Consider the following 72089-nt stretch of genomic DNA (forward strand, 5'->3'; position numbering starts at 1 on the left):
CAATTTCATGTCCTTCTTGCATGTGAAATGCATTTACTTCATCCTAATATGCTCAAAAGTCCTAACTGGTTGTAGTATCAACTTTAGAATCTAAATCTAAAATCTCATGTGAAAGTCACATCCAACTATTTGCAACCCCATGTACTATACAGTCTATAGAATTTTCCAGGTCAGACTACCAGAGTGGGTAGCCTTTCCCTTCTCCATGGACTCTTCCAAACCCAGGGATCAAATTGCAGGCAGATTCTTTACCAGATGAGCCACAAGGGAAGCCCTTTAAATCTCATCTAAAACAGATATTGGTAAGACTCAGATATGAATCATCTTGAAAAATTGCTTTCCAGCTGTGAATCTGTAAAATCAGACAACTTATGTACTAAGAAAATATTATGGTAGCACCAGCAAAGGATACACATTCTGATTCCAACAGGGAAAATTAAGAAAAAAAAAAAAAAAAAGAAAGAAAGAAAGAGGTAACAGAGTCCAAGCCCAAACTGTAAAGCAAACTCCAGGAGATGATGGCACTTGAGAATAACCCTTTGGCTTAATGCTCTGCCCTGCATGCCAAGAGGCAAAGGTTGTGCCTTTCTGTGTCAAGTGTATACTTTCTAGAACTCACTGGAGCAGAGGTTCCCTTCTTTCAAGCTCCATTTGGCAGATTTGGGCCACCAAGGCTCTGCACGATCCTGCTTCCATGACAATCCTTTGGGTGGGCCCTGTCCCCACAGCTCTGAGGGACCTTGGTCCTGTAGAGGCAGCCTTATCCCCAAGGAATCTGTGCTCTGAGCCTGCGATGGGAGGGGCAGTCCTAGTGATGTCTAAGATTGCCTTTCTAGTCATTTTTCCATTGCCTTTGGAGGGTAGATCCTAGGCTGATTCATACTAATTTCCTTCTCAAATGGTCCCTGGCTACACCTTTACTGTTTTTTCCCAAACAAGTTTTCCTATTCTTTTCAATATGGATAAGCTAAGAATTTTCCAAAATTTTCAGTTCTGCTTTCTTCTCAATTAACAATCCTGTCTTCAAAATTATTTCTTTATCCTTATATTTTACAATAAACAGTCAGAAAAAAAAAAAAACCCGACTATTCCTTCAACACTTGCTTAGAAATTGTTATATCTGATCCCACAGCTGACAAGGTCTACCCAAAATATGAATGCACAAACACTACTCCAAGTCCATTTCCACTTCATAATAAGATGACCTTTCCTCTGTTTTCCAATAACATTTTCTTCATTTCACACATGACATCATCAGAATGGCCTTTATCATCCATATTTCTACCCACGCTATGTTCAGGATTACTTAGGTATTCACTAAGATTGAGGCTCTCTCTTCAACATTCCTCTTTTTTTCCTGGGATTGCACCATAATCACTTTTAACAGTTCATTCACAACAATGTAGGCTTTTTCTAGCATGGACCAATGCTTCCAAATTCTGTCCATCACCCAGTTCCAAAGCTGCTTCCACTTTTCAGATATTTGTATTTTAGAAAGAACATCCTACATCTTAGTACCAATCCCTGTCTTAATCTGTTTAGGCTACTATAACAAACCACGATAGACTGTGTGGCTTGTAAGCAATATAATTGTATTTATTAATCTTGCTGAGGCTGAGAAGTCCAAAATCAAGGCACCAACAAATCTGGTATCTGGTGAGTACCCAGTACCTGATTCATAGGTGGCTGCCTTCTCACTGTTCCCTCATATGGTGGAAAGGATGGGAGAGTTCTGTAAGGTTACTTTTATAAAGGCATGAAAACCATTAATAAGGCTCCATCCTCATTCTAGTTATCTCCCAAAGTCCTCACTACCCAGTACCATAATGGGGTTTATCCAGTGACTTTCCGCTACATTTTTTTTTCTTTTTTAAGAAATCGTATCCCTTGTCATGCATTGTCACTGAAGTACCCGTTTCTTAGAGTATGCTCAGCTTTGGTTCTCTAAAATTTCTATTATCTTTTATCAATGTTTTCTATTTTTGAGCTACTTTCAAACCTTGCTTTACTTCTTTAAGCATAGTTTTCTTGGCCATAGTATTCTTATCCACCATTTATGAAGAGCTGGGGGTAAACTTCAGAAAGTAAAGAAGAATGGATAAAAGTAAACAATTTAATGGAGCTATAGTACATCAAAAATGGACCAGCATATACATGGGAGTTCCAGAAGAAAAAGAGAGAACACACAGAATAATTGAAGAAGTAGTAGCTGAAAAACTCCCATATTTGATGAAAAATATAAATGTAAACATCCAAGAAGCCTGAAGAAATAGAAATAGAATAAACATTAAGGACATTAAACCATGAAAGACAAAGAGAATCAAGAATAGAGCAAGAAATAAAGGACTAGTCACATACCAGGATCCTCATTAAGAAATTACAAAGGAAATTGAAAGATATAAAAGTCGCTGACCTAAAAAATCAAGAGGAGAGTATTCACAGATAACACGATCTTACATATAGATGATTTTATACAATATGCAAAAAGAAAAAGCCACATACATACACACTCACACACACAAAACCCTAAAACTGAGTGAGAATAGCAAGTTTGCAAGATACAAGATTGATATATCTAAACTAATTATATTATTAAATAGTAACAATGAACAATTAGAAAATGAAAATATTTAAAAATAATTTTACAACAGCAAAACAACACCATAAAATACCACCATAATTTTTAATTAACTTTGTATAAATTATATTCATTGAAAATTAGAAAACTTAGAAGACCTATGTAAATAGGGTAAATATCATATTTGTGTATTCAAACACTCAATATTCTTAAGAGCTTAATTCTGCCCAAATAAAGCTCATAATACCATTAGGTTTTGTTTTCAAAACTGACAAGCAAATTCTAAAATCTATGTAGAAACTCATGGAGACTTAGGAGAACCAAATGAAGTTTGAATACTATTCAAGTTGGATGACTTAAATGGTTTTAGATTTCTATTATTTTCCATCAAAACAGTATGGTAATGGTATAAAAATGCACATTTAGATAAATATAATAGTATTTTGTTTTCTGAATTCATGTGGAGTTTACTATCTTCTGTCTCCTAATTTTCTTTACAATTGTTATTATGATTTTTACTGCAATCACTAAATATCTTAATAACAATAGAATGTCTCTGTAAAGACAGAGAAAATAGAAACATAAGTTATCTTATGATAATCCTCCTCAAAGCTGTTGTTTTTCTCCAAGAAACAGAAGAAAAACTATCATTAAAACAGAGGAAAAGGAAGGAAGGAAGGAAGGAAAAAAGAAAGGAAAATATCAATAGATAGAAGATAAACACAGGTAAATAGGAGATAGGCCTATTCAATGTTTCAATGATTTGGAACTTCTGTTGTCAACATTTGAGCTAAAAACACACATTATTTTCCAAAAGCTCAAATATCTATTTCAGGACAAATCATTAAAAAAAATAGGAAACACTATGTTTTAAAATCTCATTAAAAGAGCTTCACCAGAGATTTCAATGCTGTTTTTATAGTCACTACTTTAAAAATATAGCTCTTTTACAATATGTGATACTCCTTCTGTTATAGGTTATCATGTATACTTTGGCAAAATGTTATTACAAATGCTGATGTAATATAGTACTTTAAATTTCTCAAATGCCCAAGACTAAAGAGCAGGAAGAATATAAGTTAAAGAAACAGAATGAAGAGCACATAGAGAGGGTGATGTAGGAGGTTTAAAGCTGTATGATTAATATCTCAGCATAAATAAAATATTCTGTAGTCTTATTTTCATAATGTAGCATTTCTGATGTAAATGCTGCTGCTGCTGCTGCTAAGTCGCTTCAGTCTCGTATCCAACTCTGTGTGACCCCATAGACAGCAGCCCACCAGGCTCCGCCGTCCCTAGGATTCTCCAGGCAAGAATACTGGAGTGGGTTGCCATTTCCTTCTCCAGTGCATGAAAGGGAAAGTGAAGTTGCTCAGTCGTGTCCGACTCTTAGCGACCCCATGGACTGTAGCCTACCAGGCTCCTCCGTCCATGGGATTTTCCAGGCAAGAGTACTGAAGTGGGGTGCCATTGCCTTCTCCGTCTGATGTAAATAGTTTGCCATAATAAATGTCAGATAACTTTGGGTCTGTGTGGGATGGAGTTACACTTGGGTCCAAAATGAGGTTTGTCTCTTATAATGAGGGACAGTAAAAGATACCGTAGGTTCGTTGTCTTCAAATTAGTAGTTCCATCTGTTGAACTAGTCAGTTTCTTCTGAAGCATGTGATATGTATGGTGATCTGCAAGGACTCTGGAATGTGATAAACACCTTCCTTTTAGTATGCGATAACTTCCAGGCCACGGAATCCAGGAAGGAGTTAATGCAAACTGAAGCTAAGGACACAAGTAGAATATACCAAAAATCATAAAATTTGAATACAAATTCTGACATACTAAATCATACCTCAATAATTATGCCAAACATTATAGTCATAACTGTTTCAGTTGTGCTGCCTAGTACAAAATGAAAATAGGTGGCTCTGTATTCATTCTTATTAATAATTTTAAGGCAGCAACACCAGAATATCTAATCAAAACTGGGCACTTTTACACATAGGGTCTTGTGTGACTATATGTGCTTTGTGTTCAGGGAGCTAGCCTTGACAGTAGTCCTGCGTTTCAAATATGCCATTAAATGTAAGCTTTGACATCAAAACCAAGACGTGACATCAAAAGTAAACAACATTTCATAGGTTAGTAAAATTAAATAATATCTACCGCTGATCCTGTTCGTGACACCAATTGTCTTGATGTATCTCACTGTCTGCACTGTTCACTGAAGCCATGACAGGCAAGGTGCCAGCTAAGAGGATGGAAGAAAATGTGAGGAGGCTTAGGAACTGCACACATGTTCATTCTCTCCTGGCTGGCACAGAAGCTGTAGCAGCAAAATTAACATAACACAACATAACAGCGCACAATCCTTCAGAGCTCATACAGACATACCTCACTAAGTAGCCCGTGACCAAGCGAGTACCTCATGACGCACATGCACAGTGCTGTAAGTTATCTCAGCTGTTACAGAATCATTGTTTACAAAACTTGGGACAAAAGCTTAAGGCCATGGGGTGGGAGAGCCTGATCATGCCTTCTTTGCTAATTTTCTCTTTCCCTACAATATCCCCCAGTATTCAATATAAAATTTAAATAAAAGAACAAGAATTATACAGATATTAAATGGGGAATTGTACAAAATGCCTCAAATTTAATTGAATGTTAAGTTTAACATAATGTAGTTTCTGAAATTTGCACATTAAACCTATCTACATAAAGTAGTAAGTTCCCCTCTTCCCTCTTTTTGCTTCCTTCTACTTGTATTTTTTGCTTTGTAAATCGTATCAAGGTCATACGTATGTTTGCAGAATTGTATCCCCTTACATACTATTAAGTGGTAAAGAGCTTATTGATGGGACATTTCAAATTCTCATAGGAATATCTGCTAAGTTCCCTCAGGATTTTATGTGCCTTTAGCACATAAAATGCCAATGCTCTGACCTTCCATTAGTTGTTACACTTAATGTATTCTAGAGTTACATTAAGTGTGTTAGTCACTCAGTTGTGTTCAACTCTTTGCGACCCCATGGAGGAGCCAGCCAGGCTCCTCTGTCCATGGAATTTCCCAGGCAAGAATATTGCAGTGGGTTGCCATTTCCTTCTCCAGGGGATCTTCCTGACTTAGGGATAAAACTTAGGTTTCCTGTATTGCAGGTGGATTCTTTACTGTCTGAGCCACCAGTGAAAGGAAAGAGTTAGATTGTTTGGGTTTCAATCCTAACACAGTCAATATCTGTATCTTTGGACAAGCTACTTGTTACTATTACCATTATTATTTTAGTTGCAAACAATACAGTGAACAATACACTACTACTGGTAAGTGCAAATGACACAGTACTTTTATGCTTACCTCATAGACTTCTGAAAATTAATCTAATTTGCCTTTGTGAATCAATTTAATATCTGTTGAGTAAAGGTTAGCTATTATTGTGAGATACAGTATTTTGTGTTATTTGTATGATACCCATAGACCACAAGGAATCACGCCCTTCCACTGAAAAGGGAATAATTACAAAAGTCAATAGCAGTAGACATATGGATGGCAGACAGTGTGAAGGAGACAAATCATGGGAATATTTTTTTCAAGAAATAGTGTAAGTTTGGGAAATTCGCACAGAGTAAATAAAGGTGCCATGTATTTTGAAGGCTGTTTAAAGATAGCTTACTGGGTACCTGAGAATGTTACTGGCTAAAATATGCTTAGGAAAACTAAGATTTATACTCTATTGTAAGTTTTCTGCATGAGTAAAATTTAATGAGTTGTAAAATATACAGGCAGGCCTTGAATGTGAAGTCAAGTGGGCCTTAGAAAGCATCACTATGAACAAAGCTAGTGCAGGCAATGGAGTTCTAGTTGAGCTATTCCAAATCCTAAAAGATGATGCTGTGAAAGTGCTGCATGCAATATGCCAGCAAATATGAAAAACTCAACAGTGGCCACAGGACTGGAAAAGGTCAGTTTTCATTCCAATCCCAAAGAAAGGGAATGCCAAAGAATGCTCAAACTACTGCACAATTGCACTCATCTCACACGCTGGTAAAGTAATGCTTAAAATTCTCCAAGCCAGGCTTCAGCAATACGTGAACCGTGAATTTCCAGATATTCAATCTGGTTTTAGAAAAGTCAGAGGAACCAGAGATCAAACTGCCAACATCTGACAGATCATCGAAAAAGCAAGAGAGTACCAGAAAAACATCTATTTCTGCTTCATTGACTACGCCAAAGCCTTTGACTGTGTGGATCACAATAAACTGTGGAAAATTCTGAAAGAGAAGGGAATACCAGACCACCTGGTCTGCGTCTTGAGAAACCTGAATGCAGGTCAGGAAGCAAAAGTTAGAACTGGACAGGTGTTGTGGTCCTTTAATGGACCAGAACTTGGGGGTACAGAGTCGACCGATAAGAAAAGAAGGAAGAAAAGAGGCTGGCATTCCCCGGTTTACACAGTATGCCAATATAACTCTAGGACAAAGAGCTAGCAGCGTCTACGTAGGCTCACGGCACCCTCTCGAAGAGGTCTTGAAAGCCCGGGCAAATAAGTAGACATGGTGGACACCTGTGCTCCGTGGAAACAGCCTGAAATGGACAGAAGGAGAGAGTGAAAGGGAGAGAGTGAGAGAGAGAGAGAGAGAATGAGGAAAATGAGGAAAGACACGGTGACCATTGCTCTGGTGGAACAAAGGCATTTATTAAACATATTGTGGGCATATATATACTCTCTTACCAGATAGCCCTTTTTAGCACAGATAGGGATCAAAATTCTAACAAGTCATCTAGAAAGCCGGAGGTTAGAATTATTCTCTAGAGAGGGGGTTGTAACAGTTACTTTACATATAAGAAAGGAGGAGACTTGTAAATGGCTGCTGTTCACCATATGGAATTTCCATATGAATGAGATACATGAATTTCTATTATCCCCGAAAGCCGGCTTGCCAGCTCTCTGGCACCTGTATTCAGGTGCTGTTAAGGAACACAGAATTCATGCAAGACTGAAAACAGCATACAGGAAGCCTCCTATTAAATGCATCCTGACAGACATGGAACAACAGACTGGTTCCAAATAAGAAAAGGAGCACATCAAGGCTGTATATTGTCACTCTGCTTATTTAACTTATATGCAGAGCACATCATGAGAAACGCTGGGCTGGAGGAAGCACAAGCTGGAATCAAGATTGCCGGGAGAAATATCAATGACCTCAGATAGGCAGATGACACCACCCTTATGGCAGAAAGTGAAGAAGAACTTTAGTTCTTTAGAGGCTCTTTAGAGCCTCTTGATGAAAGTGAAACTGGAGAGTGAAAAAGTTGGCTTAAAGCTCGACATTCAGAAAACTAAGATCATGGCATCTGGTCCCATCACCTCATGACAGATCACTGGGGAAACAGTGGCTGACTTTATGTTCTGGGGCTCTAAAATCACTGCAGATGGTGTCAGTAGCCGTGAAATTAAAAGATGCTTACTCCTTGGAAGGAAAGTTATGACTAACCTAGATAGCATATTAAAAACAGAGACATTACTTTGCCAACAACGGTCTGTTTAGTCAAGGCTATGGTTTTTCCAGTGGTCACGTATGGATGTGAGAGTTGGACTATAAAGAAAGCTGAGAGCTGAAAAATTGATACTTTTGAACTGTGGTGTTGCAGAAGACTCTTGAGAGTCCCTTGGGCTGCAAGGAGATCCAACCAGTCCATCCTAAAGGAGATCAGTCCTGGGTGTTCATTGGAAGGACTTATGCTGAAGCTGAAACTCCAGTACTTTGGCCACCTGAAGCGAAGAGCTGACTCATTGGAAAAGACCTTGATGCTGGGAAAGGTTGAAGGCAGGAGGAGAAGAGGATGACAGAGGATGAAATGGTTGGTTGCTATCACTGACTCAATGGACATGAGTTTGAGCAAGCTCCTGGAGTTTGTGATGGACAGCAAAGCCTGGCGTGCTGCAGTCCATGGGGTTGCAAAGAGTCGGTTGGGCACGACTGAGCGACTGAACTGAACTGGGTTAGTCTGAATAGTTTATCAAAGTTTCAGGTTATTTTTTAACAGGAACAGAACTCTGTTTTAGTTATCTATTTCTTAGTAACAAACCTCATGAAAACTTATTGGCTTAAAATAACAATAATTAATATTTTTCTTTGACCTTTTGATCGAATGAGTTTAGGGATAGGTCTAGCTTAATACCTCACATGCAATTGCAGTCAGACAATGCCCAAAATTACAGACATTGGAATCAGCCTCTGGGGTGAAATATACAATATAGTTTTTCATTCATATGACTGGTACCTTGATACTCCTCCACCTCTCAACACATAGTGTTTTAATCTCCAGTTGTGATGCTAACAGCTTGATGATATCAATATAGTTTCATTTTTTACATGGCTGCTGAGTTCTAAAGAAAAGCATTACAAAACAGCTAGGAGGATCATCTGCAGCTGAGAAAGGAGGCAATCAATTTCACTCGGGATGTAGAGGGATAAGAGAGAACAATGAATACTTGCTTTTGAAAGTCATATAACTCATATGCCTACATCACAGAGTTATTTTAAGGCTCAAGTGATTTTTGTACAATAAGGTACTTTGTAAATTGTCACAAATGCTATAACACTTTCTGAATATGATCAGAGTATTCTTCATTAATCAAAATAAAATTTCATCAATGTCACCCTAAAAAATTATCAAGCCAAATATAAGATAAATATGTTCTGGGGATGTAATGAACAACATAGTAAATATAGTTAACATTGCTGTGTTTTAATACAAAAGTTATTAAAAGAGTAAACTCTATGAGTTCTCATCACAAGGAAAATTTTTTTTTCTGTTTCTTTGATTATGTATCTATATGACATGATGGATATTCACTAAACTTAACTTGTGGGAATCGTTTCATGATAGATTAGAAGATAGAAGCCAAATCATTATGCTGTATACCTTAAACTTATACACTGCTGGATACCAATTATGTATCTCATAAATGTAGAAGAAAAAAATAAAAAACAAAGAAAAGAAGAGAAAAGACAGCTTGGAGGAAAAAAACAGTACTCACATCGGTGAATCTTGGAAATGATTAGAGTCATTTCCACCATATATGATTTTTCAGAGCAATCACATGCCAGGTCAGATCAAAAGTGTGGAGAAATAGATGTCATCATTTGATGCCATGTCTACACTGAAGGAGTAAAAATACATGGTAGCATATTGGACACAGGGCTTCCCTCATGGACCAGCTGGTAAAGAATCTACCTGCAATGTGGGAGACCTGGGTTCAGTCTCTCAGTTGGGAAGATCCCCTGGGGAAGGGACCAGCTACCTATTCCAATATTCTAGCCTGAAGAATTCCATGGACTTATAGTCCCTGGGGTCACAAAGAGCCAGGCACTTTCACTTCAACTTCATCATATTGGACACAAGCTACCACAACTCTCATATGTCGTGACTGTAACTTTTTACTCTCCCATCCATGCTTTCTTTTGTTCTGTAAACATACATGGAAATCCAGTCTGTTCCCTCAAACGCATTTGGTATTTAACTCATTTCTTCCAATTCATTTATAATTAAAATTGAACTACAATATAAAGTAAATGTTTTATTTTTTCTTTTGTCTTTTCCATGTCATCAACTATTTCCAATTTCCATTAAAATTGCTACAGAAAATCACAATTGGTGATGGTTCAACTCATAATTTTTTCAATTTTCAGTTCAGTAGCTCAGTCATGTCCGACTCTTTGCGACCCCATGAATCACAGCACGCCAGGCCTCCCTGTCCATCACCAACTCTTGGAGTCTACCCAAACGCATGTCCATCGAGTCAATGATGCCATCCAACCATCTCATCCTCTGTCATCCCCTTCTCTTCCTGCCCCCAATCCTTCCCAGCATTAGGGTCTTTTCCAATGAGTCAACTCTTCTCATGAGGTGGCCAAAGTATTGGAGTTTCAGCTTCAACATCAGTCCTTCCAGTGAACACCCAGGACTGATCTCCTTTAGGATGGACTGGTTGGATCTCCTTGCAGTCCAAGGGACTCTCAAGAGTCTTCTCCAACACCACACTTCAAAAGCATCATTCTTCGGCGCTCAGCTTTCTTCACCGTCCAACTCTCACAGCCATACATAACTACTGGAAAAACCATAGCCTTGACTAGACAGACCTTTGTTGGCAGAGTAATGTCTCTGCTTTTCAATATGCTATCTAGGTTGGTCATAACCTTCCTTTCAAGGAGTAAGCGTCTTTTAATTTCATGGCTGCAATCACCATCAGCAGTGATTTTGGGGCCCCCAAAAATAAAGTATGACACTGTTTGCACTGTTTCCCCATCTATTTCCCATGAGGTGATGGGACCAGATGCCATGACCTTAGTTTTCTGAATGTTGAGCTTTAAGCCAACTTTTTCACTCTCCAGTTTCACTTTCATCAAGAGGCTCTTTAGTTCTTCTTCGCTTTCTGCCATAAGGATGGTGTCATCTGCATATCTGAGGTTACTGATATTTCTCCCAGCAATCTTGATTTCAGCTTGTGTTTCCTCCAGCCCAGCATTTCTCATGATATACTCTGCATATAAGTTAAATAAGCAGGGTGACAATGTACAGCCTTGACGTACTCCTTTTCCTATTTGGAACCAGTCTGTGATTCCATGTCCAGTTCTAATTGTTGCTTCCTGACCTGCATACAGGTTTCTTAAGAGACAGGTCAGATGGTCTGCTATTCCCATCTCTTTCAGAATTTTCCACAGTTTATTGTGATCCACACAGTCAAAGGTTTTGACATAGTCAATAAAGCAGAAATAGATGTTCTTTTGGAACTCTCTTGCTTTTTCAATGATCCAGCGGATGTTGGCAATTTGATCTCTGGTTCCTCTGCCTTTTCTAAATCCAGCTTGAACATCTGGAAGTTCACGGTTCACGTATTGTTGAAGCCTGGCTTGGAGAATTTTGAGCATTACTTTACTAGTGTATGAGATGAGTGCAATTGTGTAGTAGTTTGAGCATTATTTGACACTGCCTTTCTTTTGGATTGGAATGAAAACTGACCTTTGGCAGTCCTGTGGCCACTGCTGAATTTTCCAGATTTGCTGGCATATTGAGTGCAGCACTTTCACAGCATCATCTTTCAGGATTTGAAATAGCTCAACTGGAATTCCATCACCTCCACTAGCTTTGTTCGTAGTGATGCTTTCTAAGGCCCACTCGACTTCACATTCCAGGATGTCTGACTCTAGGTGATTTTTTGATGGTGCAAAAGCAATACATATTCAGAAGAAATTATACTTTGAAATTTGGTCTTTTGCTAGACTAGTGGTAAATGCAGCATGATGATGTCTCATGATCCTGGATGAAATCAGTGAGCTGCATCTACCAGTCAGCCATGTAATCATGAGGGAAAACAACCATTCTGTCTCTCACTTTCAGTGCAATATTCAGTGAAGTATGCAAGATATTCAGCACTTCGTTATAAAATAGGCTTTGTGTGAGATAATTTTTTTTTTTATAAATTTATTTATTTTAGTTTGGGGCTAATTATTTTACAATATTGTAATAGTTTTTGCCATACATTGACGTGAATCAGCCATGGGTTTACATGTGTTCCCCTTCCTGGACCCCCCACCCACCTCCCTCCCCATCCCATCCCTCTGGGTCATCCCATTGCCCCGGCCCTGAGCCCTTGTCTCATGCATCGAACATGGAATGGTGTTCTGTTTCACATATGATAATATACATGTTTCAATGCTATTCTCCCAGAACGTTGTGTGAGATAATTTTGAACAACTGTAGGCTAATGTAAGTGTTCTTAGAACCTCTAAGGTAGGCTAGGCTAAGATGATGTTCAGTGGGTTAGCTGTATTAAATATATTTTCAACTTAAGATACTTTCAGCTTAAATTGGCTTTTTTGGGAGATAATCCACCTCATGGTAAGTCAAAAAAGGTATGTATTTTTCTGTGTATAATTTAATACCAAAAAAAGCACAAATTACCTTTACCAATAAGTGATATATTGAATAAAAATACAATTTGTTTAACTACATTCACATGTGATGTTAATTTTCTCTCCTTATAATAATTCTGTTTTTCTGTTGCTGTTGTTCAGTTGCTAATTCTTGTCTGCCCCTTTGTGACCCCATGAGTTGTAACATGCCAGGAAACCCTGTTCTTCACCATCTCCTGAGCTTTTTCAAACTCCAGTCCATTGAATCAGTGATGCCAACCAACCATCTCAACCCCTGCTGCCTGCTTCTCCTTTTGCCTTCAGTCTTTCCCAGCATCAGGGTCTTTTCCAATGAGTCAGCTGTTTACATCAGGTGACAAAAGAATTGGAGCTTCAGCCTTAGCATCAGTCCTTCCAGTGAATATTCAGGGTTGATTTATTTTGGGATTAACTGGTTTGATCTCCTTGCAATCCAAGGGACTCTCAAGAGTCTTAAACAGAACCACAATATGAAAACATCAATTCTTTGTTGCTCAGTCTTCTTTATGGTCCAGCTCTCACATCCATATATGGCTATTGGAAAAAACAGTTTTGACAAGACAGACCTTTGCTGGCAAAGTAATATCTCTGCTTTTTAATATGCTGTCTAGGTTGGTCATAGCTTTTCTTCCAAGGAACAAACGTCTTTTAATTTCATGGTTGCAGTCTCCATCCACAGTGATTTTGGAGCCCAAGAAATTAAAGTCTGTCACTGTTTCCATTGCTTCCCCATCTATTTGCCATGAAATGATGGCACTAGATGCCATGATCTTAGTCTTTTGAAAGTTGAGTTTTAAACCAGTTTTTCACTCTCTTCTTTCCTTCTCCTCAAGAAGCTCTTTAGTTCCTCTTCACCATCTGTCATTATAATGGTATTATCTGCATATCTGAAGCTGATACTTCTCTCAGCCTTCTTGATTCCAGCTTGTGATTCCTCCACCCCAGCGTTTCTCATGATGTACTCTGCATATAAGTTAAATAAGCAGGGTGACAATATATATAACCTTGTCATACTTTCTCAATTTTGTACCAGTTTGTTGTTCCAAGTCCAGTTCTAACTGTTGCTTCTTGACCCTATGTAGCCTTCTCAGGAGACAGATAAGATGTTCTGGTATTCCCATCTCTTTAAGAATTTTTGACAGTTTGTTGTTTTTTCTGAATCTGATGTAAAATTATTAGCAAAAGACTTCAAATAATCTATTTAGTATTTTGTTTCCTAGCACAATATTCAATAAATTTCTACCAAATTAGTAATTCTAAAAAAGAATGTGTGCTGTGAAAACTTAAGCATAATTCTCTTGGTTTGTTTTTTTTACTTTCCAATAAGCACTTATGATTACTGTTTGAGCAAAGAATCTTGAGAATTTTGTTAGAATTAATCACATCGTGATTCTAAATCACCTTGAAAACAGATAGAGCTATGTTAAAACGAAAATAAGGCTAAGAATCTATTATGTCTCTACTAAAATGTTTGCTCCTATGATAATGGGTGCCAGTATTTTCTGAAAGCTCTTCCAGAAATGATTGTTTTTGCCCATCATTTTTGTTCCTTTGGTATCCTGCTATATATACCTCAAACTATTTTCTCACTCATCAGCAAAAATATTTAAATACAAACAGTAGAAATGTTAATGTAAGCAGTGGAAAAATTTGACTGTTTTCTTCTTAAATCTCTATGATTTAATATGAAGTTTACAGTATGTGGTTATAATTCTTCCTCTCATACAAGCTTTCATAAATATAAAAGGTATATTTGCCTTTGATCTGAAAAAGGAAAAGTAGGAAAGTATTTATCTTCTTCAACAGACTTTTTTTTCCTCCAAGAAATTAACATAGCTATGGATTTGCTTCAGTTGAATAACCTGCTTTTAATGCACAAAGTCAGACATGGAAGGTATTAGGCACTTACATTTAGTGAGGAGAAAAGTTTTGAGAAGTCTTAGATTTTTCTGAAGGGAAATATTGAAGTATATAAATATATTTATTTATATATAACTGCTGTAGAAATGCATAAACTAAGTTTTCAGCTATTTTTCCACAATTTACCATCATATATTTGCAATATTTATTCATAGGCTCAAAAGTGAAATATTAAAAATGTATGGAAAATGTATTGGAAACCTGATTTAAAGAAGTAAAGCATTGATTGAGAAAAATTTTATTAAAATTACTTTTCTACTTTATAAAGTTATGTTGTAAACTGTCTTTTATTTTGTGTGCCAGTTTATAATTTTTCAGCCACATAATTTCTAATTTTTAAACCATAATTTATTAAACTTATTAAATTCCTAGTACGTGTGTAGGATTTAATTCAGGGTATAAGATTCACAGGTATGAGAGTATAACCTTGATATTTGAAATGTAAGAATGCTAAAATTATAGCTTTGCAAGGTTTATCAATATGGTGAAATTCATTATACATATTCTGATTACATATCTGGTTGAGTATTCACAATGTCTTTGAATACTGGATTCTAAAACTTTATAAACATTAATGTATCAAAATAACTTGATAGTTACAGATAAGCACTTGGAATTTGAAGAAATCTAAATTGACTTCTTGTCTCAAAGAGTAGCTCCTGTTAGCTTTTTACCAGTTTGAATTCATTATTATTCAGATTTGTGACCAATTGTAGCCCTAACACTGGGGTGTATGTATTCTAGAGTATATTCTATATTGAATTGTAGGGTAAGAGAAGAATCTAGGTAGATATGGAACATCTGCCTAAAGCATCAATATTAATCAAAGACTAGAGCAGGTGCCAGATTTAGTAAACAAATAAATACAAGCCTGAGAGCTTATTTCAATTTCAGATAAAAATAATTTTAAAGGGAAATCTGTCCTTTTGAATATCTGAGACATACTTACACTATTAAAAAAAAATTTTCAATGAACTGAAATCCGAATTTAACTGTGAGTCCTGATTTTACCTGAAACACTAATTAAAATAATAACAGAAAGATAAATATATATTAACAGATACAAATTACAAATGCAAATTACATTTAGTGTAATTTAACAATAAAACAAAGTGATTTAATCATATCAGTCCTGGGTGTTCATTGGAAGGACTGATGTTGAAGCTGAAACTCCAATACTTTGGCCACTTCATGCGAAGAGTTGACTCATTGGAAAAAACCCTAATGCTGGGGAGGATTGGGGGCAGGAGGAGAAGGGGACGACAGAGGATGAGATGGTTGGATGGCATCACCGACTCGATGGACATGGGTTTGGGTAAACTCCGGGAGTTGGTGATGGACAGGGAGGCCTGGCGTGCTGCAATTCATGGGGTCACAAAGAGTCAGACACGACTGTGCAACTGAACTGAACTAAACTGAACTGAACTTTTAGAGTAATATTATATTTCCAGAACTGCCATAATTTCCTCCTTTTAGATGACTTATTTTATTATATTTATTTTTAGTGACTATAGTAAAACTTAACATGAGATCTACCTTCTTAACAAAATGTAAGTGCACAGTATAATATGTTAACTACATTACATGATGTTGTATAGTAGATTTATACAATTTACTCACTTGCTTAACTGAAACTTTGTACTCATTGAACAGCAGCTTCTGTTTCCTTCTCCCCCAGGCAACCGTGTTACTTTCTACTTCTCTGAATTTGACTGCTTTAGGTACCTCGAATAAGTAGAATCATGTTCTTTTTGTGATCAGCTTATTTCATCTAGAATAATGTCCTCTAGGTTCACCTATGTTGTAAAAAATGGCAGCATATCTTTTTGTTCAGGCTGAGTAATATTAAATTTTATGTATATATCACATTTTGTTCATTCATTCATCCATCAATTGACATTTAGGTCTTGGCTACTGTGAATAAATAGTTTTGCAATGAACATGAAAGTGCAAATATCTTTGCAATCCTGATTTCAGTATTTTGAATACATACCCAGAGAGTGGGGTTGCTGTATTGTACCGTAATTCTATTTTAAAATTTATTTTAAAATCTCTATACTGCTTTCCGTACCAGCTACACCATCTTACATGCCCATCAATAGTGCACACGAGTTGCAATTTCTCCATATCCTCCTCAATATATATAAATGTAATGATATACAGAAATATATAGCACATATATGAAATGATATATGTATTATATACATGCATTAATGATATATATATATTATGTATATGTATATGTATATTTATAATAGCCTTGCTAACATGTATGAAGAGATATCTCACTACAATTTTCACTTAGTTTCCCTGATGATTATTGATGGTGAGCATCTTTTTATGTTTTCACCTACCTGTTGTCCATTTGGTCTTCTTTAAATACATACCTATGAAAGTCTGCAGTCTATTTGTTGACCAGATCATTTTCTTTAACTTTTTATTTTAGATTGGAGTATGTGTGTGCTTAGTCACTTAATCATGTCCTACTCTTCGTGACCGCATGGACTGTACCCCACCAGGCTCCTCTGTCCATGGGGATTCTCTAGGCAAGAATATTGGAGTGGGTTGCCATGCCCTCTTCCAGGGGATCTTATCAATCCAGGGATCAAACCCAAGACTCCCACATTGTAGACAGATACTTAACCATCTGAGCCATCAGAGATTGGAGTATAGTGGATTAACAACGTTATGACAGTTTCAGGTGTACAGCAAAGCAACTCAGCCATATATATACATATATTCATTCTCCCCCATTCTATCTCCTCCCATCCAGGCTACCATATGACATTGAAGTTTCCTGTGCTACACAGTAGGCCCTTGTTGATTATCCATTTTAAATATAGCAGTGTGTACATGTCAATCCCAAACTCCCTAATTCTCCCTTCCTCACAAGCTTATGCCCTGGTAACCACAAGTCTGTGAGTCTGTTTCTGTTTTATAAATAAGTTAATCTGTATAATTTCTTTCTAGATTTGTCATATAAGTGATATCATATGATATATCACTTTGACTTACTTCACTCAGTATGACAATCTCTAGATCCATCATGTTGCTGCAAATGGCATTGTTTTATTTTCTAATGGTTGAGAAATATTCCATTGTATATATGTACCATATCTTCTTTATCTATTCCTCTCTTGATGGACATTTAAGCTGCTTTCATGTCAAAGCTATTATAAACAGTACTGTAGTGAACAGTGGGGTTCATTTACCCTTTTGGAGCATGTTTTTCTTTGGATATATGACCAGAAGTGGGATTACAGGGTCATATGACAGCCAAGGTGGAGAACAGTTTGGAAGTTTTTAACTAGCTTATTATTATTTGGTATTGAATTGCATGTGTTTTTTAGATATATATATATATTTTGGATAATAACTTCTTTTTAAATATATGACTAGCAAATAATTTCTTCTTTTACTTAGATTGCATTTTCACTCCATTGATTCTCTTTGCTGTGCAGAACTTTTTAATTGATACAATCTCATTTTACTTTTGTTTTTTATCATATTCAAAGGATTATTTCTAAGCCTTATGTCATGAAGCTTTCCCTCTGAGTTGTCTTCTAGGAGTTTTATAGCTTCAGATAGTTATTTTATAGTTACATTTAAATATTTAATAAATTGTAAGCTTATTCTTGGGTATGGTATAAGATAGAAGTTCAATTTTGTTCTTTGCCATGTCGGTATTCAGTTTTTCTAGTACTATTTATTGAAGAGATAATTTTTCCCTCATTATATTTTCTTGGCTCACTTATTGATGAGCCACTGGTCATATATTCATGAGTATTTCTAGGCTATATTCTGTCCCATTGGTCTATATGTCTGCTTTTAATGCAATGCCATGCTGCTGCTGCTAAGTTGCTTCAGTCGTGTCCGACTCTGTGCGACCCCATAGACGGCAGCCCACCAGGCTCCCACGTCTCTGGGATTCTCCAGGCAAGAACACTGGAGTGGGTTGCCATTTCCTTCTCCAATGCATGAAAGTGAAAAGTGAAAGTGAAATCGCTCAGTCGTGCCTGACTCAGCGACCGCATGGACTGCAGCCTACCAGGCTCCTCCGTCCATGGGATTTTCCAGGCAAGAGTACTGGAGTGGGGTGCCATTGCCTTCTCCAATGCCATATACGTTTTAATTACTACAGCTTTGTAGTATGATATGAAATCAGAAAGTTTGATATCTCCAGCTTTGTTCGTCTTTCTCAAGATTGTTTTACTGTAGCAAGCCCTCCCATTCCTTTTTCTTTGTTACTAGCTATCCAAGGAATTCATATCAAACCTTTTTTTTTTTTTCAGTGCTGCTAGATAGGATCCAACCCATTAGGGAACTCACGGAAAGACAGGGGACCTTAGTTCTTCACTCCGTTGACATTAATATAGTTTCTTTACTGAATTCTGGACCTCTCATAAAAGATTTTAGCCCCTTGACAGGTGCTTCTGTTTGGAAATAGGAGCTGAAACTTCCTATTCTGTCGTTTTGCTGATGACACTTTCCCCCAAATTGTAGCCATCATCTACTCATTATTCTGAGGACTCAGTTTAGTGGAAGTTTTGCAAAGCCTTTTTGTAAATGAAAAAACTTTGTGTGCAGATTTTAAAATGTGGCTGCTAATTCCTTGACACCTCTCTATGGAAATATAAGATCCATACTTTCCTTGAAACTGGACAAATTCGGCAGTGTTTGGAGTAGTCAAATACACTGAGAATGAGGGTAATATTTCTGTCTTGGGTTCAAAAGAACATTTTCTCTTGAACTCCTGAGATGTCATGTCAGAAGTGTTACCATCCTAAGGTCTAAATACTCTGAGAAGCTCAAGTTTCTTGGTAGACTTCATGTAGACATTCTAATCTACAATTCTTATATGCCTAACCTTCTAGACATCCCAGTTCAGGTGCTAGTTTTGTGCGTGAAAAACCCTATAAATAATTTCTTTCCCTTGCTATTTAGGTAACCCCAAGCAGTTTAAGTCTTTCGAGCAAAGTCCCCAGACATTATAGTGTAGATACAAAGCATCCCTGCTGTGTCCTGTCTGAATTTCTTACTAGCAGAATAAAATAGTGTTGTTTTAATCCCACCAAGCTTTGTAGCAGTTTGTAACTTAGCAACTGATAATTGAGATGGTATAAAACTAAAAAGTTTAAAGTGTTAACTCTTCCTAATACAATAATAGGGATTTTTTTAAGTATTCTTATTTTTTATATTTTCAGAATTGATAGCAGAAAGACAGCTTAGAGTAATTTAGTTTGAGTTGCTTAAAATTTAATATGCCTATGAATCACCTGAAGATCTTATAAAAATGCTACTTTTGATTCAGTAGTTCAAATGTGGGGATAAAATGGGACATAAAATAAATGTCCATATACTGCCAAGGCTGTTGGTCCCTGGGCTATCCTTTGAATTGTGTACCTCTACTTCACTTCCCTCATTTTGAACTTGACAAAATTTAGATCTACAGTGGTTAAATAGTTGTCTCAAATTGACAGATATATTATGACAAACCATGTTGTATTCCTCAGGAGAGTCCATGGCCCTGGGTTGTGGGTTATCAAGAGGGAATTATAAATAATAGAGGATTTTTATTATTTGGTGATATCTCATATTCTAGTCACTATGTATATCATATTCTAGTCACTATGTTTTAGATAGATGGATAGACAGAGAGATAGAGAGATAGATATAGATGATACAGATATAGATACAATCTCACTTTTTCTTCACTATAATACTTCAAGGCAGATAATTTTATACTCAAACTGGAGTAGAGAAATTTAAGGTCTAGAGAGATCAGTGACTTTTTAGAAAATTTAGATGAAATAGAGTTTGAATCCAGGGATTTTGTGTCATAAAATTTGCATTCTGCTTATGGGCACTGAGGGATGAATGTCTCATTGTGGCCATGTTTTAAAAAAAGGAAGTGTCATAGAAAACAAAGGGATAAAGAAAATATAATTTCATGTTTTATAGTTCTATCAGAAACTATCTATAGTATAATAATATTATTTAAGAATACTCTTAAGCTTGAATACAATATGCACTTTTAGCTTTAATCTACTACAAATATTAATGTTTATTTATCTCTGCATTTATATATTCAATTACTATTTTTTGAATAAAAATAAATTTTCACACTCAGTTCTATGATATATACATATATGAATAAGAAATATAAAGTTCCTCTAGGGGCAAATAGTCATGTGCTTTCATATTTGTTAAAGGGTAATCTTCAAAGTTGAAAAGCATGATCACATAAATATACAATGAATGTGTGTCAAAGAATTTATTCAACTAATTAGTGAGGTAAGTCAGATATTAAAGTTGGTTCAGACAGCGTATGAAGTGCTAAGAATGCATTGGTAACTAATAAAAAGCGGTAGAGTAAGGCAGCTAGGTTAAATACAAAACTGATCAATGTTCTACAAGGTAATAAGCCCAAATCTTATTGGTTAAAGTTTTTTTTTTCCCCCCACTGAATGATTATAGACATATAAATCCAACAAAAGTCTGAAAGTAGTAAAGAACATCACCAAATCTGGACACTTAAATAAATTATCTTAACTTTTCTTTCCATGGTGACTACACAAAGTCTCCAAAAGTCATTGTTAATTGCAAAAAGTTTCAGGTTTTATTATGTTTAGTCTGATATTTACATAGATGTAGTATGATAAAGATATCCTTGAATTTGCACTACAAATTTAAAGCCATATAAATCTGAAACAGAAGGGAAGGGGGCAAGGCAAAATGTTTTCAAGAATAACTTGGTCACAGGACATGACAAAAACTGGTTAAAAACAACTTGGCCCAAGATGGCAGAAGATTTGACTTCCAGTAGACCTTGAACCTCATAATATACTCATTGTAATATATTTGGAGGCTAAATGACACACCCACCAATGCATTGACAGTTCTGAGGCCAACCATCAAAGGTAAAAATGTGGATAGTGGTCCAATTCTCCAAAGCAATTGAAATAATCCTCCCACTCATTAACCTATGAAATTACTCATCCCATGAAAAATAATCACATTCTCTCTCATCTTCTGAGATGGCCCAAACTGTCTGCAGAGTGTATTTTTCTCTAAATAAGCCTACTTCTTATCTATGACTTTGTCTCTCACTGAATTCTTTCTGTGATGAGACATCAAGAACCTCCAAGTCACCAGAAACACAGCTATCCCAGCCTTCACCAACCATGGCATTGATTGGTCAGTCATCAACATGAAGACAAGACCAGCAAAAAGATTTTGACTCACTGAAGCTTTAGATGATGTTGTCAGGGAGGAACACATTTCCTCTACAATTCTAGGTTCTCATGGCTGGTCTAAGAATTAAATTAACATGAGACAGATTAAAAAGAGAAAGTCAAACAAAATTGCAACAACAGGTATACATGGGAGAGACCCAGGAAAACTAAATGACTTGTCAAAATGGTCAAAACCCTCAGCTTAAATATCATCATCAGTTAAAGACAAAAGAAGATGTTGGGGGTAGTGGTTTAGGACTTCAAATGCGAGGAAGACAATTCACACTGGAGAAGGAAAAGCAAGCGTTTTATACACAAATATTTGTTGGGTATGCAGAGACACATGCAGACACAGAGTGGACTCTGATCTCTAGGCCTCAATGAGTTTCTTCCACCACAACTTGCATGTATTTTTTGTAGATATCTCTGGCTATAGCTCTATTTAGGGAAAAGATCCTTTGTCTAAATTATTTAGGCTGGTAATATGCTGAATGTATTCAAAAGCTCAGTTGTGTCTGACTCTTTATGACTCCATGGACTGTAGTCCATCAGAGTCTTCTGTCCATGGGATTCTCCTAGTGAGGATACTGGAGAGGGTTGCTATTTCCTCCACCAGGGGATCTTTCCAACCCAGAGATTGAACTCACATCCCTTGGGAATTAAGGTGAAGGTCTCTTTCTTCTGTAACTACTTCCGGCTGAGGTGGTTTTAGTACTGCCTAGTAGAATAGTAGTCTCTCTCCAATTGACCTAAATTGAGGTTTTCTGTTCCTGAAACCAGCATTTACCCAGGTAGTAAAAACAATTTAGTCTGAAACTGCTAGACTTTCTCAATGATGAAACTTGTAAGCAGTTGAAATAGACAGGTGCCAAATGGGAGGCCCAACAGGATGGTCAGACCCAGAAAAGGAAGCAAACTTTGAGGTAAGGGTTGCAAGATGTGTGACTTTCTTTTGATTGATTGGTAGAGAGGTAACAGAGTGGTGCTGCAGAGATATTGGTCTCAGCCTGAAGTTATCATCCTCCATCTGGGTGGCTGCCAAAATTTTGTAGAAGAACTCAAAGATATTGTTATGCATTTACTCCTTGAAGAGGAATCAGCACTCTGCCCCAAGCCTGCATCACCAGTGATTGCTCCTTTCCTGTTTCTGTATTCTCTCCCTTGGCAGCTACTTGAATCTTCCCTTTAGAACTGATGAAGGTGAAGGAGTCTGAATGAAGCCTACATTCCACAAAAAAAGAGAGAACAAAGAAAGGATTTGTATTCCAGGGCCCCAAAGGGTCCTTCTCGGTTGATGACTCTAAAGGCATGTCTATCTGAATTAGATCAACAAGCAAAGATTGTATAGTTAAAGCTGTGGTTTTTCCAGTAGTTATGTGCAGATGTGAGAATTGGACCATAAAGAAGACGGAGCACCAAAGAATTGATGATTTTGCACTGTAGTACTGGAGAAGACTTTTGAGAGTTCCTTGGACAGCAAAGAGATCAAACCAGTCAATGTTAGAGGAAATAAACCCTGAAAATTCATTAGAATATGAAGCTGATGCTCTCATGCTTTGATCATCCGATGCAACGAGCCAACACATGGGAAAAGACCCTGATGCTGGGAAACATTGAAAGCGAAAGGAGAAGAGGGCAGCAGAGGATGAGATGGCTAGATAGCATCACCAGCTCAATGCACATGAATTTGAGCAAACTCCAGGAGATAGTGAAGGACAGGGGAGCCTGGTGTGCTGTAGTCCATAGGGTCACAAATAGTCAGACAAAACTTAGTGACTGAGCAACAACAACAATGACAACAATGATTAATTTAGTACTGAATGTTTCCCAGTTCACATGAACCTGAAAATACAGGCTAGTCATCTTCTGTATTTTTCAGAAGTTATATAAGAACTTAGTTTTATTTAAGCCAATTAAGTAGAACTCATTGACAATTAATTTTTATAATACCATCTAAAGGTAAAAACAAAGATAAAGCACATATAAACATATAAACAAACACAAAGAGAGATCAGACAGCCTCATTTTCTAAAATTAGTCATGAATCAGGGTTTAACATATAAAACTCAGTAGCTTATAAATCATAGTTGGAATAGGTAAAATTTAGAAGGCTTCTTCACCACCACCACCCCCCTCTTTTTTTTTTTTCTTTTCTCTCTCTCTCAGTCTCAGGAGTTAGAGATGGTCTAGATAAGACATGTGATCCTGAGAGCTCTGGTCTCAAGGCACAGGAAAAGAAAATCAAGTCCTCCTAGTAGGACTTGTTCCTTTAGGATAAGAATTCTGAAAAAAAATATTTTATCAAGCTAGTTTTTACTAATTGTATATTCAAAAGAGCCAGTTTGGAATTTTCAAAAGTTTTACCTAAACCAACTTTCTCTACAGTCTAAACAATATGGTGGCCACATAATGTTATAATAAAATATATCATCTTAGTTATAGGTTCATAGCTAAAATCTTTCCAGTCAGACAGAATTCATGCAAGAGGGCTTTGCAGTGGAACAGAACCAGAATTTCCCATTTCACAAGGCAGAATGGCTATCACACATCACAACACAGAACACAAAATATAGAACACAGATGGGCTTGGAGATCCTGATCAGACACACCCATAAACACAAAATTGTGGTCTCTTAGAAAACCTCCTGAAGATACACAGAACTTCAGATCTGAGTACTGACAGACTAAACAGAAATATCTTAAGTCTTCAGAGATTTCAAAGGGAGGAAAGGAGGCTAGGCTTAAAGAAAAGGGGGAGGAAGGGGAACAAAAGGGTTGAACTTATGGATGTCTGCTGCTACCTGCAGACACCTAGGCATTATGAGACTTTTCCCTGGGCTTCCAAGAAGGGAGGACTGGAACTTGGCCCTAAAAGAAACCAGACACCAGGCCAGAATTCAAGTTCTTCACTCACTAGAGGTGGTCAGGCTCAGATCCTCAGATTAGGTTGAGGCCCTTTAACCAGTCTCCTGTATCTAGTACCTAGATGAATCAAAAAAGTGGAGGATAGAAGGAGGTGAAAAGAGGAAAGAGAGGGAAGGAGAAAGAGATCAATAAAGTCTCATGTATTTTACCCAATTGGGGTTCTCTGGCCAGTCATCCACATCAGGAGAAAACCAGGGACAAAAGGGTCCTGTTTTCAGCCACTGGGTCTGCTCTGTCAGTGGGCAAGCTGGTCCCTGAGTACCTCAAGTGGTCAAGATATCAGTCATAGAGGAGAGGTTGCCATTTGTTGCAGGAAGGCAGACCCCTTCCAGGGACCTGGAGTTGTATTTTGTCTAACACTTAGAAATGAATTGTCTGAGAAGACACAGGTGCTGACAAAGCAAGAGAATTTATTAGGAAGGGGTGACTGGGTGGACAGCAGCAGGATAAGGGAACACAGTAGAACTACTCTGTCATACGGCTCTCAGTCTCAAGTTTCATGGTGACAGGGTTAGGTTCTGCTTATCTCTGGCCAATCCCTCTGATCCAGGGCCCTTCCTGGTGACACGCACATCTTTCAGCTAAGGACTCAGGCAAGAAGGATTCTGGGAGTCCATAGCACATATGGACTGACATCTTCTCTAACCTTTTGGCTTTTCCCAAATTCTTCCAATTGGTGGTAGCTTGTTAATTCCATGTTCCTTAACAGAACCTCCTGTTGTTAGATAACTCATGCAAAATATTACTACGTTGCTTGGCCAGGATGGATGGTTTCAGTCAGTGATTCCCTTAACAATGCTTCTGCACACTTAATAGACTACACTACAGTGTAAACATAACTTTTATATGCACTGGGAAACCAAAAGCACTGTGTGATTCACTTCACTGCAATGGTCCTTTTATTGTGGAGGTCTGGAACAAAACTCACAGTATCTCTGAGATATGCCTATAGATCCATTATTGCTACTACACACACACACACACAAATACACACACATATGCATATAAACACACATATAAAACATTTATTCCTATTATGCATTTTAAACAGATTTTTTTTAACAATTTGGCAGTTTATTTTTTTAATATTATTTATTTATTTATTTTTGGCTGTGCTGGGTCTTCATTGCTAAGTGTTTATTGTCACCCTGTTTATTTAACTTATACGCAGAGCACATCATGTGAAATGCCGGGCTTGATAAATTACAAGCTGGAATGAAGATTGCCAGGAAAAATATCAACAACTTCAGATATACGGAAGATACCACTCTAATGACAGAAAGCAAAAAGGAACTAAAGAGCCTCTTGATGAGGATGGAGGAGGAGAGTGAAAAAGCCGGTTAAATTCAATACTTAAAAAAAAAAAACTAAGATCATGGCATCCAGTGCTATCACTTCATGGCAAATAGAAGGGGAAAAGGTGGAATCAGTGACAGATTTCCTCTTCTTGGGCTGTAAAATCACTGTGGATGGTGACTGCAGCCATGAAATTAGAAGACAATTGCTTCTTGGCAGGAAAGCTATGACAAACCTAGACAGTATGTTTAAAAGCAAAGACTTCTTTTGCCGACAAATGTCCATATAGTCAAGGCTATGATTTTTCCAGTAGTCGTGTATGAATGTGAGAGCTGGACAGTAAAGAAAGCAGAGCTCCCAAGAAGCGATGCTTTCTAACTGTGGTGCTGGAGAGAAGACTCTTCAGAGTACCTTGGAAACCAAGGAGATCAAACCAGTCAATCTTAAAGGAAATCAACCCTGTATATGCTTTGGAAGGACTGATGCTAAAGCTGAAACTCCAATACTTTGGCCACCTAATGCAAACAGCTGACTCATCAGAAAAGACCCTGATACTGGGAAAGATTGGGGGTAGAAGGAGAAGAGGGCAGCAGAAGATTAGATGGTTGGATGGCATCACCGATGCAATGGACATGAACTTGGGCAGACTCCAGGAGATGATGTGGGATAGGGAAGCCTGGTGCACTGCAGTCCATGAGGTCACAAAAAGTCAGACACAACTTGGTGACTGAACAACACCAACAAGTGCATGGACTTCTCTTGTTGAGAAGGTGGTGGCTTCTCTTGTTGAGAAGCACAGGCTCTAGGGTTTCAGGGCTTCAGTAGTTGCAGTTCCTGTACTCTAGTGCACAGGCTCAATAGTTGTGGTTCATGGGCTTAAGTCACATGTGGGATCCTCTCAGAGTAGCTATTTAACCCTTGTTTCCTCCACTGTCAGGCAGATTCCTCACCACTGAGCCATCAGAAAGAACTTAGAATGTTTATATCATGTACTTTTACCCAAAGGTCAGAAACAGGACCATCTTGTGAGTCATCAAGAATCTTGTTTTAGATTTATATGTTGAGATAAAACCATGGACATTTCATAGGTCCTTGTGAACCAACATGTGGAGGGACATGGGGATTAGTAAGGCAAATGTGAAAAGATTATGTTTTAAGAGGGGGTTCCCAGAAGTCAAGCCTAGGATGAGAGTTTGTGAGAAAGTAATTTATTAAGGAAACCCTTTGAGGGAACTAAAATAGAGTTGGAAAACCTGAATAGTGAGATGTAAGCCAACCAAGAGTGAAGTATCAGTCAGAATCCTTAAGGTAGTAGCTATATGTTGAGTGCAAATTATTTCTCAGTATTCTCCTGACCTGTGCCAAGGAATCTGGGCCTTTCGTAAAACCACATCTGTTGGTCTTGGTTGTTGGCCACCCTAAAACATCACAAATTCCCAGGCACTTCTGAGATTTTGGGCTTGTGGGCAAAGCAAGCTTCAGAATCTGTAGGTGTTGGCTGTTGGAAACAAAAGCACTCTGAAGTCTCATTATACTCAAACAAATGGTAATACAAAGGGAGGAAGACATAAGACATGGGTGACACAATTTCATTGGCTGCTACATATAATAAATACAAAGCAGTAGACTACCTAGACCTCTTAGTTCAGAAACAAGTAAACAATTTAGTATTCTAAGTTCAAAGTAAACTACAAGCAAATAGACAACCTAGGTCATCTAGATCAGAAGATTAAGAAAAAGAAGAATCAGAGAGCCTCTAACCACTCCCTGTTCATCCCTGCTCATTACCTGGAAGGGAACCAGTTAACTGTTGATGCTTTAATTTTCCATCTTTTACATTAACTGCTATAGGATCTGGCTAGGATCACTAGGATCAGTGGTTACTGCTCTTAATCTCTGGGTTGGCAGTAACTGTGTTCCACACTGATGCTTTCCAACCCTCTCCCATGAAGCCAATCCTATGTGCTCAGTCACTTCAGTCGTGCCCACCTCTTTGAGCCGCTATGGACTGTAGTCCACTGGGCTCCTCTCTCCATCAGATTCTCCAAGCAAGAATACTGGAGTGGGTTGCCATGTCTTACTCCAGGGGATCTTCCCAACCCAGGGATCAAACCCGTGTCTCGTATGTCTCCTATATTGACAGGCAAGTTCTTTACCATAGGTATTCTCAAATTTATAACATTTGACTCTGAACTCTGTCTCATCACACAGAGAAATTTTCTTTCCCTAGGTCTCTGATGTCTCTGATTTGAACCATTAAACACCCAGTCATTCAAGTGAGAAACCAAAGTACCATCCCTGAAATTGTCCCAGCGATATATCTGCTAAATGTGGTCTCCCTTTATCCAGTGTTGCTCCTATCAACTCTCTTCATGACATCAATATAATTTGTCCATTCCTTTTCTTTTCTTTAAGTATACATCAGATATCACCTTCTAATTAAAAATGTTCATTGGCTCCCTACTGATTCTAGACTCCTTACTCCAACTCCTAAGATGCTGTTGAACTCTCACATCTCAATTTTTAGCACATTTATCTTCCATCCTTATATTGTGGCATACAGAACAATTTTCAGTTTACTGATTTCATAAGTCTCTCTGACTCCTTTGATCTTTGTATATGTTATACCAGCTGGAAATAACTCTTCTGTCCTTTCTCCCTGTCTTTACAAACTAACTTCTATATACCATCCTATCATTTAAATAACTCTCCCACTGGGAACTTCTAGCCATTAAGATGTGTTTAGTTCTCTCTCCTATGTATGCCCTTTCTTACTCTAATCACACTTTTATTTTATATTATACTCAACTCTGTACTTTCTGGTCTTCGTAACCACATTTAAAACCCTTGAGGGCAGAGGAAGTGATTGATTCATCGCTGAATCTCTACCTAATATAGTGTCTGAACAGATTAATCAGTGAGTCTTCAAATGAATTTAAATTAATTGATATAAACATAAAAACTTTTCTCTAGTTTGACTTATTTAAAAATGTTAGTGTAATATCCTTTTAATTTTTTTTTCTTTTTTTTTCTTTTTATTGGCCTGTCATCAATGATAGCTTATGGAGAAATCTAGTATCAAAGAATAATCTTAAATTTAATTCTGCCATATCGGCCTCTGCCTAGAGTAAAATAAATTATAGAAAAGATCATCAGAGTTCTTAATAGATGTGAACACTTCTCTAGATAGTTCACAGCTTGAGAGGCATTTGTCATAATCAACAGTAGATACTTCTGTGTTCATAATTACTTTAAAAACACATCAGATAATCTGATTGTCCAACGATGTGAGGAAATGCAAGTGACAACAACAAAGTACTCACATTAAGTTTTGGGTGTTTATAAAGCTGCAAAAACTGTTGATGGATGAGTTTTTTCATATGATTCCTCTGTCTCTATACACATAAATTCCCTCAAAGTCAAGTTAAGATAAATTACATATGCAGGGATAGGAAAGGCGATCACTATTCTCCTCTTGCAGGAAAGCAATGGGCTGTTAAGAAGTTTACTTCTCTGTAATTGTTCTTACTAACCGTTCCACTTCCCCAGGCACACACCACACACACAACTTCTCCTCTACATGATATTTTGCTGTCGTGGAAGATGGAATGACACTGCAGCTGAAGATAATAAACTACTATAAACAGTTCACAGAAAAGAACAGATTTCTGAAATTCCTTTGCAATATAAACATATTTATATCATTCTTCCTTAGCTAAAGAAAAAAAAAAGGCTACAAGTAGTACTAGGTGACCTCACATCCTCAACAATTTCGACATGAAATGCTGCAGACAGTTTTCTTTTATTCAGACTCCATTTCATGGAGACCTCAGAGACTCCACACTTAAAACCCTATGTCCCTGGATTGGGAAACGTGGTGCCTGATCATCATATTTTGCCAAGCCTCCTGCAACACAGTGGGGTCCTAATGCCAATTACCATAGTTTAGTACAGATTCTAATCACTGATCTTTCTGAAAAACAGAAAAGCCCCACAGATACATTTACCATGCACATTCACATTTTCACACCAGACTCTCGATGCTAGTGCCAACAGAGGCCCTCATTTCAGTTAAAGAGACTGATCTCTTATCTTAGAATTTCAGATATTATCATAATCATTCTAGATTTAATCCCCACCCCAGCAAAAAGATCTCTTATGAGATTAGTTTCAGAGAACATAAGGGAATGTAGGATAGTTTATACATCAACCTTTTTCCTCCTCTGATGCACAAAGGCCCCGTACCCAACTCTGGTTCAAGCAGGGTTACATGGAGGACATGTGACTTTCCACCTGGTTGTTTGTCTCTCTCCTGTAGAGATGATGTTCCCTTTGCACATCTGTGCTTTTCCATGTTTGCTGCCATGATGATACCCAGATGAAGGCAATCATTATACTGTCCTCTGTCAGCACACTCACTGCTTTCCAGGCATCCAAGGAAAGGGTAGAGGACTCAACGATATCCCTTTCCCTCACCTACCCAGACTAGGAGCTCCTCCAACACAGATGTGGTATCTTCTCCTTTTCCTTTATTAGGGAGAATGGAGAGGGTATATAAAAGCAATATAGAGAAGTTTAGACATAGACTTCTATTACCAACAATAAAGATCAAATTTTGGAGAAATAAAAACATTTGTCTATTCCAGCATGAATTAGATATGTATATGTTAAACCATGACTGTGTGTGTGGGTGTGAGTGTTTTGTTTTTTTTTTACTTATCCTGTGAGAATAAAATACTAATGCTTCAGATGTATCCAATTTGATTGAAAGTGAATACAACATGCAATTTTATTCTCATTTTTTTCATGCTAAACTTAAAGAATTCTATTATCAAGTTTCTTTATTATTCATTAGCAAAGGTCCTTGCAACTGTTCTCACACTGCTTTCTTGATAAAGATCAAAGTTTACCTAGTGGACCCAAACTCAAGTACTACATTTCCTGATATTCTAACTTATACAAGAATTTGGTTTGTCTTAGAATTCAGACTACTAGAATGCATAACAGTATACTGGCCAAAAATCAGTTTGGGGTATGCTCTAGGAGAGAGAACAGAGAGTTCTGAAATCCATATAGAGAAATGAAAGCAAAAAACACTCTCTAGAGCTCATGTTATATTTAACTAGTAATATTCCAGGAGAAAGAGAAATACTATAAGTTACTCTCTATCAATGAAAAATAAATATTTTATTTTGACAGTGGTACATGACATATAAATGTAAAAAATCACCTTTATCCTCATTATATTCAGGTCAAAGTTTCTGACATTTTAAGAATAGCTTGAAATACATTTATTTCAGAAAGCATACAATCTCTGGTACCAGTTAACATTTCACATTTTAAGTGTTTTACTTTTTCAAAATTAATTCTCATGATTATTAAATCACTTGAATTTCAAAATAAAGTAGAACAGTAGAAAGATATAGCCATCAATCACCTCTATTGCGGGTCAAAAAAAACTCAATGGCTGTATTAAAAAAAATAAGTAGAAGCAATCATAAGCACAGTAAAATTATATTTTACGTTTATATGAAAGTGAAAGTCACTCAATCATGTCCAACTCTTTGTGATCCCATGGACTATACAGTCCATGGAATTCTCCAGGCCAGAATACTGGAGTGGGTAGCCTTTCTCTTCTCCAGAGGATCTTCCCAACCCAGGGATCGAGCCCAGGTCTCCTGCATTGCAGGCAGATTCTTTACCAGCTGAACCACAAGCGAAGCTTATATATTTATATAAATGTTACTAAAAGTTTCCAAGTGAATTTCATTTTAACATTAAAATTATTTGAATGAAAGGCAAGAAACTTGTGATTTAAAAAAAATAATTTTATAACAAAAATTTGTGGTCTGATGTGACTACTCAATTTACTAATAGTCACACAATTCACAATTAAGTTTAGATCCTAATTCAGGACCTTTGATGTCTAGTTTACATTGTTTTCAGTTTTCCAGTGGAAATTCATCCTGGTCTTAAAGAATTATTTGGGACACTTGTAAAAAATATAGATCCTGAAATTTCCTTGAATTATTGATTCAGTATTCTAAAAGAATACATTCTGGTGTTTCACTCATTACATTATAAAACTATCCTAAAATACAAAACTCCTATCGTATATTATATTTATGTTCATATTAAGCTAAGCAGTCTTATTAAGCTAGAATGGCAATGCACTGTTGGACACTAGGATTGTCAGAGCAGAAACTGAGCCAATGACAGCAGAAAGACGAGGGGATGCTGAGGAGCACACCCCATCAAAATCCAGATGCTCTCATGCCTAGATCTAGTCCAAATTCAATTTTTCAAACAAGGACAAGGCAAATAATTCACAAAGGAGACAACTGGAAGCATATTTTTAGTTTTTCAATACAGAAATTTCCTTGAGACTTTTTCTTACCAAATCACATCAGAACTTTTTCTCATCAAAAATGAAAGCAAGATCTTACGTAAAGCACAAAACAGTAACTTTAGAATAAAGTAAATCAAATATGTCAGTGTGAATTATAAATACAGTAAATACTGTATACAAAGTACACTTAGATCAGGCAAATCCATGGCAAAGAATACCATAAAACTAGTAATGTGGATGTTATGAAATAATTGTAATTCTGCATAACATAACGGTAAAAGAAAATGATGCATATTTTCATACCATAAACTTATTGTCTTTAGGAAGGGCCTTGATTTTCTTGGCTATTATACAGTTGAGATTAGGCCTAGTATGACTTGTTTCATTTTCACCTGGTGTGAGTGGAAGATTTATCAAGGTCAAAAGAAGAATCTATTGACCAGTGGTTCACCTAAAGAATGATTAGAGATTTGCTGATACTGTTAATCATTTGAGATGTTTTTCCTGATGCCTTTAAAATTACACAGCAATAAAAATTGAAATCTAAGAATAGCTAATGATATAAACCTAAGTAAAAGTTAATTATCATTTGTATTTCTATCAGGGTTTCAATTAACACTTTCTTAAATATGTTCGATATTTGTTTGTTTTTTGCTTTGGGTTGCCATTTCCTCCTCCCGGGGATCTTCCCCCACCCAGGGATTGAAACTGCGTCTCTTCTGTCTCCTGCATTGGCAGGCGGGTTCTTTACCACTATTGCCACCTGGGAAGCCCATTCTGACCAGAAATATATGAAAATAGAAAGGAATTTTCTCTTGATTTTCTTTCAAGTTAAAGATCACCTTGTTCCCCAAGTGACGGCAGTGGTTAAAGAAAACATCTGCAATACAAGAGATACAAGAGACGTGGGTTCGATCTCTCGATCAGGAAGATCCCCTGGAGCAGGAAATGTCAACCCATTTCAGTATTCTTCCCTGGAAAATTTCATGGACAGAGGAGCCTGCCAGGCTTTAGTCGCTCAGTCATCTCCTTCTCCACGACCTGGGTGGTACTAAAGGTTGATATTAAAATAAAGTAAAAATTTGCTGCATAAGTTAAAAATGATTAGGATGTAACATAATTATCATCCAGAGACCTGCTCTACTGTAAGGAAAACTATAGGCATAAATATAGAATAATCAAATCTCATACGCTTTGTTCAGTATGTCATTTACAGCTTTCTGTTGGAATGAGGCACAGAGGTGGTCCCACCCGCACTTCCCTGGTAGCTCAGCTGGTAAGGAACTCACCCATAATGCAGGAGACCCAGGTTCAATCCCTGGGTTGGGAAGATCCTCTGGAGGAGGGCATGGCAACCCACTCCAGTATTCTTGCCTGGAGAATAGTATGGACAGAGGAACCTGGTGGCCTACAGCCCATGGGGTTGCAAAGAGTTGGACACGACTGAGTGATTAAGCACAACATAGCACATGAGAATGTGGTGCTGTGCAAATACATAGGATGTAGAACATCTAGGTTCTGGAACCAAATCTGGTTTTTAGTATTAGACTGGCTTCTATAAACCCATTATAATCTGTGTACATGTGTATTCCGTTCTGTTAAATAAGAAATGGGTAATTGGAAGACTGCAGCATTGCAAAGTACTATACATATGATATATGTTATTGAACTTAAAATTTACAAATCCATATATTGGAAGATTCATTGCAGAAATGGCCCCAATTATCCACTTATTTTCAGTGGGACTTTCTACTCCTCATTTAAAGGATAAAAATTCTGTGCCTCACTCCTTGAATGCAGATGGATGGAATCCAAGCATTCAGACGCTCTGTGTACTTATTCAAATGGATCCCAGAGAAAAGAGGGAAGGAAATCTGTTCCTGTTGAGAGATCATGGGAAGCAGAAATGAATCGTGACCACCGAGGGTGTCCTAGACCAGCCATCCCTCAGTTGATTTTCCAACTCATTACAGATATGAGTGAACCCAGACATGATGAGCTAATCCCTGTCCAGATCGACAGCAAAACCCAGATGGCTAAACTCTTGAGCAAGAACAGCGGCTTGTTACTTTAAGCAGCTGTGTTTTTCAGTAGTTTGATACCCACTATTATTGTATCAATAGATAATGAATACATCTAAAATAAATACATTATTATCCCTCTCTCATTTTTATAAATTAGAAAGCTAGAACTGATAAAAGTCAACTAATTTGCTCAAGATTAATAAGTAAAAATGTTGTGATTCCAGCCCATACACTTTCCACTACAGAAGAGTATATTTACATTTTTATAAACTCATAATCATGTCTCTCACTCAAATTATTATAAGGCACAAATGTTGTCCCCAAACTATGAAAATATATAAATTATGACAATTTTTACAATCTTAATCATACTCCATCAAAGATACTTACATATGCAAAGAGCTTTTAAAAGCTGAGGAACATTGTTTGATATATTCTTTCAGTTCCAAAGGATGTAAATACATGTTCTTTTAGTTTTTTCTCCTTAAAGTGTGTATCTGTTTGCATATATGGGAACAATATAAGGATATATAACACATGTGTGAGATGGGCTGCAGAGTAATATGAGTACAAATTCATTTCTCTGTGTTCTGAGTGAGAAAAATTTATGATGTCTTCAATGTCTTTAACTTTCCTCAAGAACTCATCATATAAGTCTTTGTATCAAGTATCTGTGAATGTGTGATATTAAAATTTAGAATAAAGAAAATCTTGTGGCAGAAAAATACATTGATAAATGATTTCAACAAGAATCTGTCCTATAGTCATGTTCAGTTCAGATCAGTCACTCAGTCATGTCTGACTCTGCGACCCCATGTACCGCAGCACACCAGGCCTCCTTGTCCATCACCAACTCCCGGAGTTTACCTAAACTCATGTCCATTGAGTCAGTGATGCCATCCAACCATCTCATCCTGTCATCCTCTTCTCCTCCTGCCTTCAATATTTCCTAACATCAAGGTCTTTTCAAATGAGTCAGCTCTTCGCATCAGGTGGCCAAAGTATTGGAGTTTCAGCTTCAACATCAGTCCTTCCAATGAGCATTCAGGACTGATCTCCCTTAGGACGGACTGGTTGGATCTCTTCGCAGTCCAAGGGACTCTCAAGAGTCTTCTCCAACACCACAGTTCAAAAGCATCAATTCTTCAGCACTCAGCTTTCTTTATGGTCCAATAGTCACATCCATACATGAGTGCTGGAAAAACCATAGCTTTGTCTAGACGGACCTTTGTTGGCAAAGTAACGTCTCTGCTTTTTAATATGCTGTCTAGGTTGGTTATAACTTTCCTTCCTGGGAGTAAGTGTCTTTTAATTTCATGGCTGCAGTCTCCATCTGCAGTGATTTTGGAGCCCCCCAAAATAAAGTCAGCTACTGTTTTCACAAGGACAAAGTATACATAGCAGGCTGTTATTACATTAAGGCGCTTCCACACCAATAGGAAACTGAGGCATTAAAATTACATATATTGTAACATGTTAAAGTATAGGATTTCAGGCTTTATTACCTATTCCTGGGAGTTTGCCTTTTTTTTTTTTAAGTGAATTGAGGCTATTCTCTCTGGAATTTAACTAGATAAAAGGAAGAGTGGGAATCTGACTTTTATTATACTCTGAGACCAGAAAGGCCAGAGGGAATCCTTTTTTTCTGGCAGGAAAAATAAAATTGATTAAGATAGATTGCAATTAAGCTAAAACAAATTTCATAAATTCATGTCCATTTATTCAACAAGTATTTGTTAATCAAATAACTTGTGTCATACATTGCTTGCTTCCTAAATCACTCGAGTTGTGTCTGACTCCTTTGTGACCCTATAGACTGTAGCCCACCAGGCTCCTCTGTCCATAGGATTCTCCAGGCAAGAATACTGGAGTGGGTTGCCATACCCTTTTCTAGGGGATCTTCCTGACCCAAGGATTGAACTATATGTGGCATATATGGTGATCTACAGTTATTAAAAATTGGCACTTAAATAATTTAAACTTTAGGGAAGAGATGATACTAGTAATTAATATGAGATTTCCCTAAACCATTTTAAAACAATATATAACTTTTTGTTTCAATTGTTTAGATAATTTCAGGTGAAAGTATTTAGTTTTATTTTAGGTTTTGTTTGTTTTGTTTTGTTTTTTGACATACCGCAGTGAGGGAACTTGGGATTTACCTCTCATCATCCTCACTATGATTTGTTTCATTATCATAACTAGGTTAATAATACTATGTATGCATATACTGAATAGCAAGGTTTGGCCAGAAGAGAATTGGAGGGTATAAATAAGGAATTGTAAAATAATGCACAATATTCAATACATCCTTAGGTCTTCTGAATTCTGACCCCATACAGTCCATGGGATCACAAAAAATTGGACACTACTGAGTGACTCACTTTTCTTTCACATTCTGAATATATATTATAAAATATTCGACTTTTTCGCAGAATCATGTCAAATAAACTCGAAAATATGTCTTCTTTATTAAAATAATTATTTAATCCTAAAAGGATGCTTCCTATTAAGGAATTCCCCAGTGGGTTTCTTGTTATAGAACTTTATTTGCCCCCAGTGTCTTGTTGTTGTTGTTCAGTTGCTAAGTCATGTCTGACTCTTTGTGACCCCATGAACTGTAGCACACCAGGCTCCTTTGTCCTCCACCATCTCCCAGAATTTGCACAAATTCTTGTCCACTGAGTTGGTGATACTATCTAACCATCTCATCCTCTGCTATCCCCTTCTCCTTTGCCTTCAATCTTTCCCAACATCATGCTCTTTTACAATGAATTGACTCTTCACATCAGGTGGCCAAAGTATTGGAGCTTCACCTTCACCATCAGTCCTTCCAATGAATATTCAGAACTTATTTCCTTTAGAATTGTCTGGTTTGATCTCCTTGCTGTCCAAGGGACTCTCAAGAGTCTTCCCCAGCACCACAATTCAAATGTGGGAAAATAGTGGCAAAATTGAAATTTCCTCCTTCCTAGAGTAAATCAACAGATGGAAGACATCCATGGCTTTCTAGAAAGTTGATCCCTATAAATTGTGTAAGTAGGCAGAGTGTTTACCTAATGTTAATATATAGTGATTTTTTTTTTTTCCCATAACACTTGGTGGGGTAAAAAATAACTCTAGCTCTCAGTTCTCCTCTCATATTTGTGACAGCCTATCATCAGTAACATAACATTAGTGTTTAGGGTGTCCATCATGGGAAAATGCATTATTCATTTACATTATGAATGAACTTTTAAAACAAAAATGTCATAGATTGGCTGTAGGAACTGAAGAAAATATAATATATCTAATTATACAAGGAAGCACCAACTGATATATGATGTCATCTTTCACATTTTTCACACATGATTTATTATTGCATGTGCACTTTTGTTTTAAAACAGGTACTTTTTAACATAAGTGACAATATAGACACTTACTCACGTCAATGGCCATTTATACACACAAGCTATTTATTATTAAAACAATATCTTCTATAGTGATGTTTTGATAATAATAATAAAGAGTATCTGAAAGGTGCTTTTGATAACTTGCCTGAATATTGTCTTTCTGGTTTGATAGTGACAAGTTTGAGTGGCTAATTTCCAAATTGTGATGGAAGTACTTCTGAGATGTAATAGAATCCTGATGAAAAATATCCTCTATGCTGTAAGGATACAGAACATAAGTTTTCTTGAATAAGTTATTTAATTTTCAATCTTTTTTCTTCCCCAAACTTTTCATTTTAATAAGAATGTATTGTATTGTGATCTTATAGAATGCATACATGTATTTATCAGATAGCCAAAGCATATATAATGTGTTTATGTATTTTAATAATAATGTTAACTCTTATGTACTCACTCTCAGTTGAAGAATTAAAACCAAAACAGGAAAAGTTAGAAAAGAATACCTAAGAGTCTGAATGAAAGTGCCTCATAACGTTTTAAGATAGGATAAAGAAAACAGAGGACTTCCCTTGTGGCTCAGTTGGTAAAGAATCCTCCTGCAATGTGGAAGACCTGGGTTCGATCCCTGGGTTGGAAAGATCCCCTAGAGAAGGAAAAGTCTACCCGCTCCAGTATTCTGGCCTGGAGAATTCTATGGACACAGTCCATGAGGTCACAAAAAGTCAGACTCAACTGAGTGACTTTCACTTTCACTTTCAAAGAAAACAGAAGCTGGGGTACCCTGAGTAACAGGTAGTTTGACTGAACTTTATTAAGTTTTATAGGTATCATATTTTTCCAACATCATACGCTTCCAAACTTTGGGCTACTCCTCTTAACTTTTTTAAGGATTTCTTTGTAAATTGTATTAAAAAATTATCACTCAGCTAAATAATGGTAGAAGTGATGATCTTTGGTCTTTTTCATCTCAACTTATATTAGGTAGGGAGCATCATCACGAACCAAGTATAGTAGAAAGTGTAAATAAACCAGATTACTCCTAGAATCTAAAGGGCATTAAAACCAAGGTTTGATGTAGAGTTTACACTTTTTGCCTGGCAGTCAGTGCCCTTTATCATATTTCTTTATCATCCTTATCCTAAAGTTTCAATCTAAATGTCATCTCCACCATAAAGCTGGTTTTTATCCTCTTAGAAGGATCCTGGACATGAGGAATGAAGTCAGACTCATCACTGTGTTTCTTTCTCCCTGACCCAATGATGAATTGTTCATTTGGTGCAGGGTTTTTATATATGTGTCCTAGCAGCCTAGGTTTTCAACTTCTAGAACGTATATAGAGTATTAGCACTCTGTTTCAATGTGGAATCCATGTATATTTTCTTGCTCTTTTAGCTCATAATTGATAATTGTATGCACATTTGTTTGCTGTCTGTCTTGTCCACTACTATGCCATTTCCATGATATTAGTGACCATGTTGCTTGATAACCATTGTATATCCCTCACCTAACACAACATCTTGCTTATTAAGGCATGATAAATATCATGTTTATTAAATGAGTAAACTTAGGTTCAAGATGATGATATCTTTCAAGAATAGAAGGAGAGAATCTCTCATTGATCAAAATACTTACAAATTTAATGAGGTGTATGTTTGTATGTATCCAGTTTCTATCATATCTAACTGTTCTTCAAGCAGATGGCTAAGTCCTTTGCAAATCTTTTGTGAGGGAATTTATTTTTTCAAGGCTAAAAATCAAAGTAGCTTGAAATCAAGGAACCGTGGAACTCTTCCAGACTTTTATAAAAGCTAAGTCCAGAGATATGCATCTTAACTATCTAGGACCAGTATCCAAAGCACAAAATGTTTCCTGTTTTTCTCCATCTTGAATTCTCCTCAGGGTAGTGGAGGGGAGGTGGCTGTAGTGACTGATGGCTTGACCCTTGTAGAACTGGAATGGCAGACAACATTCTTTGTTTGTTAGAATGGCAAGCAACATTCCCTTTCCATAGTAGCCTCAGATTTGAGGGCCTTGAGAGAGAGGTATCTTGAACCAAAAGCATATCAACATTCTTTTCTGACTTTCCACCTTTAATTTTTTTTTTTTTTTTTCAGTTGATCATGCTCATACTGACAAACAAGAACTCTGAGAGCTTCCCAGGTCAGGGAGGGAAAGATAGATTGTCCAACATAAGCAATACCATAAAAAATAGTACCATCTGTAGCTGAAACACAGAGTATTATGTATTTACAGCTATTGCCTAAAACAGTAAGTTACCATTTCAATTAATTTTAAAGTTTTTTTATCTTACAAGCTCCACTGCTTCCAATGAGAAGTTTTGCTTCGAAATATTTATTTTGAAATTTATTTTCATTAACATCTATTATGACATACGTATTCTTGTAATAAAGCTTAAATTTAAAATTGTGATTTTTTTTGGACCTCGGTTTATGTTCTAGCTATTTTATTGAACGTTTAATGGAAATTGTGAAAATATTTTGTTTGCCTGGGTATATGAATCTCTCTTCATACATGTGTATAGGAGGGCCTTACATGAACTGCAACCTGAAAAATCACTATTACAATAAAAATTCCAGTAGAAAAATGATTCACACTCAGTTCAGTTTTCTTGTCTTTAGATAACTTATTTAACTGTATGAAATCCTCATATGTTTATTCAATTTCATACAATAATATTTCCTTTTATTTAAAACTTCTGTTAAGTCATGAACAACTTTTGTACTGGATAGGCTCATTTTGCCCTTCAGAATCCCCTCTTCTGTCTGTGACCCCGAGGCTTTTACTCTACATGCTTTTTCATGAACCATCTGGGAAATTTTCCAAGAGTATTGAATCACAGCCAGGAAGCTGAGGAAATGTTGAAGAGAGATGGAGAAAGACTGCTGGGAGGGTCAGAAGAATGTCAGAGAAGGTCAGGGAACATCAAACCTAGAACGACTCTAAACACATGCCCTGAGGTCAATATCAAGCCAGAGCCAAACTTCAAAAATATCAAGGTTGGAAAAGCTACTTTGCATCACTTTTTTAATGCCTCTTCCTTAGCCCTTTTTTTTTTCCTAATGTTTACTATTTAGTAGATAAATAGTATAGTGATAGAAATATATTAGCAATAATCTACAGTTCAGAAAACAATGACTACTTAATAAGGAGCATAAAGCTATAAATTATTGAGACTTATCTGTTATAAGCTTTATACTGATCACTGGACATACATAAGCTCTCATGATCACCATAATAATTTTGTGGTATTATTATCTCATTTTGCTGATGCAGATTCTGAGAATCAAAGAATTTATGTTTAATACTTCACTCAACCACTAAGCGAATTTCAGAAGCAGATGTAGCTGACCTCAGAGTTCATTTAATTGTGTTAAAAATCAATGACTTTTGCAATTATCTAAATGTTGTGAGTGTATACAATTACTAAATTAACTGTAAGTATAATTTTATTTCTCTTTCCTTTTATAATCCAAACTTAGGGACAAAAACAGATTTAACTTATTCTGACTTATGGAAAGGTTAGATATACATAAGATCTTTAATCCAAAACATATCATCTTATAAAAAGTCTGTATACAGTTTCTTCACTGTAATCACATGTATTTTTCAAGTTTGCCAAAATAAAATAGCATTATCTCTGAAAATAATCTTAAATTATACTGTTTGAAATTTTAAAATTGGAAATTTTTCTTATAATTGTTATAAAAATATTCAACTGATATCATCAGTTGCTAACAAAGAGGACTCATGAGATCTGTATGATGGAGCAAATAGCCCATGCTACTATAGAGTCATGAATGTTAGAGTTCATAGAAATTGACATGAACAGAAACAGAGCTGTGCTTTTGAGCTATGGAATTTATGGATTTTAAAAAAGGTTCTATGCTGACCTTTAATGATCTACTTATATTGCTGAAGTGGCATGTGATCACATTTATACTAGTTGCATTGGATTAATGAAGCATAATTTTAAATTTATAAACTGTTATTTTCTATCATTAAATGATGAATGTATTATTTCTTGAAGTTGTATGTTTTGAAATAGTAGTGAAAAAGCATAAGATTTTTAAAAATAAATTGCCCATCAATATGATTTAATTCCTCTAAATGATGTTTGATTTCATTTAAAGATACTATGTACTAAGAAATATGTACTATATTCCATATACTGTGGCATTTCCAAGGGAAAGGGGCAAATAATGTATAATACTTGCCTCTGAAAACCTGTTATCCAAAATGAAAGAAATGTGTGAAACAAATTGTTTTAATGTAATTAATTACATGATCATATAGAGTCTACAAGAAGCACAGCTACATGCTAAGGGTGTGGAACTTAATTTTACACATATGGATAACTCACTAACTACTGCCTTTCAGAATAAGCTGAGAATATGTATCTATTGCTGTTTGTCATATTCTCTGCACAACTGGCTGTACTGATACTGTTATTTATGTTCTATAATATTTTGTTTCATCAGACCAGACTGATAGAATTATTTAATCTGTCCCTTGCAGTAATAGACAATAAAATAGATTTTTGTACTTCTTGAGAGGAATATATTATATCTGTGACTAAAATCCCAAAACCTATGACAGTGTCTAGATAAGTCAGTGATCAGGAGACACTTTCTGAATGGTTAAGAAAGGAGTAAATGGAAACTGTTGAAATAATAATCTGAAACTAAAATTCATTGAAAAGTGCTTAGATCTTGAAATACTTTTAATGTTCAGACTTTCTTCTTATTCAATTGAATCATTAAAAAAAGACTGCTTAATATTGATATAGGTAAAGTTATTATGCTAATTTATAAAAAACTCAAATTATAATGGGAAAAATCACTAAGCATGTATAAGCATAATAAGTAACAAATGATACCCTTTAAAATTCTACAGAACTATTACAGATTTCACTTGCATGATATGTTTAAACATATTTTAAATATCTCAGAGGACTGCTGAAAAACAGTGTACTCTGTTCACATTTAAGGAAATGTTTTTACAATACCCAGAGTTAAAGATACAATTTGAGAAGGGCATGAGACATTTCTAGAGGTGGAAGAGAATGATAAAACCAGATTTTCTTCCCTGTTTTCTTCTTGACATCTCAAGAAGTAAAATATTACAGATCATTGGTAATGGTTTGAATTTGAATTGTAAGACTCACTTTGCTCCAGGCATGCAGGCTTTTATTTGTTTCTCCAAGTCTAGCTTTCCCTTACATGTAAACACTTGTATACGATTCTGTGAGAAAACTCTCCCTTGATTCTTTTGCTAATTGAACTGTACTCTTCCTCTAGATGTCAAGACAAATATAGCCAACTAAGGAAAAATTCCCTGATCTCTATCAGCTCTCCATGATTTAAACACTCGTAACAACACAAAATATTCATAGCATATATCACAGTTTCTGAATATATATTTACCCACTTACATGTGCAATCAGTATCTCTCTTCCACAAGCTTTAAGTAATGTGTGAACAGAGGTGATGCTGTACGCAGAATAATGATCCCCAAAGATGTCCACATTAGTATGTTATGTTACATGGCATAGAGGAATTAAAGTTGCTGTTAGAATTATGATGCAAATAGCAGACCTTAAAACTGGGAGATTTTCCTAAATTTTCAGAGAGGGTGTTGTATAATCACATATATCCTTACAGACAAAAGAAGGAGTTGGGAGCCTCGATGTCAAAATAATTCAGTGTGAGAAAGACTATATCAGTAATTAGTGGTTTGAAGATGAGAAGTGTCCACAAGTCCAGGAATATGGGTAGTCATTAAAAGATGGACAACTCAAGAAAATGGATTCTCCTCTAGTGCTTCAGAGCGTGCAGCTCCCTCAGCGACTTGATTTAAGCCTAATGATGTTAGACTTCTATAGAATTGTGAGATAATAAAGTTTGCAGTGTTAAGTCACTAAATGTGTTATAATATGTTAACTGCAGTTATAGGAAACAAATAGATGATATTTTCCAAACCTAGTACATGCCTGGCACATGAGGTTTGATACTATTTGTTTAATAAACCGATAAATAATGAGCCTGAGAGATGTACTATATCCACTGTATGATATTAAGGTCTTAATATTGTCTTCTCTTTCATTTACAAATAAATCATTTTGAGCTAAGCAATCAACAAAACCCACAAAACTCTACTGACAGTATTTTGGAATTTGCAAATTATGGATCACAATCTACTAAACCTGCATGCATGGTAGATGTAGAATGAGAATCTACATCACCTACTTTCTCCAGGTTTGTTTGTTTGAATCTTTACTCTGTCTCTGGGAGCAGGAACAGTGAGATAACATGGAAGAACTACAGCTGGCCAAGTGCTGGAACATTATTCAGAAATCAAATGTGATACAATGTTTGCCTCAAGTTAAATGACTCACACTATTTTGTGATGATGCATTACAATTTCTTATTTCACTTATGCTTTCTCATTTACAACAACCTTGTAGGCTACCTATTACTATCCCTATTTTCATATTATATATTCAGGTTCAAAACATCTAGTGAGGGTTTGCCCTGTAATAGGATATGAAAGAAAAAGGTTAAAGATGATGGGAGCAGTCCGCCTCTGAGAGGAAGAATATTTTATCCTTGACATCTCTAAAAAATAGCCTGCACATGATGATAATAAAAAGAGGACAGAATTTTTGTTATTTCCACTCTTCTTCACTTATTGGTAGACATTGTTTTCTCTCACTTTCTCCCTTCAGAGCATTTAAATGTGGGATTTAAAGCAGGTTCATCAAATCTAGCAAATACTTTTCTTTAGTCATGCCGTGTTTTATGTCTAGAATGAAGCTGTCTGTGTTCAAGTTCTTTTCAAATTTGAATATTATTTTCCCTTTCTCTGAGTTTCATCATCTATAAAGGAACATTACCTGTCTGTCTCAAAGGTTGCTGCTGGATTTAAATGGTTTAATATATGAAAAAAATTGCTTAGAATAACATGTCATGGGGGCAGTCCTAAGAAGGCAGAGAATTAGGACAGGGAGACTATTTTCTCCCCCATAAATTCATCCAAAGATCATTTGAACTCTATATGTCTCCAAAGAAGACATACAGATGGCTAACAAACACATGAAAAGATGCTTAACATCGCTCATTATCAGAGAAACGCAAATCAAAACCACAATGAGGTACCATCTCATGCTGGTCAGAATAGCTGCTATCCAAAAGTCTACAAACAATAAATGCTGGAGAGGGTGCAGAGAAAAGGGTACCCTCTTACACTGTTGGTGGGAATGCGAACTAGTACAGTCACTATGGAGAACAGTGTGGAGATTCCTTAAGAAACTGGAAATAGAATTGCCATACAACCCAGCAATCCCACTGCTGGGCATACACACCAAGGAAACCAGAATTGAAAGAGACAATGTACCCCAATGTTCATCTCAGCACTGTTTACAATAACCAGGAGATGGAAGCAACCTAGATGTCCATAGGCAGATGAGTGGATAAGAAAGCTGTGGTACATATACACAATGGAATATTACTCAGCCATTAAAAAGAATACATTTGAATCAGTTCTAATGAGGTGGATAAAACTGGAGCCTATTATACAGAGTGAAGTAAGTCAGAACAAAAAACACCAATACAGTATGCTAATGCATATATATGGAATTTAGAAAGATGGTAACGATGACCCTATATGCAAGACAGCAAAAGAGAGACAGATGTAAAGAACAGTCTTTTGGATTCTGTGGGAGAAGGCAAGGGTGGGATTATTTGAGAGAATAGCTTTGAAACATGTATGTTATCATATGTGAAACAGATCACCAGTCCAGGTTCGATGCATGAGACAGGGTTCTCGGGGCTAGTGCACTGGGATGACCCTGAAGATGGGATGGGGAGGGAGGTGGGATGGGTGCTCAGTATGGGGAACACATGTACACCCATGGCTGATTCATGTCAATGTATGGCAGAAACCACTACAATATTGTGAAGTAATTAGCCTCCAATTAAAATAAATAAATTAATTAAAAAAATAACATGTCATAGAGAAGCACTCGATATATCTTAGTTCTAATTATTAAGTATATTTCTTATTATAAGAAACTGTCACTGGAAAATCTTCTCAGTGTGAGTGTGGAAGAAATATTGGGTTAAACAGATTGAAGTGATTGAGGAGACAATCCTATGAAGCATGAGTACTATAGTTGACCTAACATGCCTTCTAAAAATGATGAGTTGGGTCAGCTGGAAGGTTTTAGTTTTCCAAATAGTGTGTTCATGTTTCGGGACAAAACTGACTCTTTGGACCAATATAACTACATCAGATCTGTTTGTTGAGTCAGACCACCTGGGTTCCAGTCCCAACTCTGCCACTCATTATGTCTGTGACTCTGGGCAAGTTAATTTACCTTTTGAAGGCTCTGTTTTATTATTTATATGATAGGGATAAAGATAATACCAGCTTCACAGGTTTCTGAGTGCTAAACAAGTTCATATTTGAAATGTACTTAAAATAGTGATTGTTTCATTATTGCAAGAAGGGGGACACCTTCCAGGGCCTGAGTGTGGGCTCTTGTCTACCACTCAGAAATGAATTGTTTGCCAGAGACATGCTTGCTGACAAAGCAAAAGACTTTATTACCAAGGGCACCCAGGCAGAAAATAGCAGGGTAAGGGAACTCAGAACGGCTCTGCCACATGGCTCACAGTCTCAGATTTCATGGCAATAAGATTAGTTTCCAGGTTGTCTCTGCCCAATAATTCTGACTCAGGGTCCTTCCTCAGCCAAAATGGAGTCCAGCAAGAAGTATTCTGGGAGGTTGGCAGGGCATGTGGCCTGGTCTCTGCCGTCTCCTTTTGACCTTTCCTGAACTGACCAACTATACAGTTGGTCATGGCTTGTTAGTTCTGTGTTCCTTACCAGGACCTTCTGTTACAAAATAACTCATGCAAATGTTTACTGTGGTGCCTGGTAGGATGGGTGGTTTCAGTCAGTGTTTCCCCTAATAAGATAAGTAGCCCATAGTTATTAGATATTTTTATCATAATATTCCAAAGTGGTCTTTCACAGAATCTTAATTATTTTAAACGAAAAGCACTATTTTCTCTCACAGTAGACTTGTAGTGGTTTGAAAAACTAAAATAACAACAACAAAGTAAGCAGCATATGTTCTTCAGAGCCAAGGTCACGTACTGTAAACAGATTGGAGATATATTTACTTCACATATTCATTAGCTAGTTAAGCTACAAAAGGGGATTTTAAAGATTTTGTTGTTGAAATTCTAAAGTTCAAACTTTGACAATGGAATGTTCATGAAGGTTTCTTATTTCATTTTCTGGTATATGAAGATAACTTTCATAAAGCTAAGTGGTACACTTTTATTTGTTTCCTGTCACACATTCTAAATGGCCTTTAAAAGTCAGTAGCTGTTACTCAAGAATAATGAGGTATATTATACTCTCAACGCACATGCAAATCTCCAATTAACACTAATGGGATTTATGGCAGTGAAACCAAAGGAAAATCTACTTCGGTATTTCAAAATAAGGAATCTTTACTTTTGATACTTATCTTTTTACCATCTAAGAAGTGCAGTCAAGCAAAAATAAGCAAATTAATATTAAGCATAAATTTGACACTTCCATTCATGTTGACAATCTGAAATACTGTATTTAAACAGTAATGTATTATAAAGCAGAGATGTGGTTAAGAACTTATACATCCCTCCTTTTTCTGCCTTTAATATTAAAACTATAAAGAATAAGCATGAGCAGTCCTGGTAATGCTTGAGAAATACAGAAAGGATAAATTTTTCAGGTATGTGTGGCAAAACATTTTTAAAAACATCATTTCAGAAGATTATCTCTTTTATGCACACATACATATGGAATCCTATGATCTCTTTAATGCACACTCATATATCCCTGTTTAGTGAATATTTCTTTCTTAGATTTTTATAACTCTAGTCTTAATCATGTAGTCAAATTTTCCGAGAAGTCACCTTTTAAGTAGGAAAGTGAAAAACCATTAAGATACTACTGAATTGAGATAGCATGTTAAAGAATATATTCTTAAGGTATTTGTGTAACTATCTGTTAAGATGTGAAAGCACAGTTGAAATCATTATATCACCATTTCTATTAGTCTAAGTGTAGAATGATATATATTTCATTCATAGATTTTGGTAGAATTTCAGTCTTTAAGATAATTGGTTAAAGATATTAGACTACATAGTTAAAGTGTAAATCCCTGTGTAAAGAGAACAAAGAAGCCCAGTTTAATAGAACTCAATCAAAAAAGAATGCAAGATATGATAATATACAGGCTATATGTTGATAGAGCCAAAGTCTATTACTTTTTTATTTAACCTTATTCCCAAATGCCTGAATAAACATATCTCTCAGGAATCTTATTTAAAGTGGCTATAGCAAGTAAATAACTCATAGCCATATAGAAAAATAAGTTTTCCTAACTAGTAAAATAGAATTCTTCCTTCTAAGAATCTTGACTGAAAATGTAAAATAGCCCTCAAACTGAGATATTTGTCTAACATCAACTCATCTAGGATGTGATCATCTCTAAACAAGGGTTATCAGTCTTTTCTAAGTAGAGAGAAGTTGACATTTTAAGAAGTTAAACTATTAAAACAAGAGACAGTTTTCATTTTAAATGACCACCAAATAGTCTAAGGAAAAATTATTGACTTAGTTATTAGGTCTGGAAGAATGCCCAGATCACAGTAGATACTTGATAAATATTTTTGAATTAATAAATTAATTAACATTTCAGAAGTTCTATTTGACACTTCAAAAATGCATTTAAGTCTCTCCTGTACCTTGATTTTCAGTGCCAGAAACTGAGGATGAGATATGCTAGTTGCTTTTATGAAGCTCAAAGTATACCTGAGTATAGAGGAAAAAGAAAATGATTATGATTTAATGTAGTATTAATGCAAATGACACAAATGGATTAATGCCATTCCATGATATTAGATGCAGACATAAAGCTTATTTTTGGATAAAATGTTTATTTATTTTAAAAAGTATTATTTTACATAAGTACTTTGTTAATTCATTTCTATATACTTTAGCCTATCAGATTATGTCAATAAATGTACTTTTAGATATTGTAAAAACACAAGGAATACTTGAAAATTGCTAATCATAATTCTGGATTCTGTTTGATTAGTGAAAAGTAATATATATATATATATATATGTTATACAAAAAAACATTTTTACAAATAAAATATTTATCTTCTCAATCAATGATTACTTTATGAAATTAGCAATTTGAACTGATTTCATTGATGATACTGTTAATTTTATAAAGTGGAATATTGGTTAGACATAGTCTAGGAAGATATAGGAGTAGTTTTCTTTATTGTGTGTGATCATATTCATGACAACTGGGATCTAATTTGCATATGACTGAAAATTAGATTATTTCATGTTGATTTATAACTGTATGGATTTTTAGCTCTTTGTTCTCAAACATGACCATACAACTAATCTCAGCTGACAGCCTTTTATCAATGGAGTGGTGGTACCACCCTAAGTTGTATTCCGTCAGGGTTCACTGAACCCAATTTTAGTTTTTGAATTTCTTTTCTGGGGAGTACTAACTCTTCTCAAGACTTGATATTTTATGTTTATTTTTTCTTAGCTATCCTTCAAAGAACAAGAAGAAAATTGACCTCATATTTTTAATTGAATATAGCTCATCTTATCCCATAATTAAAATATAGATTCATTGCATCTTTTTTATGAATCTAACATATGTATCAGATCTTAGTTATCTTATATTTCCCATAAATTGAAATATTTTGTTAATTATCCTCAAAATTACTTCACTTTTGTTTGTCCATTTTTTTTCAACTATTTTAAAAAAGTCTAAAACAAAAAGAAAAAGGAATGGAAAAATGAAAGAATCACCTAAAAAGACACTGAAATGAAAAATTGATCATCTCACACTTTTCTTAGGGTTTTGGCAAAATATTACATCATCTTTAGGAATGTATCTCATTTTTTCTTTATATTCACTATATAGAAAATTCAGAATTTTAGAATTTATTCTTTTAGTGGCAAAAGTTGAAACGAAATATTTTACATTTATATGAATCAGAAGATGAATGCAAAATTATTCAGAGCAGTTCTGTTAACATTAATCATGATGGTGAAATTGATTATGTAGTTCTGCAAATCATATAATGAATGATTTAGGGCAAAAATGAAATATATTTTCTTTCATTTGATCATTCAACAGGAAGAATTTTATCATGCAATGGACCATTACACTTTTCCAAAAGACTATCTGGAAATATTCATTCATTTATATTTCTCTTGGCATACTGAGGGTTAAATGACAACCACATGATCACAGAAAATCACAGATGAAATGCACAGTATTGGATATTTCAAAGATGCTGTCTAAAAAAAAAAAATTAGGAAACTTTTATAGTTTTAATAGACATTCAAACTCATAAATATCCACACAATCATAAGGTCCTAAGGGCTCCCAGTAGTTTTTCAGAAACTTCTCAGCAGGTTTAATATATAAATGACTGTTTCCAAAAATAGGCCACTATTTTTTTTTTTAATGGCAAAATAGCTGACACAGTTCTAAGAAAGGAATATAAATTTATTATACTGTTTGTTCTTAAACTTAAAATATTTAATAAAGATTTAAGTCTTATGGTGAAATCAAATTTTTTTTCCCACTAATATGTGTCAGTATCAATAAAGGAGCACACTGACAGAGGATTCCAACTTTGAGAAAAACTAAGCAAAAAGAGAGATGTGATAAAGAAAAATGTATAGCTAGTAAGATGATACACTGGGAGGGAATCTGTCCTAGAGGGGTTTAGGAGTGATTATCGGTTGCAGTTTTTTTGAATAAATGTGGCCTGTTTTTTTTTTATCTTCATGTGAAAAAGTAAAATTTATCTTCAATGGGTTTTCAGAAGAAAGTATTTGTTAAAACTGTTGATTGATAATTCCAGATACAGTAAAAGTACATGATAACCCACATATTTTTTTCCAGGTGAGATGAATACAATTTCTGTGCAAGTGAAATAATAACCCCAAAGTTTAGACTAAATACCTGGTTGGGTATCACCCATCTTTATATCTGAGACGTTTATCTTAAAAATTATTTATTAAATTCATGTAAATACCTAGCTTCTTAAATTGTCTTCTAACAATTTGGAAATCTTAATGGATTGCCCATTATTTAATGATATGGATAAAAATTTAATACATATTAATTATATAATTTTATGAGCCAGGTTCTTAACTTCTTAGAACTTACACTTTAGTGGTTTTAAAGTTGGTCCCAAGTGGAGTAACCTGATAATCATTTAAACAGTATTGTTTAAGAAGTGCACTTTATGGGCTGCTTAAGCTTTGACATGCATTTTCTTATTTTCTAGAGTGAATGCCATGTGGTTGTAGAATGTTAACTTTCTGAGTTTTTCTGTTTTTTTTCTTTTTTCTCTCTAATGATTTTGTAATTTTGTTTTTGTTTCTGCTTCAATCATGTTCAGTAAGAATTTTTCATATGGAGTCCACACCTCTTAAGCCTTCTAGGATGTTTAGCTTGCTTGGACCAAATCTCCCAGCTGGAAAGGAAGGTTATTTCCTTGCAGATCAGAGACTTTAGCAAATTTGTGGTATCTCAAAATTAGAAGGATTTACACATGAAAATACTAGTGTTACATTTTGTAGACAATGGTCAGTTCTCTGGCTTAGTAGTTGTACAATAGATTTTAAACAGGAGGGAAAGGGACAGGGCACACCCTTTAAAAGAAGGACATAGTCATGTGTATATGTCTGTGTGTTAGTCGCTCAGTTGTATCTGTTTGTGACTGAATGGACTATAGACCACCAGGCTCATCTGTCCATAGAATTATCTAGGCAAGAATACTGGAACGAGCAGTCATTTTCTTCTACAGGCGATCTTTCTGACCCAGGGATCAAACCCGTATCTCCTGCATTGCAGACAGATTCTTTACCATTTGAGCCACTAGAGAAGCCCCAGCACAGTCACAGGACATAACAAGGACTGGTTAGAACCAACTAGGTCCTAAATGGTGGAAGATTTGACTTCTAGTAGACCTAGAGCCTCATTATGTGCTCATTTAAATACATTAGCATGTTCAGTGACACACCCACCAGCGCCATGACAGTTCTGAGACCAATCATAAAAGGCCAAAAAGTGGGCAGTGGCCCTATTTCTGGAATTCCAACTCCTTCCCCCAAAAAACTGAAATAATCCTCCTACTCATTAGCCTATAAAATTATTCAGCCCATAAAAAATAACATGCCTTCTGAAATGGCCCACACTCTGTTCTTAGAGTGTGTCTCTAAATAAATCCACTTCTTACATATACCTGTGTCTCTCACTGAACTCTTTCTGTGATGAGACATTAAGAACCTCAAATTCACTGGGAACAGCTGTGATATTTTCTTAAAAAAAGACAACAATGAAGTTTGCTTCATCAGTTGACTCCCTTTCATGTATGACTTCTCTGTAACATGCAAAGCTGTTTAATATTTTACTCAAAGTAATGTTATCAAGTACATAGCCTGGACACACCCACAGGCAAGGCCAAGAACCTTGTTTCAACCAGGGAGGTTCTTCAACTGCTTGGATTCCTACAGCCAACAAGGAAACTGATGTTGATACTGGAAAAGCACATGTTTTATTCAATGGCAAAAGAATGGAGAAGTGGGAACTTACTTCACAAATTAACTTCTCAACCAGATTTGGGTAGAAACACTATATGTATACACTATACATAGCCTCCCCTAAAGTCAGCAAGGCCTCTTAGATAATACTATATTGCTAGCATCATTGTTCAAGTGGTTCCAGGTTTAGCCATTTGGAGCTCTTTCAGTTGGCTCTTTGTCCTTTTGGTATCCTTTGTCCTTTGTCCTTTCTTTCTCTCTTTTTTGTTGAACATTTCCTTATTTTCTGACATTTCAAGTTTCTCCTATTGATATTTATATATCCCCTGTCCCAGTCCTAAAATCAGCTATTCTCAAGAAGACTTGGTTCTTTCTATTGATGAATTCTATTAGAAACCAGGACTGGGGGTTGTGTGTGTTCATTTTTCGTGGTGAATTATCGCTATTGGGCCCTTGTGGCACACAGAACTAGAATGTTTATGCATATATTTTAACCCATGCAGACACACACATCTATCATTATTACTTTATCAATCTATCTAGAATTACATTAACCATGGTTTATAGTGATGCCCTTGCCTGCCCCAAGTAATCCCACACCATATGGCTCATTCTAGCTTTTTCCAGGGTATTCATTTCATAATACAGAATCTGAGTATAGACCCTGGATTCAAGGCATCTCTTTAAGTAACAGAATTCAATAAAACAATTCACCTGAAGAAGTTTAAAATCCATCCTCAGGGAAAAGGTCATTTTGCATATTATTTGTTTGCTTAATGTTTTGTTTTTTTTTTTCATCTATTTTCTCCTGTGCATGGCTTTCTCTAGTTCAGCTGTCTCTTTAGAGATTTAGGTGGAAATGATAACAGTGAATGATTTAGTTTAGCTGAATTTCAGTATTCTCAATCTCAAGTGGAGTCATTAAAATTAACATGCCCAGTTAAATTCTATGTGTTTTAACATCAATGATACTAAACTGATTAAGATTATTAATATTTTATGAAATGATATCCCAAGTTTCAGAGTAAAATAAAGTTGCTTAACATTAGTGTCTCCTGTAGAATTTACCTTTGCCAATAGTGAACCATTTTAAAAGTCAAATCTCTAAACACAAACTTTTGTAAGTAGTTTTTATATTAACCAGCTATATGTACTCCATCACAACAATGATCTAAGCATAAAGCTTGTTTTATAGTAAGTAGAAGGAACAGCTGCTTTAATTACCATGGAGTCTCAGTGGAAAATTACAGTGGCCCTCATTGGAAAAGAAATGAATAAAGGAGCATCATTACCATCCTTATAATTGCACCCTAATAACCTCAATATGAAATCAGAGAAAAAAAATGTTAACAGCTTGCATTAAGATTTAAAATTGTGTTAAAATATAAATATATATAAGGTGTACCTTTGAATTTTAGTTCATGTATACTCTTAAAAGCACACAGTCACTGAATATTACTTATTGTATTTTCCCTTTAGAGTATCTAGTACAACAGTATTAACAAATAACCTTACCTGCTAAAGGAGAAAACAAGTTCTAGAGACATTAAGATTAGCATAGGAAAGAGCCCAGCTTAAAGCCTCAGACTAACCTAGCATAGACAAATAACCCACTGTAAAATCGGAAAAATAAAATAATCTCCCTAAGCTTCATTTCCTTTATTAGTAAATTTAATAATGATTACATGTATTTAATGAGATTATTGTTAGAATTAAATGAAAAAATACATGTAAAACTCCCTGGTCAGTGACAGGTTTGGTTCTCTTTCACTTCCCTAGGTAGCATGAGGAATAGATACTGGATAAGCCTTAATCTATCATCTCTTGGTGTTAATGAGAGCTTCAGATTATTAGAAAATTCTCAAAGCAATGATTCAAATAGTCCCATGGCTTAAGCTCACACTACTATGAATCCTCCAGGTGGTGTGTTTCATTTACAAGTGAAGTAGAAATTGGTGAATGTATAAGGAAATCCATTCAGCAATATTATTCTTCCACTCTGCTATTTGTTTGTTGATTTACTTGTGAATGGCCCAGAAAAAGAAAATATTGGGCTCCAGTTTAATGGCTCCAGTGGTATCAAGGAAAGGTGTTGTGGAGACCTATACTGAGATCACAGGTGTAAAGCCTTGTACCAAGGTCGCAGATGTGGAGTCCTATACCAAGGTCATCTATGAAACTAACCAAGCCCCATAGCAACTATGGCAATGAAACCTTCTGACCTAAACTATCTCCATGACACCATATTAGATAAAAATACCTATCTTATAGCATCCTAACCAATCACCTAATGCCACTGTTCCAGCAGGAAATTTCTGTCTTAAACCTATAAATATTGGTTACTAGCCCACAAAAGCAGTCGGCTCTCCCTTGAGCCAGCCTGCTGTTCTAACAGTGTCTTATGCTCTAATGAATTCTATTCCTCTCTCATTCTGCATCATGTCTGGAAATTCTTTTCCAGCCTGAGCACAGATCCCAACAGTTGTTACCCTGGGACATTTAATAGCAGCCTTGGAAGTTCATGTACCATTTTTCATTTTCAAATTTTATCAGGTTGCCTGGTCCTGAAGAAGACAGGGACCAAAAAGGAGGAAAATTATAAACCTATATATAATATATATATACATATTATCTATGAATAAATCTATATACATGTTATATAGAGAGAAGAAGATAGATTGAGAGACAGAGAGAGCAATTAATAGAACTCCATCATACTGGAGATGACTCTTGAGAGTCCCTTGAACAGCTAGAAGATCAAACCAGTCAATTCCAAAGGAAATCAACACTGAGTATTCATTGGAAGGACTGATGCTGAAGCTGAAGCTCCACTACTCTGGCCACCTGATGCAAAGAGCTGACTCATTAGGAAAGATCCTGATGCTGGGAAAGATTGAGGGCAGGAGGAGAAGGAGGAAATAGAGGATGAAATGATTGGATGGCATCACTGACTCAATGAACATGAGTTTGGGCAAATCCGGCAGATAGTGAAGGACAGGGAAGCCTGGCATACTGCAGTTCATGGGGTCACAGAGTCAGACTTGACTTAGCAAATGAGCAACAATCATTCTCCACCCTCCAAATGATTAAGCATAAAAACTCCATTCTATAAACTTGTAAGTATTTTACTTCTAAGCATATTTTCAGAGGCATATATTCAAAGTTAGAGTTACCTATAAAGGAATTGTTTGCAATCTCTTTATCTCCATTTAGATTTTCCCCAGTCATGGCCATTGTTTTAGTTTTTAGAAATGCAAACTTTCTGAAAAAGTTTAAAGAATGGAATTTAACCAAATCCTCTCAAATTTATACATGTAGATGTCGTTATAATCACATAGGTATACATTTTAATTTGTTCCTACAAAGGTTTTATCCATGGATATCTTAAGGTTAAAATGACATTTCCACCCAAATCTTAAAGATATGCCTTAGTTATCTTTGAAATATTTGTTTTAGAAATTACATAATTGGGTGTGTGTTTGAAAATACAAATGTATGTAAGAAAATTCATTTATGGAAGTCACATTATGATCTTGGGTTCCAAATATTTGCAAGTGTAAATATTTAAAAGACCACAGTTGCAAGAATTTAATCATAGTAGCTTACTCACAGCTGTAAATGATTATAAAGCTAGCCCCTCTTATAGCAGCTCCTAAAGCAATAAGAGCATATAAGCAGAAGAATCCTGTGATGATGATGTAACAATATGAACCCTTTTAGATAATGCTTACATTTTAAATAATGTCTTTGCATGAGTTTGAGTAAGCTCCAAGAGTTGGTGATGGATAGGAAAGCCTGGCGTGCTGCAGTCCATGGGATGGCAAAGAGTTGGACACAACTGAGCGACTGAACTGAACTGATGAGGCGCTGTATTTGATTATAAGAAATTATATGCCTTGGAAATACTGTTTCATCTTTTTCTCTGATTGGCTGTTTCTACACTTGTTTTTCAACTCTTGCCTAAATTAACCTCTACATTGTCTTACTGTTAGTCACATCGTGACCAAATGGCTGTAGGTGGACGTATTATTTCCCCTCAGAATACTGACCAGCACATCATTCTCCTGTGATAATTGGAAGCAAATTTCACACTGTTTCAATATACCTGATCTTTTAAACTTATTGGTAAACTTCCCGTTATTGTATAGAGCAATGCCCTCTGCTCATTTGTGGGCAAGTGCATAACCACTAAATGATAATTACCATATCATTCTGTTTCCATAGAGATATACCTCAGCAACAGTTGTATAGCATTCCTGTCCTTAATAAAAGGGCTTTGCAGGTGGCACTAAGTGGTAGAGAATCTGCCTGCCATTGTAGAAGATGAAAGAGACTTGGGTTCTTTCCTACTCCCCTGAAGTAGGAAATGGCAACCCATTCCAGTACTCTTGCCTGGGAAATTCCATAGACAAAGTAGCCTAGTGGGCTGCAGTCCATGGGACCACAGAGAGTCAGATGCGCCTAAGCACAGCACAGCACCATAATCACATCCTTACAGCTTTATACACATGCGCATGCACACATACACACACACATACACCTCTTACATGATTTTGCAACTTGGGAGAGAAACGTAATTCTTTGACTTTGCTCTTGACCTTAAAATTGGAAATTAAAGTAGCATTGCTCTTTTCAGCAAACTACTAAAATGCTTGTCTCAGTAATAAATGGATGTGTAACAAAGTACCCCAAATCTTAAAAACCCAATTTTATTCATTTGCTCGTAATTTTGTGAGTCAGCACTTTCAATTGGATTTAGTTGATGTTTATTCTGCTAGTCACACTTTGGACAACCTATGTGGCTTTGATATACTGGGGCTTAACTGGAAATGTGTGAGTTAATATGACCTCATTTACTCACACATCTGGGCTGCATCTGACATTGACTGGACCATGAGATTCAGCAGGCAGGGACAGGTTTCTCACATGCTGGGGGAAGAGTTCTAGTCAGCACTATGAGAGGGATCACCCCTATGTAAGTATGTTTCAAGCTTCAGCTTCTAATTTATCTGCTAAGGTGTCATTGGCCAAAGCAAACAGAAAGACCAGTTGCCAGTGTGGAAGGATACTACACGAGGATGTGGTAAAAGACAATTTTATTAGAGGATATTAATATATCAATGTCCTATATGCATGATTATATCAAAGTCCGGTAGGCTTTCACATAGTCACATGGTAATAAGGTAAAAACTTCAAGGGAAAAGATCAGCAGATTATTTTTAAGTCAGCATGTTGCACTTATTGATTTAGTGACTTCAACAGGGTCTAAAATCATCCCTGCAGTGTTTCCCTGATAAAAGGTATTATGAAAACACTGAGGAACTGAATTAGGTTATATTTTTCTCTAGGTTGATGCATATTTATCAAAGTCATAGAATTCATTAATAAAACCAGGATATCCATTTGGAATTTTATAGAAAGAACCATAAGTTTGATGTAGCCTAATATTAGGTAAGGGGCTTCCTAAGTGGGTCAGTGGGAGAGAATCCAGGAGATGTGGGTTCTATCCCCGTGTTGAGAAAATCCCTTAGAGGAGGAAATGGCAACCTACACCAGGATTCTTGCCTGGAAAACCCCATGGACAGGAGAGACTGGCAGGCTACAGTCCATGAAGTTGCAAAGAGTCAGATTTGATTAGCAACTCAACAACAACAACAACAATATTAGATAAAGATCACTCATTTTGTAATAAACATGGCATCCCTTATGGGATCAGTCCTCTCATATTTGATTGACTAATCCTCTTCATACTTCTGGACAAAGTTGGACTAGGCATGGCTTTATTTAGGTAAGTGATAACTAAACATTTTTATCTTACATTCTGCTATTAAGAATCAGTTTTGAGTACTCACTCTAATGTCCATATTAATTCATGCAATACTGTACTAATATATTTTAAATATCATGAAGCATACAGATAGACTGTAAAACAGGTTAAAATGAAACAATAGTAAATATGCATTAGTGTGATTCCCATAGTTTCTTCCTGTATTGCACTGGACAGGTATGCTCATTTGTCACTTATGAAGGCCATTAACATGGGCTTCTGATTTTTCATCAATAACCCTCTAAGTTTGCACAGATAACATATACATAGTTAATAATATATTAACATATATTTGATTAAACCCAAAAATTTGTTTGGGTTTTTCCATAACATCACACAGAAAAACCCAAATGAACATTTTTTGGCCAGTTCAAAGCATAACTCCTCTTCTGGTTTAAGTACAGGAGGTTGATGAGACTGTTACACTTTTTTAGGTGATGTTACATAGCTGTTCTTGAAACTTGGTATTCATTATGTTTTGATCTCAAAAATTAATTCTAGTACTGCATTTCTCTCTTTGACAGACAATTGTGACACTTACTATAGCTTATGTACTATAAGTTTCATTTACTACTATTGCAACATTCTCTTAAATATTTTTATAAGCCAAATTACCAGTTTAAGCATGTGTTAGAATGATCAATGTAAAACTGTAAATGTGCTGAAACCCTGGCACTTATTCCTTTTTGACAGAGAAGTTATTTAGCAGCTACACACAAACCATCAGTGATGTGGAATATAGCTTTTTAATGTTGATTAATCCATAGGTTTCCAAAGTATAATAAGGAAACACTTTGCAGATTAAATTGTCATTCACACATATAACAAGCTGTTGATAGAACAAGTGTTTTTTTGCCAGTCTAATTTTTAGAATGTGGTATTTGCTGAACTGCAAATGCTTGCAACACAAAGCCCTGTGAAATATGTAAAACTATTCTAATCTTTTCCCGATTTGCAGAAGAAAAAAAATTGGCTAGTCTGCTTCTCAAAGTAGCAGTATTTTTTTATATGATTAGTTGTTTCAATTTATTTTTGCGCAGAAGGAAACAGCATTATGTGCAGATGTTTTATTAGAGCCACATGCTTCAAAACATAATATATTTTATACCATAGTCAATATTTATTTCTATATTCTGGCTTCACTTTAAATTAAGGAAAAAGAGTGTCGAACAATTGTATCAATTTTTTTATATTACCTTGTTAGGAATGATTGCATGATAAATAGATTATTTTGACTATGAACTAATTAAACTTTTACAATAATTATGAAATTTGGATATGATTTTATCAGGACAGGAAAACATACATTTATGTGTAATTTGATGGGAGGATAATATATATACATGTGTATATATTTATAATGCATATACACACAGATTATATATAGTCAATTAAGAATTAATTACTTGATTCATAGTAAAGCCAAAAAATAGATAGCAATGACAAAGAAAATTCAGAATCTTTCATCAATGTAAATTTGAAACTGAATGGAAGCACACATTAAAAGTATTATATATGTCATGTAATAAAAATTGCCTCTAAGAGATCAATTATTTTCAAGGTAGAAGGCAGGCAAATTATAAGGTGCTTTTTTAAAATTTAAAAAATTATATTTCATTAAAATACCTTAAATACCAGCAACTTTGTTTGCTGAGTAATTACATGGCCTAAAAACCAAAATGCCACAGAGTAAATAGAAATTAGAAAAGTATCTGCAAACCTTCCCTGTTTACAATAGGATTACATCTGGATAAACTCATCATATGTTAAAAATGCATTTAATACTCCTAACATACCAAACATCATAGCTTAGTCTAGACTATATTAAATGTATACACTAGCCTACAGTTGGGAAAAACCATCTAAAACAAAACCAATTTTATAATTGTATTGAAAATCTCTTGTAATTTATTGACTACTGTAATGAAAGTCAGAAACAGCATTTGTATGGGAACAGAATACTTCTAAGAGTAGAATTTGTTTTTGCTTATAAGTGTATTTGTTGTTGACCCTCTTGATACAGTGGTTGACTGGGAGCAATGGTTCACTGCTGCTGCCCAACATTGTATCACTACCCTGAAAAAGACCAAAATTCAAAATTTGAAGTGCAACTTCCATTGAACATATATCACTTTCATACTTTTGTAAAGTTGAAAAATTGTAAGTTTATTTTTGTAAATCAGGGACATCTGTAGTAATCTGACTTAGAAAATAGAAAAGAAAAAGTAATACTCTGATATGATAGTTGTTACGAGACCACTAATGGCAAAGAAGATGAAACTGAATGGTTCTATGAAGACCTACAAGATCTTCTAGAGTTAACACCAAAAAAAGATGTCCCTGTCATCATAGGGGATTGGAATGCAAAAGTAGGAAGTCAAGAGATACCTGGAGTAACAGGAAATTTTGGCCTTGGAGTACAAAACGAAGCAGGGCAAAGGATAACAGAATTTTTTGAAGAGAATGCACTGGTCCTAGCAAACACTTTTTTTCAATGACTCTACAGATGGACATCACCAGATGGTCAATACCAAATCAGATTGATTATAGTCTTTGCAGCTGAAGATGGAGAAGCTCGTAACAGTCAGGAAAAACAAGACAGGAAACTGACTATGGCTCAGATCATGAACTCCTTATTGCAAAATTCAGGCTTAAGTTGAAGAAAGAGAAAATCAACAAGTTGAAATGGTTGTCTGAGGAGGCCTTACAAATAGCTAAGAAAAGAAGAGAAGCAAAAGGCAAAGGCGAAAAGGAAAGATATATCTATTTGAATGTACATTTCCAAAGAATAACAATGAGAGAGAAGAAAATCTTCTTAAGTGAAAAATTCAAAGAAATAGAGGAACACAATAGAATGGGAAAGACTAGAGATCTCTTCAAGAAAATCAGAGATATCAAGGGAACATTTCACACAAAGATGCACACAAAAAGGACAGATTTGGTATGGACCTAACAGAAGCAGAAGATATTAAGAAGAGGTAGCAAGAACATACAGAAGAACTGTACAGAAAAGGTCTTTATGACCCAAACAACCACAATGTTGTGATCACTCACCTAGAGCCAGATATCCTGGAGTGTGAAGTCAAGTGGGCCTTAGGAAGAATTCCTATGACCAAAGCTAGTGGAGGTGATGGAATTCCAGCTGAGCTACTTCAAATCCTAAAAGATGATGCTGTGAAAGTGCTGCACTCAATACACCAGCAAATTTTGAAAACTCAGCTGTGGCCACAGGACCGGAAAAGGTCAGTTTTCATTCCAATCCCAAAGAAGGGCCATGCCCGAGAATGTTCAAACTACTATACGGTTGTGCTCATGTCACATGCTAGTAAGGTAATGCTTAAAATCCTTCAAGCTAGGCTTTGGTAGTACCTGAAACAAGAATTTCCAGATACACAAGCGGATTTGAAAAAGCCAGAAGAACCAGAGATCAAATTGCCAACATCTATTGGATCATAGAAATAGCAAGGTAATTTCAGGAAAAAAAGAAAAAAAAAACATCTACTTCTGCTTCATTGTCTATGCTAAAGGCTTTGACAGTGTGGATCACAACAAACTGGAAAATTCTTAAAGAGATGGGAATACCTGATCACCTTACCTGCCTCCTGAGAAACCTATATATGGGTCAAGAAGCAACAGCTGGAACTAGAAATGGAACAACAGACTGGTTCAAAATTGGGAAAGGAGTACAACAAGGCTGTTTATGGTCACCCTGCTTATTTAACTTATATGCAGAGTACATCATGCAAAATGCCAGGCTGGGGGAAGCACAAGCTGAAATAAAGATTAATGTGAGAAGGCAGATAATACCACTTTACTGGCAGAAAGTGAAGAGGGATTAAAGAGCCTCCTGATGAAGATGAAAGAAGAGAGTGAAAAAATTGACTTAAAACTCAACATTCAAAAAACTAAGATCATGGCAACTGGTCCCATCACTTCATAGCAAACAGATGGGGAAAAAAATGGAAACAGTGGCATATTTTATTTTCTTGGGCTCCAAAATCACTGAGGAAGGTGAGTGCAGCCGTGAAATTAAAAGATGCTTGCTCCTTGGAAGAAAAGCTATGACAAATATAGGTACTCTATTAAAAATCAGAGACATCACTTTACTGACAAAGGTCTGTATAGTCAGAGCTATGGTTTTTCCAGTAGTCATGTGTGGATGTGTGAGTTGGACCATAAAGAAGCCTGAGCACTAAAGAGCTGATGCTTTTGAACTGCGGTGCTGAAGAAGACTCTCGAGAATACCTTGGATTGCAAGGAGCTCAAACCAGTCAACCCTAAAGGAAATCAGCCAAGAATATTCATTGGAAGGACTGATGTTGAATCTGAAACCCCAATACTTTGGCCACCTGATGCAAACACCCTGATGCTGGGAAAGATTGAGGGCAAGAGGAGAAGGGGCAACAGAGAATGGGATGTCTGGATGGTATCATTGACTCAATGGACATGAGTTTGAGCAAACTCCAGGAGGTACTGAAGGACAGGGTCGTCTGGCATGCAGCAGCCCATGGGGCCACAAAGAGCTGGACATGACTGAGTGACTGACAACAGCAAGAGAATTTAGCCCCCATGGCCACAGTGAATTTTTAATGAAATAAAACCCTGTAGATTTAGAATAGCTATACGGATATGCCATTGTTTCTTCTTGAGGGGAAATGCTTTTCTTTCTTAAGGAGATAGATTTACCAAGAGTCTATTATAGCTTAATCTTAAGGATCCATCTTAGCATAGGCTCCTTTCTGACAATACTTTCATACTGTCATATCTTTTTTTTTTTTAAATAAATGTATTTATTTTAGTTGGGGGCTAATTACTTTACAATATTGTAGTAGTTTTTGCCATACATTGACATGAATCAGCCATGGGTTTACATGTGTTCCCCTTCCTGGACCCCCCACCCACCTCCCTCCCCATCCCATCCCTCTGGGTCATCCCATTGCCCCAGCCCTGAGCATTTGTCTCATGCATCGAACATGGAATGGTGTTCTGTTTCACATATGATAATATACATGTGTCATATCTTTTTATAAAATTTAATCTGACCACAATTGGCTTGAATAATTGTCTCTTTGTGTTAATTTTTCTGTCCATCACAATTCCCTTCTAATGGGTGACACTGAAGACACCTTAGGCAGTTTTGGATCTAATAATAGGAAAATGAATGGAGCACATTTGTGTGGGGCAGTGGGTGATGTTTATGTGGTTCACAGGCAGTTCCATGTCCAGTTAATTACTGTCCTCCTCTCCACTGAAGGAATGGCTTGTAGGCATAATTCTATTATTTACTGTGCTGACTGCCCGAGCCTAGTGAATGAATTTGCAGAGTGAGAGGCCCAATTACAAGAAGAAAATTTCTTATGATATAAACGGTCGAACATAAACAAGATTAAAAATATATGAAACCAGAAACTAGTCTGTGTAAATTTATATGTTACAGTGTGAAGCAGATAATTATAATAGCATTTGAAGCAGATAACTGCCATGTTACTAATTTGCATTTATTTTGTGTTGATTTGTCAGTTTTCCAGAATGTCTAACTTTTATCATATATCTTCTCACTGCAAATAAATACATACTTGAAAATTAGTTTTTGATTTTTTTTTACCAAAAAGACACCTCCAATTTTATAATCCTCAATCTCCAGAAAACCTGAATGCCTTCTTTGATATAAAATATCTTGTCACACTTCTTAATTTAGAGAAGTGTCTTCCTTGTATTTCAAAATGTGTGGAGGCAATGATGCTAATTGTCCTGCAACAAAGAGATTGTTAAACATAGTTTATTCCTAAAATTATACAATATATGACATGTTCAAAACTCTTTTCCCAATATAAATTATAAAATGGCAAGTATGTTATATTGTGTACCTTACACCTTCTCCCTAAGCAAAATCTTAACATTTTATTACAGAACTACAGTGTAAACTGTTTCATTTGTGTTTAAGAGTTTCATCTTCTTATATTTATCTAAAAGTAGCTTTTTTTATGTTTAAAATTATTTGTATCATGTGATCAATTGTTATGATTTTGTTGCAAATATAATTGTAGTTTACACACACACACTTGTATCTCAGGAATGGAAACTAATAGACCTAAATGTAATTTGGGTCAAGAATTTTGATGTTTCTCCTAAACTTATTTAAAATCTGTGCATTTGATTATATATGAAGTATGCCTCAAGAAAACGGTGAAGCAACTGAAATTTCAAAGAAGAAAAGAATTTTGATGTTTCTCTTTGATCTGTTACCTTATCATGCAGGCAGAGCTTATTTCCTTATCCATTCTTATTTCCCACCTCACATAAATTAAAACAATCCTCTTAGTGAGTTCATCATAATATGGGCTTAACATATGACATGCTATATGTAGTTGAATGGCATGACTTTTAGAATATCTTTCAGTGTTAATAATCTAAGAGGTTAATAGTACTTCCTAGAAGTGTGGCAAACAATTCACTTCATTTTACAGATGAGGAAATTGAGGAAAAGTAAGTTTGATTAATTTGCCCACAGATACACAGCTAACAATTTTGGAGTTCAGATTTTAATCCAAGAGCATTATTTCAGGGCCTCTGTGCAAACCACCAGTCCGGAAGTTCTTACTTCTATACAGACCATGCCCATCCTTCTTGTCATTTAATCACTATTCTTCTTCTTTTCTACCGTCTCCCCTTAATTGAAAAACACTGTCAATTAATAACAGCCTTTCTGTCATTCATTAACCTTCCATGGCAACTGGGTAAATGCCGCTCTCTGATCTTTAACTGTAGCGGCCAAAGTGATCAAACATCCCTGTTACTGTGTTCTGATATCCATAACTTAGTGTGCTCTGAGGCCACACCTGTCACAGTGACCAACAAATGACTGGGTTTAGCAGGAATATCAAGACAGGCTCGTTCCTAGAATAGTGGATCTCTTCCAATGGATGACTTAGCTCAGGATTCCCATTTGACCTCATTAAAATTGTAAAGATTATGCTCCCACTTGAGATTCTTTCATCCCGCGTCCCTTCTTTCCCTCTTTTCTTCACAAGGTTCAGAGCTTGCATCTTGGTCTGTCAGCTCTCCCAGTTTCCTTGGGCTCTCTCTTCCTTTGTGCTACAGGTGTTTTCCTTAGTAAATTCCTTGGATGTTTGATTTCATATTGATCTGTGTTTCTTGTGTGCATGCTGATTCACTTTGGTTGTGTCCAACTCTTTGTGACACTATAGACTGTAGCCTGCCAGGCTACTCTGTCCATGGGATGATTCCCCAGGCAAGAATACTGGAGTGGGCTGCCATTTCCTCCCTCAGGGGATCTTCTAGACCCAGGAATCGAATCTGTGTCTCCTGTGGCTCCTGAATTGCAGGCAGATTCTTTACCGCTGAGCCATCAGAGAAGCCCCCTCTGCTTCTTGGATGACCTTAAGCAGCATGTATTTTTACCAGTGTTGTTCTTTAGTTTCACTATGAAGCATGTCATTTCAGTACAGAATTTTCATTTATATGTATTAATCACTAAAGTAATTTTTCTCTGTCCATTATGACTTCTAACTATAAAGCCATATCAGAAACTTATGAGACCTGAAATCTGACTTCTAGAAAAGCAAGCTATACTTTTAAATAGTTTACATTTCTCATTGAAAAAAATATATATTCATAGAGACAACCAGCTGAAGTTCATTGTTGCAAAAGAAAATTGGATTTTACTTTAGAAATCACTTTTAAGATATCATTTAATAACTTAACTTATACAAGGTATTGACTATTTTACTGGATACTTTTACCCTATTATTGCATTACATTTAAGCACATTAAATCATGAAGCATTATTGTACATATAATATACTAACGATACTGTGCGAGGTAGCAAAATAAAAAGATGAGTAGATGATATATGAATAAGAGATGTTTCTAATATCCACAGAACTCCCAAAATAGTGAATTATGCAAATGTGCATGTAATTAATGAAAATGCAAGTTAATTAGATAGTGATGGTAGAAAAAATGGAAGTCGGAAGATATAGGAAAAGTTTAAACTAAATATGAATATAATATAATATTAAAGCTTCCTGGAAGCTTTAAGTTTTCTGGAAGATGACTTTTCTAATTTTCTGTAGAAAGTTTCTTTTAATGGCTTGATACTTTAAAAGTTAGAGCCAGTTAGGTTGGAGGAAAGGCTTCAGAAAGCATACCTGTTCAATATCATGATATATTTATTTCCTCAATTAAGGACCTTAATTAAGGAAGCTATGACAAATAGGTGAATGGTCAGAGAATTAATCCTGAACTGAATATTTATGGCCACAAAAGTCTCCCAAGCAAATTGTCTGCTGATGTGTTAATGTTCATCCTTCTTCAAGAGTACAGGGTAATTTAAAAAATATCGTTGCACTCTTTTATTCTAATTCTTCCCTTGGAATGCAAAAATGTGGGCTCTTTTAAAGGAGCTGGAAGCAGTGAAATCATTGCACAGCATTTATGTTTTTGCCAGCAATTTTCCTTTTCACAAATCTAACTCTTTATAAATGAAAGGAATATGAAAGAAACATTGTAGTACAATGGCCAAATACCTGTATATAATTTCACATCTCTTTCTTCAAAAATCCATTGCACTCCACTGCTACCCCACCTGCAAAAGACATTCGTCTTGTGTTTCCTCGTGCCAAGTGAAAGATTTGGACCCAATATTGTTATTAATTTTCTAACATAAAAAATGTTATGGTACCAAATAGATCCCCAACTAATAATGTATAGCCATGTTGATATTTTTTCTTCTAAGCAGGATAAGGATAATTTTCCAAATATTATTTTACTCATCTAATTCAAATTTGCCATTTATTATACATATGGATTTTTTAAAGTTTGAATATAACTAACAGAAAATTTATGAAAACATAAGACTATTTCCATTTTCTAACAAGTTTATGCTCTTTAGGTCTTGATCCAACACCCATATTCATAGAAATCCAATTTAACACTAATGTCTCTGAATTTGTGATATGTTGGGTTATTCAATCAGTTCCTGTTTTGTTCATTCAGGAGCTTTCATCTCTTGATACAGTGATTTATTCTATCTGCTCAAAGTTTGTACTTTGCATTTTTTATTTTCTATACCACAGAATTAAAGTTAATCATATGAGAAAGATAAGAAGTGAGTCAGAAAGTCTGTCTTCTTTATTCTTTTCAATGTAAACCTCCAAAATGTCCAGTCCTTAAAATTCACTAAGGAAGCTTTCCTTTCTTCTCTAATGAGATATCAAGTAGTGAATTCCAAAGGCATTAGAACAGACATGTAAAGTGGGTTTAAAGAAAATCTACAGGGAAAAATTGCTATGTTCTTAAAGAAAAAAATACTTCTATAAGATAGGACCACTACACATGTTTCTTGTTAATGTCTGAGTTAATGATTATGTTGCTTATTCCCCCTTCCCCTGACCTTGGATATATATTGTTATTTCAGAACCTAGCACCTAAGGAAGGTACATGAAATTCACCTTGATAAACATAACATAAACATAAACCTGACAGGATTACCTGCCTTCCCACAGCCGGGAGAGAAGGAAAGGCAGTTCCTTCATTCCACAGCCAATCTAGCAATGATTTTTAGAATATCTTCAGGTTATAGAATAGGATTATTGATAGTCACTATCAAATAGTTTAAAATGTAATATTATAGCTTTCTATTTCCAATTTCTAGTCATGTGAAAACTCCTGTTTAAATTTATACAGATAGTATAGACATTTCATTTTCTCAGTATTTCAGTGATCCATGTACATTTCATATTGCCATGCTCTCACTTTCCTTCTGTATTTTTCTGTTTCATTTATTCTTAATGTTCTTTTCTTCCCTACACTTTCCACAGCCCATCCTGTTAGTTTTCTTTTCATCCATCTTTTTTTGTCCTCCCTTTCTTTGTTGCTATATTCTTAGACATTCTGGCTTTTGCTGTAATTCTTCATTCTCCTCCACATCTTTCATTTCTCTGTTCCCCTGATTTCCCATTTTTTTCTCTATCCACGTCTTACATATTTCTAGTGGCAACACGATTTCTCTTTTATCAAAGTATAAGTACCACATTAAAACTCTATCACTGGTAATAGAGTTAATGTGAAAATACAGATTACCTATAATTTATGGCAAAGTCATTGTATGTATTAGTCTATAAAGAATTGCCAATTTAATTTAAACATATTAGATATACACCAGATGGAAACTGAACTCTTTTTATGCATTTAGTGCAGAACTGATCATTACTGAATACCTAAAAAGTCATCCACAGGAAGAAAACAGAATTACTAACAACAAAATCTTTACAATGCTAGATATTGTTATCTCCTTTCCTTTTTCTATTATTAGAAATGAATTTACTTACTTATCAATTTCTACTTTTATTGATAGATTAATATTAAGATTATTATAAAAAGGAGTTATTCTTCTAATAAAGGAAGTTTAATAGGCAGTTCCTAAATTACCTGCATAACAGTCACACATGCCCTTGGGGTATTCAACCATTTGTTTTAACACTTAGCACTTGCTAAATGAGAAAACTCTGTATGGCACTGGAGATGCAATAACGAATAAGACATGATCACTTTTCTGGGAGGGTTTATAACCCAACTGAAGAAGATGGACAAGTGAATAGAGAATCATAACATAGCCTGATGTGATAATGAGAAGTCACAGAGCTCTCAGGAAGCACATGGTATTCTTCAAACTAGAACATTCCTGTAAAACCTTCAGAAGAAGTGATTCTTTCATTAATTTTTCAGGATGAAACATTGTTAATGCAGTGAAAAGACAAAATGAGGTGAAGGTGCAAGTGAGGAACACTTCAGAAAAAAAAAAAAACACCTTTTCTAAAGCTTAGAGGCAAGAAAAAATCTAGGAAATGTTTATAATATAAACATATTATAATGTACATGTTTTATAACATAAATAGTTCAGTAAGTCTGAGACATGAGCTGTGGAATATGTGATTAGAGTAGGGAGAAAAATAGTGGTAAGATAGAAATGCCTGAAAGTAAACAGGAATCAGATAGGGAAGGGGTTTCCGTGGCATTGGAAGGAGTTTGAACTTTACCCTAAAAATCTATGAACCATTGTAGAGTCCTAAGCAAAGTAATGCTCTGATCAAATTTGATATATTAAACAACAAAATGTGGAGAATGGATTGTAGAGGGAACATTTAAGGCACAAAGGCCAGTTAGAGGGTGTTGCAAACTATTGTATTGTCATGTTGATGGGTTCAACTGTTGAATGAGCCACACAGTGCAAGAGGCAATCAAGAATATTGATTCCCTAGGATAGTAGGGACTTCAGACAGATTTATGAAAGGGAAGACAGTTTGGTTTTTACTTGGATGAGGGAATAAATAAAGCAAGAGTCAAAGATAATGAATGGGTTTCTGCTTAAGGCAACTGAATGTGTCACAGTGCTCAAATCATGGGGAAAAATCAACACTGCCTTGATAGGTGGGCTTGGTGTTGTGTGAGGAGTGGTTTTAGGTTCTGCTGATTTTATGGGACTCTTGATTCATAGAAGTGGACCTATCCAGAAATGAGATAGGTGTGGCGGGAGGTTTCATTGTTGCTGTGGTTTTATTTCCTATATTCTTTCTAAGCCCCACTATCTTTCCATTTCAGTTTACTCCTTTGCTTCTGCAGAGATTTCTGTCAGAGTCTCAAGTAGAGGTAGCTATGTAAGAAAATGTATGCAAATTGAATTGTTGGAAGAAGCAAGATAGAAAGAGGGACCTTCAAAACAGGAAAGGAGTAATCTGCTGAACCCATATCTGGTGGGAGTCTGACTTGCAATGTTACTCTGGGAGCTGGCTGGACATTAAAGGGAAATGATGCGGTGCCTTAGGAGGCTCTCTCAAAATTTACTTTGCTTAAGAGTGGCAAGAAAGCCACTTAAGCACCTCATTCAAAAAACTAGTTGAGCTTCAAATACAGATGCTTATGATTGAATGTTAGCAATCCTCCCTCTGTTTCCTAATAAATATCTTATATTCTTGTGAGTCTCCAGAAAGATGCTGCCACCCTCCAAACATCACCAGAATCATATAACTGATAACAACAACAACAACAAAAATTCTCTAAGTTTCAGATAGGATGGATTTGAAGTCTAATTTAAATTGTTTTTAACCTGACGTATCTGAAGTACTAAGAACTCCATTAAACTCCATTACACTCCTAAATGTAGAATAAGTACATGTGAATGTGAATTTCAGGAAAATATTTTTGCTAAAAAAAATAAAAAATGTATATTAATAGTTGATGAAAAAGTAGTGGAATTAGGAAAATGAATGACTGAATTTTAAGACTCCAGATTGACAGCAGATATTTGCTTTGTTTAATTTTTGTGGAAGAAATACTTCCCTAATCCAATGGTTACATGAAATGTGCATGTCTTCCACATTTGAAGGCATGATTTTAGCTCCTCTGGCCATCTCTCCAAGTGTGGGTTTTCCCAATCTGTGCAACTCAGAGGTGAAGTCTCAGTGTGCAGTGATTTCCTAGGGCTGCCATAACAAAACACTTAAATAAAAGAAATTAATTGTCTCCCAGTTCTGGAGGCTAAAATGCTGAGATGCCAGGGTAAGTTCTTCTGAGCACTGTGTTGGAAAATCTTCTCTCTGCCTCTCCTAGTTCTGGTGGTCTGCTACAACTTTTAGTATTTCTTGGCTATAAGTTCATCACCCCAAACTGCTTTCGTGTACACATGGCATCCTCCCTACATATGCATGTCTGTCTCTCTTTCCAAATTTCCCCCTTTTTAAAGAACACCAACCCTATTGGCTTAGAATCCCCTCTAAAGACTTTATTTTTGGCTTGATTACCTCTTACTTCAAAGTAAGGTCACATTCTGAGTTACTGGGTTCAACACACCTTTTTTTTTTTTTTGGATGCTACTCTAAATACAGCATAATCAACTCATAGCACAAAGATATCATCAAAGGGTGAAAGGAAAATCTCTCTGATGTTGAGTTACTTTCTTTCTCCCAATATATTTTCTGTTGGTCTCCCTCCCCAGCCAACAAGAGGAAGGAAGGTAAGAATCTTGGCCAGTTGCCCTTATAATAAATTGCTGTATCTATCATTTTTTTTCAATATACAGAAACTTATTATCCATTCAGGGATTGAATCCATACCCCCTGCAGTGACAGTGACACTGGAGTATCATGGAAGGCCTTGGCTCTACTATTCTAATGACAATATTTTTTATCCCATGAAAGTATTAAGGCAGAAAATGGAAAACAAAAATTAGAAAAAGAAAATCATTATCACTACTCTAACTCTGCATTTACTAATCTCTTCCACTTTTACAGACAATCTGGGTGCTCTCTCTCTGTGAATATTAGAACTTGGTAGTCTGGGTGGTTTAAATTCCATCTCTGCTGTTTACTAGCCATGTGGCTTTAGTTTTGCTTAACATTTCTGTCTCAATTTCTTCTTCAGTAAAATGAAAATGATGCCAATATTTGCCACATAAGGCAGCTTTGGGAAGTAAATGAATCTATACATGAAGAAGAATTTAGGACTACGCATAGCATAGGAGACTACCATCTGTATATTAGTTATTGTTCTATGGAATGCTAAAGTTACTGTTGGAGACTTCTATCAGGGAAAGTGCTATGTGACTAGAAGACATACTTGATTAACTTGTAAAGGGTGAAAGATAAGACTCTCCAGAAAGGAGGATTTTAATAGCAAAACTTAATCTGAACTACCTTTTAGCATTGGCTTGGGTGAAAAGAAGGCACTCATTTGCTAAGTGGGACAGCAAATTTCAGGATGAAACAGAGCCATACTAGACAATAAAGGAAAAAGTCAAAGATGTCATCAGCAGTCCTTCCTCTCTGTCTTTTCTCACAAGTGCTCAGTCTTTTCTCTAAACTTGAGAGATATTTTAAAATAATATTACTTTACGGGATTACC

At 35.9% G+C, this 72089-nt stretch overlaps 3 long non-coding RNA genes across 3 annotated transcripts; 1 reads left to right on the plus strand and 2 right to left on the minus strand.

The window, feature by feature from the left end:
- Positions 1 to 29231: 29231 nt before the first annotated feature.
- On the minus strand, positions 29232 to 33878 carry LOC145528914 (uncharacterized). The gene is made up of 2 exons (XR_014070788.1): positions 33612 to 33878; positions 29232 to 31538 (listed from the first exon to the last, which is right to left on the minus strand). It is a non-coding gene; the product is annotated as an uncharacterized LOC145528914 (long non-coding RNA).
- Positions 33879 to 36380: 2502 nt separating this feature from the next.
- LOC145528913 (uncharacterized) lies at positions 36381 to 39619 on the minus strand. The gene is made up of 2 exons (XR_014070787.1): positions 39300 to 39619; positions 36381 to 37924 (listed from the first exon to the last, which is right to left on the minus strand). It is a non-coding gene; the product is annotated as an uncharacterized LOC145528913 (long non-coding RNA).
- Positions 39620 to 39685: 66 nt separating this feature from the next.
- LOC145528915 (uncharacterized) lies at positions 39686 to 43604 on the plus strand. The gene is made up of 3 exons (XR_014070789.1): positions 39686 to 39935; positions 40962 to 41122; positions 43349 to 43604. It is a non-coding gene; the product is annotated as an uncharacterized LOC145528915 (long non-coding RNA).
- The last annotated feature ends 28485 nt before the right edge of the window (positions 43605 to 72089 follow it).

Source organism: Giraffa tippelskirchi, chromosome 12, assembly GCF_054371585.1.
Source record: "Giraffa tippelskirchi isolate mGirTip1 chromosome 12, T2T-mGirTip1v1.2.pri, whole genome shotgun sequence".
In the NCBI taxonomy this organism is placed as follows: domain Eukaryota; kingdom Metazoa; phylum Chordata; class Mammalia; order Artiodactyla; family Giraffidae; genus Giraffa; species Giraffa tippelskirchi.